At 44.4% G+C, this 72089-nt stretch overlaps 1 protein-coding gene and 1 pseudogene across 2 annotated transcripts; one reads left to right on the top strand and one right to left on the bottom strand.

Moving 5' to 3' along the window:
• Nucleotides 1–10594: 10594 nt before the first annotated feature.
• On the top strand, nt 10595–10721 carry LOC128332241 (uncharacterized; annotated as a pseudogene).
• A 19170-nt stretch (nt 10722–29891) lies between these two features.
• On the bottom strand, nt 29892–34110 carry LOC128328795 (uncharacterized). 2 transcript variants are annotated; one of them, XR_008309400.1, is made up of 2 exons: nt 33711–34110; nt 29892–31611 (listed from the first exon to the last, which is right to left on the bottom strand). XR_008309400.1 is itself a non-coding variant. In XM_053258872.1 (2 exons), the coding sequence occupies exons 1-2, from the start codon at nt 33102–33104 to the stop codon at nt 30618–30620; spliced, it is 1008 nt and encodes a 335-aa protein (XP_053114847.1). In that variant the 5' UTR covers nt 33105–34110; the 3' UTR covers nt 29892–30617. The 2 variants fall into 2 exon arrangements, 1 of the variants encoding a protein (XP_053114847.1); XM_053258872.1 differs by having other exon boundaries at nt 33091–34110.
• Nucleotides 34111–72089: the final 37979 nt, after the last annotated feature.

A 72089-nucleotide genomic window follows, 5' to 3' on the forward strand; every position in this document is an offset into this window, starting at 1 on the left:
CTATGTCTGGCCATTGAAAAATTGGATCCTACCCTGGCCCTGCCAGTACAAACTTGGAATCATGTTGGATCAGACCAAGACAAGATCCAGAAGCAGAGATTTTAATTTCCAAAAATCGTCCATTGCCTGTAATATTAGAGCCTTATCTCAAAGCATGCCAAAGTTGTTACCCACCCACAATGAATCACCAATATATGGGGATACCCCTCCTAAAAATATACTGAAGCAAAATTGGGAAAAACTCAGTCCATATCATTCTGCGACATCCTCATTACTAAAGAGTGAACTCAGGCTATCAACCTGTACCCCATGCAGTTGAGTGCCATAAAGGATAAGCACCATAATTGGCCGGAAACTGAGGTGGACCAAGGGCCTCACCAAGTCATGGGAATAAAACTAAAGGAAATGTGTCACTATCAACACTAACCCCCGAGTGCTAAGAGTGCCATCACATTGGAGAAATAAGTAAGAGATAGGACAGAATAATGGGACATCAAGTACCACCCATAGACTGGATAATTCAAATAACTAAATGTGCAAGTTAACTGTTGTAGACAGTCAGACACAACTTTAAACTTAATCCTGAGGATGCCAGGACTATACCTAATGGAAGAACTGCAGAACAGTGTATCCAATTCAGCAATGCTGTGAACCAGCAATGGGCAGCTTCAATTACCCACATATACTGGGTCAACTCACATTCAAATCTAAAAGAGAGGCCAAATACAGACCTAATAAATGACTGCACCAAAATGATTGTGTGGAACCAACTTGAAAATGGAGGGCAAAGATTTAAACCAACATGGTACCCAGGCCAAATATAAAATGTCAGATTTACAGGATCATTAAAGAACAGTGACCGTAGAGTGGTCCAATTTCAGTATCAAAGAACTCCTGTGTGGATGTGTCAGATACGCAAGGAATAAACTATTCAGATTAAACTGATTTAGTTACATGAACTGAAAGAAGGGAAGGGACAAAAGGGGTCATACTCCAAAAGCACAACACTTATTTATTTAAAACATAATGCAAGAGGCTCAATAAGAATGTGCTAAAAAGAAGAAAAGGTACATTCAAAATTAAGAAAATATAGGGGGGGGGGGACTTCCTCGATAATAGAAGTCCTGGCCAATAGAGAACAACAAACATATTAATAAAGAGTGGAAATTTTATCAGGGAAATGGTGGCCCCCTGTATAGTGAGGACAAGAAGGGATTGCTACAATGAGGTAACAAAGAAGTTCATACCTCTGACCCTACAGAAGGATATTGACCAAAAACCTCTCTGGCATCAAGAATCTTGGAATCCAATCAATCAATCATCTTTATTACAGTCAAAGACGAGCATAGGATATAGTTCAGATAGCATGAAACAAGAGATCAGTTACATTAAAATTATTATAAACCAGATTATCTTGAAGTAGGTACAACTAAATTGCTGCGAATTAAGAGACTATAAAATTATGATTAATGAAATACAACTCTAAAAATTGAGGAGTGACTAGTAAAATAAGATAAAACAAGAGTAAATTTATGATTAATAAGATGCAATCCTAGAAGTTGTGGGGAGATAAAGAAAGAGATAGAACAAGGATATGGATATAGGTACATCTATCTATAAAAGTAAAACATATACAGTATTTTATGGACTATAAGACGCACTTTTTTCCTCGAAAAATATCCACCAAAATTCAGGTGCGTCTTCTACTCGTAAGCCTGCCCAACAGGTTGGGGGGGGGGGCTATTCCCTGGCAAAGCCTGTATGGATGCTAAAGGAGGGGATTGGGGGCAACCCTCTATTAACCCCGTGCAGCCTGGGGACTGCTGCTCCAGCTCACCCTCCACCGCTTGGGCCGTGGACTCTTCCTCCTCCCCGATCATGCAAATTTTACATCACCACCAGCAACACCATTGTTATCAGCTCTCCCTCCTGTTTTACTTTCTGCAAGCATGTTCAGCTGCCTTTCTGCAAACATGTTCAGCTGAAGAAAGTGCAAAGAAGTAGGAAAGCCGAAGTGGTGGCTGCTCCCTCCTCAGGTATTGACACCGGGCAACGGTGAATACCCTCCTGTGGCTTGGTATTTCCAATTGTGTCAGATTTGCAGAGGGGGAGATGATGAATCTACGACTATCTGAGGCCCAGAAGCCCGGCATCTCGCTAGGATCTGCCTGGCGTCAAGTGTCTAGGATCCTATGTTTGATGGCCGTTTTTGCCTTGTCCCAGCCCATAGCAAGCAGGAAGGATGGGGAGAAGCCCAGATGTACCATTTTGTTATAGGCTGCCCATTTCCAAGAGGATTGAAAATTGTCCTGCAGAATTAGCAGGGCCAGGCCCTGTGGACAAAGGGCTAGTTTGGCCTCAACAAAAGGCCTCAACATTTATCATGCCAGTTTCCAACTGTAGAGTGGCATTGGAGACACAGCAAGGCACTTGCAAAGTCTCTTTCAGGAATTTAGATTGGACACATTCAAGTATAGCAAAATTGGATGGGGATCCTGGGTGGGCGCCATATAGTAATTGTGCCAGTGGCTTGGCTTCATATAGTTTGAGCGCTGCGGGTATGTAGTGGCCTCCTCTAGACTAGGGTTGTGCGTTTTGTATTTTTTCTGTTTCAATTTGTACCAAATCCGAATCAACCCCATTTTGTATTTTGTCTGAAATTAAGCCTTCCGAATCACACCAGTTTTGTTTTGTATCCGAATTGATCTGAATCTGAATTAATTTTGATTTAAAAATTGGTCACATGTCCAAAAGAGTGGGTGGGGGTTGTAGTGCCCAATGAGTGGAAGCTACCACAAAAATTTCAAAGGAATTGGGCAAACGGCTGATTTTTGGTGAATTTTTTAAGTTTGTGCATCTTTCAGGTTTTCCTCATAGGGTTTAATGGAGGTTTCAGGAAAAGTATAGCTTCATGTGGGGGTGGGCAGGAGTGGCCCATAGTGGAGTGTGGTTGGTGGTAGTACCCAGTTGGTGCAAGGAAGCTACCACAATTTTTTCAGAGGAATTTTGCAAAGGGCTGTTTTTTAAAGAATTAATGAAGTTGCGCATCTTTCAGATTTTCCTCATAGGGTATAATGGAGATTTCAGCAGTCCCGTAACTCCACTTGGGGGGCACTGGGGTGAACCAGAGCAAGTGGTGGTGTAGTGCACATACGGTGCCAACCACCCACATGGGTTGCTAACCCATGAAGGACAGGGTTTTGTTGTTCTGGAGATGTTCTGAGTGTAGATTCTCTGGTAGCATATGAGAGTGGATTCATGGTTTTTCATTAAAAATCTCATTTGCTATCAGAGAATCTAAACTCAATACCTCAGAAACAACAAAGCCCAGTACCCCAATGGGTTAGCAATCCAGGGGGGTTGTTGGCATCCTCTGTGCACTACACCACCATTTGCTCAACACCACACCAGTGCCCCCCAAGTGCAGTTATGGGGCTGCTGAAACCACCATTATTCCCTATGGGGGGAAAGCTTAAAGACACTCCCCCAAATCACAAAAAATCAGCCCTTTGCTATATTCCTTTGGAATCTGGGTTGTGGCAGGCACCCCTTTGGGCACTTCCACCCAACCTACTGTTCTTCCCCAGCAGACCCCTTTCTGCCCCAAATCTGCCCCAAAGACACTCCAACTTTCACAATTCCTAAGAAAGCAGCCAATTCCATGGGAGTCTGGGTTGTGGCAGGCACCCCTTGTGGCACTTCCATCCAACCCACTGTTCTGCCCAGCAGACCCCTTTCTGCCTCAATTCTGCCACGAAGAACATCACCAGACAGCACACACATCAATGACAACAACAGCAGAGCTTTGCGAAAGAGCCAGGTTTCTGAAGCAGGCATCATATGCGCAGCAGACTAGTAGCCAACAGTAGCATCGAGTGCGCCCTGCCCTCCCTTCCCCACCCAAGTATATGTCATCCACAGACAGGGACTGAGACTTCCAGAACATGTGATGCGGGTGAAGCAGGGAATGGCAAGGATACAAAACAACATACTCACACATAAACATGTTGAAAGAGTGAAGACTGATGAACAACGGCACTGAATTTTTTGGCGCCGTTATTTGGGCATTTTGCGGCAGTTCAGAGCCTGTTGAACCCCAGCGCAGCACCACCATCCATTTGTGGATTCAAGCAATATTTCAATAAAAACCTTGATGATGCAACAACTCACTATATGACCCAATCCTCATTATTGGGGACCGGGGAGACCTGTGTTCAAATCTCCATTAAGCCATGAAACTAGCTAAGTGACTCTGGGCCAGTCACTTCTCTCTCAGCCTAACCTTCTTCACAGGGTTGTTGTGAAAGAGAAACTCAGGTACGTAGTACACCGCTCTGGGCTCGTTGGAGGAAGAGCGGGATATAAATGTAACAAACAAACAAATAAATAAATAAAATATTACTGTCTGCTAGACATGGGTGGGTGAAAATTAGCATTTTATACCTGTGTTTGCATTGCTGCGTGTTCCTTGAGAGGGTTGGAGAGGGTTTAGGGCAGGCCTCCTCAACTTCAGCACCCCAGCTGTTTTTGGACTACAACTCTCATAATCCCCAAACACAGTGGCCAATAGCCAGAGATTATGGGAGTTGTAGGCCAACATCTGAAGGAGGGCCAAAGTTGAGCAGCCCTGGTGTTGGGTTTGTGCTGTGGCCTAATGCTATGTGCTGCTCTCAAATTCTGAGTGGCATCACCAATAGCATCAAGCTCATCAATGGCCACCGTTGGTGGTGGGGGCGGGTTGGGGTGGGTGGGCACATGTGCTTCTGTCTATGCTACCGCTTTAGTCAATCAAGTCACAGAGTCCTTTGGGGTAGGTTGGTGCATGTGTGTGTGTCTGTCTGTCTGTGCTGCCGCTTTAGTCAGTCATAGAGTGCTGCTTTCTATTTTGGAGAAATACAAAGAAAAGACTCATACAGCAGACATTTTATTTTATTTTATTTTATTTTATTTATTTACATTATATATCCCACTCTTCCTCCAAGGAGCCCAGAGATGTGTACTACATACTTAAGTTTCTCCTCACAACAACCCTGTGAAGTAGGTTAGGCTGAGAGAGAAGTGACTGGCCCAGAGTCACCCAGCAAGTCTCATGGCTGAATGGGGATTTGAACTCTGGTCTCCCCGGTCCTAGTACAGCACTCTAACCACTACATCACGGTGACAAAGCATTGCATTTACTATCGTCACATTATCAACATCAACATCACAATGTTCATTTTTTTAACATTTCACATTCGTAACCTTCATTCCAACATCAAGCCTTTTTTAAAAAAAGGCTGAACACACAGGAGAAGCAGCAGGCTGGTCAGCGAGGCTAAGGAAGGGTGTAAATCCTGAAGAATGGCAGCTCCCCCGGGAAAATGGAGTCAATGGTGGCGGATGGGGCAAAGGATGATGGAACAGGCAATGAATGGAGCTCTCTCTTCACCCACAGATACAGCAGTAAGGAGGAAATGGTGCCCTACACCAGCATATATATTCCTGGTTCAAACTCAGTTCTCTCTTTCTGGAAATGAGTAATAGAGCCATCAATTCAATAAAGGCAGCTGTGTCTAAACTCCAACTAGTTTCCTTTCCAATGCAAATCTGAAGTTTAAAAATCTGTCAATCGGGATGTCTTCCTGTATCATGTTACCTCTCAAACCCTCACCCTCCCCATATTCCACTTATATACTTCCCAGTGTGTTAATAGCAAGTGTATGCTTTTTGCTTTAACCAAGCATAATAGCTTGTGCCTCCTATATACCTTGAAAGAGGCTTGCAGGCGGTGTCCTTGCTGGCATTTTGTTTTCTTTTCTGCAAGGGCTTAAATATTTTTAATGCAAACAGGACAGGGCATGTGGAATCTTAATCATTACACACAAGATAATAAAGAGGGAGAAAAGCGGGTGGGGGGGGGAAGCTGTAAGAAATCTCTCCTCCAGGCACTCCCAGACAGAGTGGGAAGCTCCGGATATTGTTACTTAGAGTTGACAATGAATTGGCTGCTCTCAGCACACATTCTCAGCACACAATTGCATCACAATACAGCTCATTTCTCTTAACTAAATGTCTTCAGAAGCTGTGTCCCTTTTTGCATATCTTATCTTTTGCTATGCTAATCCTTCTGACAAACACTCAGTCAGTTGCTGCTGGAGTCTGTGTGGAGAGACAAAAAGGACAATTTGCAATGCAATGCTGATGGAGCGCTGAAGCGTTTTCCGACGTAAACAAAACTCGGATCAGAGAGGAGGTCATTTTGGTTTGTAAACGAACATTATCAGAGGTCTAATTCTGGTTTTGATTTGTAGATAAATCATCCAAAATTGCCATTTTCAGGCACAAATCAATTTGTGCCCGAATTGAAATGCACAAGCCTACTCTAGACCAAAGGAACCTCAAGATGGTAGTGGAGCTCCACTGTGCTGCTACGGCAATGTGATCACAATGGGCCCTTCTTGAGCCAGAGGCAAGGAGGACCACCTCCAGGTATGTAAAGCAAGTAACCTGCTCAATTCTGTATCCGTCCATATTCCAATGTCGGGTCTTAGGTCTTCTAGCGAAAGCCATGACCTTGGTTTTTTGGTAGTTTATTTCAAGTTCTTCACTCTTGCAGTGCTGTAACAATGTTGCCAGCGCCTTTCTGGGGCATACAGGGATCCTCGAAAGGATAGCAGCAGCATCTGCATAAAGTAGGATGGAGATGGTTCTTCCAGCCAACTTGGAGGGGTGAAAGTCAGGGTTGTTACAGCAGCTCAGTATGGCATTAATGTAAAAGTTGAATAGGAGAGGGGCCAGGACACATCCCTGTTTGACTCCTTCTTGGCTTTTACAGGGTTTGTAAGGTGTCCTTGGGGGTACAAAACCCTGAGTGTTGTGTCTGTGTGAAGGGCATGGATCAGATATAGCAGACGTCGATCGGTTAAGGTGGATTCAAGCTTTTTCCATAGCTTAACTCAGGGGAGAGAGTCAAATGCGGCTTTGAGGTCTAATAAAGGCAGGGTAGAGGGAGATAGATTTGTCAGAAGAGTACTTTTCAATGAGATGTTAGAGAACCAGGCACAGGTCAGTTGTAGATCTGCCTTCCCTAAAGCCCGCTTGTTCATCTGCCAGCATCTCTTCTTGCTCTAGCCAGTTCTTGAGTTTCCCATGTATGTGTCTGGCATATAGCTTGCTGAAGGTGTTGAGCAGGCTAAGGGGCCTATAACTGGCAGGGTAATCTCTTTGTCCCTTTTTGAATATGGGGATGATGATAATCAGCCCCCAGTTCCTGGGGAAGGTTAAGTCTGGCAGGCGTTTGTGCCACACCAAGCCCTGCAAAATTTGCTTTCCGATAATCTGAGGAGCAGGAAAGGGGTAGGAGCTCAGATCCTGGATGTGGGATGGGTAGCTGATGTCGAGTAAATAGGGTGTGGTTGTGAAGTTAGGGTGTTCATCAGCAAGCCCACTGGAGCGCTGCAGCTCATGCACAGTGGGCGGAGGGACCTCCGTTAACACCCTTTCAATCTTCCTGGTGGGGCTCTAGTGTGTCACTCTGGGAACCTGCTGAATCCTTCATCTGTCCAGTCTGCCTTCCTGAGGACTTAACAGGGGGCCATGTGAACTCTGTGTCAGTTTGTTTGCCTAGCATGCTCAACGTGCTGTCGGGCTTAGACTGAACACCACAATTCAAGGCTATGCTGAAGCAGCAAGCCTGCTGGATGGTGGGTGTTTCACTTGGATTGTGACCCTGGATGTGGCTGACTTCTATGTGTTCCAGGGGGCATTGCTGAGAGATGAGACAGAATGACAGGTCCCTCTGCATGGTCAGGCTGTCTGGGGCAATTAGTGCAATGAAATTGTCAAAGTGGGGGTAGCTGGCATAAGGCAGTCCTGGGCTGGGAGCCTGAGCCTGAAGCATGGGGAGAGGCTGGGGCAGTAGGTTTTCTTCTGGGGCAGCCTGCTTTTGATGTGTCTCATCCGAGTGTAGTGGAGTTAGCACATATGAGCCCTCTCTGGGGGTGGGAACGTTCACATCTAGGAGGGAGATGGGCTGACAGTGAGGGACCCATCCCCAGTGTGGGCTGTCATATGGGAGAAATAGAGGGACCAGAAGATGCAGTCTGTGCTTATGAGTTCTTTGAAATGTACTGGCAGATTTCTTTTGGGCTTTCTGGGTGTGTTTGAAGCCCCTTTCATCTCCATTTCACTCTCTGAGTCAGAGTGTGACTCAAGTCAGAAAGGGAGCCCTCTGTGCAAGTTAGAAGTTCAGTTAGAGACTTTGTGTTTTTTACCTCAGGCAGCTTAATTATTAATCCAGCAAGTTCCTGGTAAATTGCTTTTATCTTGGGACTTTTTATAGAAGGGTTAGCTTGAGGTGAGCTTAAATGGCTGGAAACTTTGTCCAGGGCAGGGGGTTTATTGCAGTTTCTCCTAGTGCTGACCCCCATGTCCATAAAACGCCGGGCAGCAAGACAATAAAAACTTAGGTGATCAGTCAGCCTTAAGAAGTGTGAGGGAACACCAGCTGATCTGAAAATCAGGAAAAGCCTTTTGTAACCAGATCAAGATGGGAGGAAATGAAAGTCTTTCAACTCTATGATGTCAGGTTGAAGCGTTAAAAGCTCCGATAACATAGTCAATATAGATTTCCTGTTTGCCCAGAGATGGGAGTCCATTCCAGGCAACTCGATGAGGACTTGGTGTGGTTGCAGGACTCTATAATGACTATGTCTAATGCCATAATCCGGTCAACATGGTGATTTTTAAGACCAAACCGGGGTCTGGGGTCTGGCTGGAGATTACAGTCTGTGTGCGGGCATTGCCCCTGTGTAAATTGTTCCAAGTCAAGCCTGAGTTTGTCTAATTTCGTAGAAATTTCATTCAATTTAGTCATTATCAAAATTAGTGTCTGTGCTGACAAGAGGCATGTGTCTCCTAGAAACTGCGTGAGAAGTTCCCAGGAGAGATGACTGTCAGACCTGGCAGATTTAGGGGCCCTTTTCTCCATTCCAGGGGTTGTTGCTGGTCATTTTGCCAGTTTGGGAGTATTTAGATTTATCTGTGGCTCCCCTGTGCAGTCCTTGTTGAGGTGGGGGGGGGGATCAGTGGACAGGACTATAAATCTTAGGGTCGTGCGTTCTTTTTTTTTCTGTTTTGTTTTTGGCCCAAATCCGAAACACCCCAATTTTGTTCTTTGTTCAAAATTGCAAAATCTGTATCCGAAATTTTTGGATTTAAAAAACGGCCTCGGGTGACTTCCGGCAATGGCATCTTGATGGGAGATTATCAGCAGCTGAGCTGCTGAAGCCTCCTTCGCCTATTTGGTCCATAATTCTTCAATTGATATGATCAAAGACCAGAGGTCATGTGGAGCTTGGCCTTATCCTTGTCCAGTAAGATTCCAGGTTTGATAATGCCTGGGAGATGCCTGGACTGCTCTGGAGGACGGATCTGTCCACTTCAAGCCCCAGACTGAGTAGGACATGGCAAAGTCATCTTGCTAACTTAAAGACTTCTCTATCTACTTCTTACTTTAAATCTCTGAGCCTATAAGATTCATTTTTTTCTTTCTTCTCTTCTTCTCAATTATTTTAGACCTTTTTTTTTACCTTTTCCTGTGTTTTTCTTTAAATTTAAAAGAATTCCATAGACTTTTTAGAAGGTTACTACTTAATGTTCCAGACTTAAGAGGAGAGAGTCAGACTGAAGAGACAAAGAATGTTATCATTCCTCTGTTTACAATTTTGGCTGGAATCGGGACTGAAGAAACCTGCAGCAAATTTTGGTTACTGCTGAAGGTGCCTCAGGTTTCAGTGGTTTACGTTGTAGGTTAACTGTTTTATTGGAGCAATCATAATTAGCACATAAGAAGACTTAACTACGGCAGCAGTGAAACCCTGATTAGAATGTCTACAAGATTTACGGTTTGCTTACGTCTTAATTGGATTTACAACATTTATCAGAGTGGGAGGATTTTTTCTTTTTTTCTCTCTTCTGGTTGCTGTAAGGAATAGACTGGATGGTGACTGATGGGCTCAGAAGAATTCTGAGTGTTTGCAAGATATCTGGGTGTTTATTTTTTATAAGTTAGTTATTTGAATGCTGTAAGCTGACTTATTTCTATTTGTCAGACTGGGAAGATTTTGTTGGAGGTGTTAAAATTGGATATTTCAGATCTCTAAGTAGTCGAGGGAAAGGATTGGATTAAAGTAACTTAAATTTTGTTTTTTGATTTACTCTGTTATTCCGCTATGAAAAATTTTCAGCTTCTTTATCTCGGAAGGATTTATAGTGAAGAGTCCAGATCTTCCTCTTCCCTTTCTCCCGCCCACCCCCCACCTGTCGTGGAAGAACATATTTTCTCACCAGATCTTGTTAGCATCTGTGGGTTTGGGAACTATTATCTACGGAGACACATCCCTTGTTCTGAATTGGAAGGCTCTTTAGCAAAATGTAGTGTTTTTCTCAGCGCAGGAATTTATTCTCCCATCAATCCCGTTATAGTTGTGTTTAGTCTTCTATTTTCACGATAGACGGAACTTGTTGCAAGATTTCTACAACACAAAGTCTACAACTTCTTACCCCATGAGGGGACAAGATTGTTATACATTTTCACTAAATTTACTACAATTGAGATATCTTACTTATCATATTTGAAATTAAAATTGAATCAATACAAAGAAGATATTAAGACATTGAGAAGCTCAGCATGGCCCTTATGTATGGATGGAATCTAAATGTTTGAAATGGTCCTCAGTTTGTGTCTTACTAGGTGCCTCAGTACCCAAATAACTGTAATTTTTATTTTAATAATATTGCCTTTTATTCTAAATAAATAGGTTTAAAAAAAATTAGACAATCGGAAAAATTATAAATCTCCTGTTTGAGCATATTCGAGTATTTTGAGAAAACTGGAGTTTGTATTAAATACACCTCTTCATAAGATATTAGGGACTTGGTTTATTCTGTTCCTGACAGAAAATCTCGGACATTAAGATTTATAATCTCATTGAACTTCGAACTTCTTCTAAAAGTATTATTTGTACTGGATTATGATCTTTAATTTCACAATTTGTAATTGGTTTGGCTTCTTTGGCAATTAATTCTAGGGAATTCTGTTAGGGCCTCCTCCAAGATTGGCCATTGGTTTCCCCTGTATACAGTTATGTTAAAATGCATGAAAGAGGGGATTTGAAGGAGAGGTCTTGCTTAGTTCCATAAAGATAGGTGTTTATTCCCTGTGATGATAATTACGAGGCTTGGAATAGGGAGATAGAATTGAGATGTCTTATTTAGTTATATTCTAAAGAAAAATGCTGGTTGTTGTTGTTGTTGTTGTTTGCCTGTTCTGAAGGATAGAAATAAATAAGCAATTATTTTATTATGATTAATACACTTTATATTAACCAGATTAGCCAGTTTTTAAATTCAAGGAGAACTTTCTAATGAAGGGATTTAATGCAGGAGAATATGGTTCTATACTAGAGGTTAGACCTTTTTACCAGTTTTCAAAGATTATTACTAGGGAAATTATTATTAATAATATTGAATATTATTAAAATAATATTCAAAACAACTAACATTATTTTAGTGTTATTGGCCTCTATTCTTAAATAATTTGATCCCGTTTTTCTCTCTCTCCTACTTATAGTCAAATTATTATTTCCCCCAAGACAAGATTATTATCTAGGTATTAGCTGACTGACAGGTCCGGTGGGAGTTGTTCAATTATTGTTTTCTCTTTTTCTTCTAATTTTCTTCTTCATATCAACTAGGTGTGTTAGAAAGTTATGGATGGGCAAGATTTAGTTTATTTTTGCATTTGTTCTGTATGTAAACAACTAGTGTAAACAAGTATGAAAGTACATAGCACATACATGGGTATGAACATGTGTTATATCATATTATGAAGCTATTCAGACGAGCAGAAAACAAGGTTACCTCCTGAAAGCAGATAGAACTCTGTTTTTACCTCATAGCAAACAGACGGGCACATGCTGCACACCCGGTAGGGAGTGTGAGTGACAGACAATTAACTTTTTAAGGTTCTCCAGCCGTTGCTAGCATTGTTGGTCCTCCAGCCCCGCCCATGGCAACGGCACTCCGTGAGTGGACAAGGCAAGCACGTGATCCAAGGAGACCAGAGGACTCCAAGCTGCAGTCCCGTTTTGCTGCTCCCTGATTGGTAGCCTCAGTTAACCCTTTCCTGGCAACTGCAGCACTGTCAAAGGCATTGAACACTATCCCCATGCCAAAAACACCCTGCTCACAAGAAGGCAGGAGAGAGAAGAGAGTTACTACAGCTGCCGCTGCCAGCAGAGGAAAAGCCAACATGAACACACACAAACCCCAACACACACCCCAGATCCAGGAAGGACACAGCAGATGCCCCCTGGAGCAGTTGCCAGATGCCGCTGAGAGCAATCGGCCCCCACAACTAGCCCAGGCACTAAGCTGGCAAGGGCAATGAGATGTGTCTCCTACCACCCCTGTCCAGTTGCCCCCCTGATCACAGTGGACGGGTAGACAAGCAGGCAATGGGGAATGTGCACCTGTCCTCCTTGCCACATGTGCCACCACCCCCTTCACTCTTGCTGTGGCAGCCCCCATTGCCCCATCCCACCGTACAACAGCATGGCTTGGGAAGGCAGAAGGACGAACCTGCCCCGCCCCCTCACCCTCCCTGCAGCCTCCGTGCCACCCCCCCATTCCACTGTATAGTGTGTGTAGACGGTAAGAACCTTGCCCCCCCCCCCCACTGCTGCTGTAACCAAGTGGTGACTCTGCCTCCTCATCAATCTGCCACTGCCACTCCCTGGCAGCCTCCCAAATAACAGGGAAATCAAACTGCAACCCATTTTGGTCCTCTGCGCGTGCACAGAGGCCACTCATGTTACCAGGTGAGTGGGTGTAGGAGCTTCTCTGACCGCCGCTGAGCCCCCTGTGGCCACCACAAGCCCCCCACCGCCACTGCCATTGCCACCATGAGGCCAAAACACTTTGCAAGTATCCCAGTCACCATGTGCGCACCGCCCGCCCCCCCGCTGGGGCAGTGGCAGGCAGACCAAGAGCGGCTGCTGGGCTGACCCTCCGCCTCCGTGACCCTTGTGTGGACAGTCTGTCAGTCCAGCGGTCACTCCTGTTCCACCACCCCACCCCACCACCACCACCACGGGAACCGGCTCCAGCCCCCCCCACACACACACGGTGGCTAGAATACTTGCAAAGATCAGCAGTTTGGCTCAGCGGCGGGTGGGTGATGCTGATGCTGAACATCCATCCACCCCCCATCCACTGGCCATATGCTACAGCCCCGCATGTTCGAGCAATAGCAATAGCACTTACATTTATATACCGCTCTATAGCCGGAGCTCTCTAAGCGGTTTACAATGATTTTAGCATATTGCCCCCAACATTCTGGGTACTCATTTTACCAACCTCGGAAGGATGGAAGGCTGAGTCAACCTTGAGCCCCTGGTCAGGATCGAACTTGTAACCTTCTGGTTACAGGGCGGCAGTTTTACCACTGCGCTACCAGGGGCTCTTTTGAGGGGCCATAGCATATGCTACACTCCCCGCATGGAGCGCATTTCAACATCCCTTTGCACAGTGCGAAGGGCTCCCTCTCACACAGCTGCGAGGTGTGAGGGCAGGAGCACGCCCAGGAAGGAGAGCCCCATCCTCTAGTGGGGTGCCGTAGAACGGCCCTGCTTAGCAGTGGCCAGTTCTGTTGCCGCCGCCATGGCCCAGCCTGGAAGCGAGTGCGACAGCAGGCCGAACCTCTGGGAGTCTCTGGAGGTGGGATGTGCGGCGGGCCTGTTGTGCTTTGAGAAGGGGCTCCCCTGCCTGCAGGTCGGCCAGCCATCCCACCCACTCCCTGCCTGTTGGAGACGTCGGACCCACCCAGAGCAGCTGCCGTCTGCTTGGGAAGGAGAAGAGCATTGGCAAGACTGCTGCTGCTCCCTACCCTGCCTTTCCCTGGATTCTGAGCGGGACAGGGACTTGATTCTTGGGCTGCTCCCTCAGCACCTCTGCTGAGCGCATCTCTAGCCCGATTCCCTTTGAACTGGCTCCCAGCAGCAGCAGCGACAGCAGCAACACTCCTTCCACCCACCACAGGCACCAGGAAGGGGAGAGCAGCAGCCCCATCACAAGGGTGCTGGAGATCTGAACATGGGTCTCCCCAGTCCTAGTCCAGCACTCTAACCACTACACCACGCTGCAGGCAAGGGCAGCTGCAGGCAAGGGCAGGGACACTCCTGCTCTTGTCCAGTGACTTGCAGGGGACAGGAAGGAGCACAAAAATCCCCATTCAGCCATGAAACTTGCTGGGTGACCCTGGGACAGTCACTTCACTCTCAGCCTGACCTGCTTCACAGGGTTGTTGTGAGGAAGAACTTGAGTATGTAGTACAGCGCTCTGGGCTCCTTGGAGGAAGAGTCGGATATTCTATATTATTAATTCTTCTAGACGGGCCATGCGCCCTGCGGGACAGCTGGAAAGCTGGAAAGCAGTTGGATCGGGGGCACTGTGAAACAGCAGGGAGCCTGGGGGCAGCTTCGGGAGCTGGCAGTTGGCTCTGAGGGCTGCAGGTGGCAGGGAGCTCAGAGGCTGTCAGGCGAGCAGGTGACAGTCCCTGGCAATGGCAGGGGGAAGCAAGGACTGCAAGACAGAGATAGAAAGATGGAGGACAGAGAGCATAAGCACGAGACTTGCGGGGGGGAGACTTGCAGGGGTGAGCGGGGGTGGCGAGAGTGAGCGAGAGCGTTGCGGGGGGTGGTGAGAGCGAGCAAGAGTGTTGTGGGGGTGCAATGCCACAGGCTCAGTGCAAGGCCACACAGATGCTCTGTGCAGGGTCAGCTAGTAAAATGTAAAATGAATGAATAGTATGACATGTGTCTGTGCAACTATTCCCCTTAGGGGATAGGGCTGCTATAGGAAGAAGGATTTGAGCTCCCTGCCTGGCATCTCCAGGTCTGGCTGAGTGGGAATCCTGCCTGAGAGCCTCGGGAAGCCCCTGCCAGTCTGTGTATAGACAGTACTAAGCTGGATGGACCAATGGTCTGACTCAGTGGAAGACAGCTTCCTATGTTCATATTTTCCCTTGGGCTCATTTGCAAGGTGCCTGTCACTTTAAGAAAGTTGGAGCAAGTGCTGCTGAGAGCTGTGGCTTGCCAGGCTTTTCCCAAACATTCTGCTTGCCTTGCAGGGCACTCTGGTATCCTGGCTCTATGGTATCCTGGTGAAGAGGGGGAAGGGAGCCTCAAGCAGCGTTGCCCAGTGTCCCATGGCTCCACACGAGCACTGGGAGGGGGTAGGCAACCTCCCCTGCTTGCCGAACCTGGTTTTAGAGGAGGGGCTGGGAACTGGGTGACCCTCTTTTGACAGAGCCCTGTTTGGGAGCATGCCAAGGTTACACGGTAGTGCTAACCCCGCCTTCGGACCTCAAGCCCTGTTTTTGCTGGTCATGAGAATAGCTGCTATTTGTTATTGGACAAGTTGGTGGCTCAAAGGTGTAACCTTTTCCTTACCTTTCTATATAATAAAAATCATTTTAAAAATGGCCCCGGGGCAAAACTAGTCATGGGGGTGGTAATGCCCAATGGGTGGAAGCTACCACCCACATTTCAGACAAATTCAGAGTTTTGGCAAAGGGCTGATTTTTTGAAGTTTAAGATTTTTCCCATAGGGAATAATGGAGGTTTCAGCAAAAGTATAGCTTCATGTTGGGGGGTGGGGTGGCCCAAGCAGAGTTGGGTGGGTGGTAGAACCCAGTGGGGGCAAGGAGGCTCCCAGAATTATTTCAAAGGAACTGGGCAGAGGGCTGATTTTTAAAGATTTAATGGAGTTTATACCTCTTTAAAGTTCTTTCCCATAGGGAATGATGGAGGTTTCAGCAGCCCCCTAACTGCACTTGGGGGGCATTGGGATGGCCCAAAGTGAGTGGTAGTGTGGAGCACAGAGGGTGCCAACCACCTCCATGGGTTGCTAACCCATGGGGTACTGGGTTCCGTTGTTTTCTGAGATGCTTCGAGTATAGATTCTCTGGTAGCAAATGAGAGTGGATTCATGGTTTGTCATTGAAAATCTCATATACTACCAGAGAATCTACACTCAGAAACAACAGAACCCAGCACCCCATGGGTTAGCAACCCATGGAGGTGGTTGACACCCTATGTGCACTACACCACCACTCGCTCCCATCCACCCCAGTGCCCCCCAGGTGGAGTTGCGGGTCTGCTTAAACCTCCATTATTCCCTATGGAGAAAAACCTTAAAGATGCATAAACTTCAAAAATTCCTAAGAAAGCAGCCCTTTGCCCTATTCCTTTGGAGTCTGGGTTGTGGCAGGCACCCCTTGGAGCACTGTCACCCAACCCACTGTTTTGCCCCTCAGGCCCCCATCTGCCCCAAAGACATGTAACTTCAGAAATTATTTAAAAACCAGCCCTTTCCCCAATTCCTTTGGAATCTGGGTGGCAGCAGGCACTCATTGGGGCACTACCACCTGATCCACTCTTCTGCCCCCAATGCCCCCTTTCTGCCCTGAATCCACCCCAAATAACATCAACATCACACATCAACAACAACAGAGCTTTGCAAGAACCAGGCAGACTTCCAAAGGTCATGCACATCCACATCCCCCCAGAAATGCAACTGATCTACACACAACCGTGTGAAACAACAACAACGAAATGCACACTGCCCCACTGGCCAGTGAGGGTAAATGCACACTGCCCCACTGGCCAATGGGGGCAAATTTTACCCTTAAATTTCCTTAAAAGGAATAAGGAGGCAATTGCCAGCAGATCAGCCCATGCTTTTGCTGGCCAATCTGCAGGATGGAAGGGCCGGAAATTCAAACAGATGTCAAAACTAAAAATGGAGACTGAAGGAGAAAGACTTTTTGTGATTGTGAAATAGAGTTCCGAAACAGCTGAAACAACAAAACATTTTGTATTCGAAACAGGAATGTTTTGTTTCAGCTACAAAATTTTCTGTTTTGAGCATTGGGTGTTTTGTTTTTGCTACAAAACAGCCGAAATGGTTTGTTTCAGGCAAAAAACATTTTGTATCCGAAACAAAACGCACATCCCTAATAAATCTGTCCTGTCCTTAATATGTGGGATGTTACTCACTGTTTACCTTTGCTTCATTGGTGAAAGGAAGAGATCGGGTTTAAGCTGTTTTTCCTCCCTTCTCCTCCTGGATTGAATGTGGGCACCATTTTCAGTCTCAGGGCTTTATTTATTGTCCTTGCTGCATTTTTTCACTTTTGGTGGCATGATGGGAGAGGTGATGGGGGAGAGGTGTCCTTGGAAGGAATGTGCCCTGTTGCTGACAGGAACCTCGTTAGAGAACTGCTAGCCAGACACCACCTTGGCTCCTTGCCCCATTCTCAGAATTAAGAGCTGGAGAACTGGCTAATTAAAAAATGAGAACAAATATTCAATAGTCAGAAATAAATTATGACAACTAACAATTCACCAATGGCCAGATATTTTCAATGATAACTCCCGGGAGCCTGGAATATCCTCTGAGTAAAACCAAGAGAAACACTCCAGCAGGGAGGACTGCAAAATTTTCCCCCCAAAATGCATCATAATATTTATTATCCTTCCCGTATGGGTGTGTGTGGTTCTTTTGTTTTATTTGTTTGTCTGCTCGTTCATGACTCCTTCAGTTGATTGAATCAAAACCCATTGTCTGTTAGGAACATAGGTGTCTGCCACACACTAAGCCAGATGACCGGACCATCCAGCCCAGCAACATCAACCAACTGCTTGTTTAACATTACCATTGCCTTCTTCTGTGCAGTATGAAAATATGCCTTTATGTTTGTCACTGAAGTGATTGTCCACCTCCAGCACCTTCCTATATTGCTGCTACCCAATACAGCTACTTGCTTGCGGGGATGACCTTCGCACTTTGGGTGAACTTACTGGGAGTATACCTCCCAGCATACTTCAAATATCCCTACCAGAAACACACACACCCCACCACGATGAGGCAGCATAGCAGGAATCTGTGGGGAGTGGGGAATTGACAGAACATGCAAACAAGATGTGGTGGTGGTGGTTGGAGACTGGAATGCCAAAGTTGCTTCCAACTTCCACATGGTAAGGAGGAAAACACATCAGACTGTGCAGCCTAGGAAACAGAAATGAAACAGGAAAATGATTTATTAGTTTCTGCCAAGCCAATGATCTCTTCATTGCTAAAACATTTTTCAAACAACCAAAGCGGCACCTATAAATATGGACACCACCAGATGGAGTACACAGAAATCAAATTGATTACATTATTGGTGCAAGGAGGTGGAAGAGCTCAGTAATAACAGCAGAGATGTGGCCGGGGCCAACTGTGGAACAGATCACGAACTGCTCATATGTAAGTTCCAAGTCAAGCTAAAGCAGAATAACAAAGCTATCCAGCTTCCATGATATGATCTTGAGAATGTACCCACCTTTTTCAAGGAGAACATCAGGAACTGCTTTGAAATTCTAAACCACATTAATAGGGAACCACAGGAACTGTGCAATGAAATCAAAGACGTTAAAGATGAATGTGAAGAGAGACTTCCAAAGACCAAAAAAACAGAAGAAAGCAAAATGGATGTCAGAACAGATGGTGGAAATTGCCAAGAAGAGGAGAGAGTCCAAAGTCAAAATAGATAAAAACATCACAAAGGAACATAATAGGGAATTCCAGAAAGCTTTTAGAAGAGACAAGGAGCAGTACTACAACGTTATCTGTGAAGAACTTGAAGATGGAAATAGACATGGAAAAACAAGGAAAGTTTTCCAAAAGATCTCTGAACTCAGAAGGAGGTTCAAACCTTGAATTGGTATGTAAAAGGATGCCAAAGGACAGATAGTTATTGATACAAAGAAGATCAGAGATGGAAGGAGTATACCGAACATCATTACAGCAGGAACATCAACATCCAAGATACTCTAGAAAATATTCCCTACTTGCAAGAATCTCTAGTACAGGAACATAAAGTTAGATCAGCACTCCAGTCATTACCAAGTCAGAACGCTAGAGAAATTGATGGAATAGCTACAGATAAATGGCAGGCAACAGAAGAAGAATCAGTCAAGGCTCTATGCCAACAAATTTGGAGAACAACACAGTGGACAATAGATTGGAAGAGATCAGTCTACATACCCATACCAAAGAAAGGAGACTTAACAGATCGTGTAAACCATTGCACAATATCCTTAATTTTGCATGCTAGCAAAATAATGCTCAGGATCATCCAACACATATTAGAGCCCTACGTGGAAAGGGAAATGCCAGATGCTCAAGAGCGTTTCAGAAAAGGCCAAGAAACAAGAGATATCATTGCTGATGCACGCTGGATAATTGAGAAATCCAAACAATACCCAAAAGAAGTTGATATATGCTTTATTGACTACAGAAATGCCTTCAATTGCATCAACCGCGTCAAGTTGTGGAATGTCTTTAGGCGAATGGGCATCCCAGAACATCTCATTGTTCTCATGAGAAACCTATACACAGGACAGGAAGCCACAGTCCAGACAGAATATGGTGAAACAGAGTGGTTCCATATCGGCAAAGGAGTAAGGCAAGGCTGTCTACTTTCTCCTTATTTATTCAACTTATGTGCTGAACATATACTGAGAGAAGCTGGATTGGGAGAAGATGAGCGTGGTTTTAAAGTTAGAGGAAGAAGCATCAACAACCTGCACTACGTTGATGACACCACTCTGATAACTGAGAATGCGGATGATCTGGCGCTCTAGAAATGAAAGTCAAGGAGCACAGTTACAGAATGGGACTGCGATTAAACGTAAAGACGACAATGGGTACAGCGACCAACCTCAGAATTGATAATGAAGACACTGAAGAGGTGGATAGCTTCTGCCTTTTTAGGATTGACCTTTTAGGATCTACCGTAAAGGATCCAGCAGTCAAGAAATACCCCGCAGACATAGGGTTGCAATGAAGGCCTTGGAAAGGATATTTAGATGCTGTGACATATCTAAACCTACAAAGATTAGAGTTGTTCAGACAATGTTTTACCCTGTGACACTCTATGGATAAGAAAGCTGGACTTTGAAACAACAAGATAGAAAAACTGTTGACGCTTTTGAACTTTGATGCTCGAGAAGAATTTTGAGGATACCATGGACAGCCAGGAAAACAAACAAATGGATCATAGTACAAATCAATCCAGAATTTCACTCAAGGCACAAATGACCAGACTCAATCATACTTTGGACACATTATGCGAAGACCCAGCTCCCTTGAGAAGTCCATAATGCTGGGAAAAGTTGAAGGGAAAAGAGGCAAACAGCAAGGTGGCAGCAAGGTGAATGGACTCAATTACAATAGCAATTAATGCACCACTGAGAGACTTTAAAGGCCAAGTTAAAGGCAGATAATCCCAGAGAGAATCTATCTATGTGGCTGCTAAGCATCGACATCATCCTGATGGCACTTAATCACTACTTGTTCTCCAGCTGCTTCAGGTCTGAGGGACACCATACAAAAACTCTCGCTCTGTAGAGCAACAGTATCCAAGTAACACCTCCTGAAATCTGCCCCAGAGGTATGAGCAGAACCACTGCAAAGCAGTGCCCCCAATCCCTGAAGATGATCCAGAAGGATACTTTGGCTGATGGTATCAAAAGTCACTGAGAGATCCCAAAAGACCAACTAAATCACACTCCTTTTGTCAATTCCCCTTTGGAGATCATCCATCAGGCCAACCAAAACAGTCTGCACCCCATAACCTGCCCGAAAAACAGTTTAAAATGGCTCTAGACAAGCTGTTCCATCCAAGACTACCTGTAGGAGAGACCATCACCCTCTCAATCACCTTGGCAACCATAGGAGATTGGAGGCAAGCCTATAATTACCCAACTGAAGGATCCACTGTAGGCTTCATTAAAAGAGGTCTAATAATTGGCTCCTTTAAACAAGGAGGCATCGTACCTTCTCTCAGAGAAGCAATTATGATCTCAACCAGGCCCTCTCCAACCATATCCCTGCTTGATAGGGAGAATTAACATAGAAGCCATGATCAACAAGGGTCAAGATAACAGGTGGTATGACACACAGTTCCAAGCAGCTTTTTCATGTCCTCAGGAGTCATGAACTGAAACTGAACCAAGAGGAGTTATGGATACGCCCACTAAAGACTGCACTAACAATGGAATCCGGGTCGGCTCCAGTACAAGAGATTTTGTCCACAAAAAACTCATTAAAAGCATAATAGAGGCTAACTGATGGTTCCAAAGGCAGAGCGGAAGTGGCCTGTATAAATTCCCTCCCGACCCTAGACAATTCCGCTGGACGCAAACCTGAAGATGCAATACACACAGCAAACAACTGCTTCTTTGCCACACATATTACCAGAGCATAGGTCTCCAATTGTGCTCTGTGTTGTAATCTGTCAGATTTGAGCCATGTCTTTCTCCATTTGCACTCTAATCACCTGAACTATCAGCTCCTGTAGTTCTTCCATATACCATGGAGATAATTTAGAGGCAGGTCAGAGAGGGCACTTGGGAGCAAACAAGTCTGTTACCCTAGTGAGCTCATTATTCCAATTTTCCATCAGGGTGTCAACAAGATCACCAGCAGATCCAACATCAAAGCTCTCCGAGGTTTCTTGGAATCCTATTGAATCCAATAGCCTCCTCAGGCAGACCATCCTAATAGGCCCTTCACCTGTGCAGAGGTGATTAGCGGCTGCAATTTGAACCTTCACCAGGTGGTGGGCCGTCCATGACAATGGGGAAATCATCAGTGTCCCCACGCATGGAACACCTCCCTGATCAGAGCAAAATATCAAATCAAGTGTGAGACCAGCAACATGTGGCGGCCCTGAGACCACTTGGAAAAGGCCCATAGTTATCATGGCCACTATGAACTCCCGAACTGCTCCTGACAGTTCAGTCCCAAAGTGAACATTCAAGTCATCGACCGCCATCAACCTGGGTGTCTCCAATGCCAACTCTGCAACCAAATCTGACAGCTCAGTTAGGGATTCTGATGGGCAGTGGGGTGACCAATACACCAACAAAAGTCCCAATCTATCCCTGGTCCCAAGACTCAAGCACAAACACTCTATATAGGCAGGTGCTCTGTGACAGGGATCCTGGTAAAGGACATACTTTTTTTATAAACTACAGCCCCTCTGCCACCTGACCCAAGTCCTCTCACCTGATCCACAACACAGTATCCTGTAAGGAGAAGCTGGGACCAGACTGGGCCACTATCCTCTCCCAACCAGATATCTGTAATGCACAGCAGATCACTGTAATTAGTGAATCCACTGTGGCTCTTGGTACACATAGGGATTCTGATGCACACACAGAGCTCTCCACAAATTATTTTTCCATTCACTTGAGGGGATAATACAATGCATACATCTCTTTTGCCTTCATGGAACTGTCCCTTCAAATGAGGTGACAATAAAAACAGCTAAGAGCTCTGGAATGGGAGATGTTCCTCAGTCCATTGGGATACTCTCCACACAAGCTCTATTGAAAATGAGTAGGAAAAGCACTACCTTGATGCCAGTTCTGTCTCCATATCTATTCCAAACTATTCCAGGGCTCATTCACCTGCCCATCCACAAATGTGATGCATGTCATCCACCTGTTCTTATGCTCTTCACCTAAAGGTTTCTGTGACTGAGATGGCACAATCACAATGTAAATTATGTGTGGCTGGTCCACATGACTAAGAACAAAGCTAACTTGCCACCATGCAGGATAACTCACCCAGCATGCTCTTGATTTTTGCTCATCTGCAAGGGGAAATCCTGGTTAAGTCTTATGAAAATGATCACGTGCTATGAGGGAGTCTCTGCTTAGAGGCAGGCTTTACTTAGCTAGCCCTGATCTGATCCTAGATCAAAAATCCTGGCTAGCTCATGTCAACCACTGCAGCACACAGTAGTTTCTGAGTGAGTTAACTGGCATTTCTGCTCTCAGACAAATGCAAATCCAAATGCAAATCCAAATGCACACCGAGTGAATTATCACTTTATAAATGGTGAGTAAGCCATTTGAACTGGCCCTTGATTGATTAATCATTTAGATTAAAACATTAATGCTTCAGTCCTGTTAACAATTCATCTTCAGAGCACTTCAGCACCCCAAACTCCAGCTACATCATACATCATAGAAGAAGCTTATCCTGAAAGAGATAACTTTCACTGTGTGAAACAGGATGGTGGACTAGATAGGCCTTGGGCCTGATCCAGCAGGGCTGTTCTTATGGCGTCATTTGCAATGTAACTTTGGGCATGCAATTTTCTATCTTCCCTGCCCACTTCATACAATCCTCCACAGAACTGGCAGACTGACTCAAGAACAAATGCTAAGTGTGCATTTGGAAAATCAGTTGCATGTATTGCTTTAGAAACCTGTTAGAGGATAATTACATTTCTTATTGAAATTTTATCTGATTTCATCATTAAGAAATAGATGAAACCAAACACAAGTCAGATTATTTTAGTACTACCTTTGACTAGGGATGTGCAAACAAGTTCCAATTCAAACTGGTTCGAATTCAAACCGAACCAGGCATTGGATTTGACCTACTGGTTTGAATTCAAACTGAACTGAGCCTGGTTCATTTTGAACTGGTTCTAGCCTCCAAAACTGGGTTGGGTGGTAGGCACCCATGGGTGGGGATATGCACAAAACTGGTTCGCCCAGTTTGGTTTGAATTCGAACCGGGTTCAAACCAGGAGGGGGTGGTTTGGTTTTGGGTTTGCTCAAAAAAACCCGGTTCGGTTGGAATTTGAACTTTTTTGACCCAGTTCAAACTGGTTCAAGCCTCAAAATGTAGGTTGGGTAGTAGGCACCCTTGAGTGCTAACTATCATCCAAACCCCAAATCAAGTGGACATTCCAATGAATTTTTATGAATTTTTTAGAGTATTTGTCAGTATTGTCCATAATTCCCTATGTGAAGTACTTAGGGGCAAAAAACTGGGATGGGTGGTGGACACCCAGGGATGCCCACCACTCACCAATTCCCAAGGCAATTAGGTGCTCCTAGTATTAATGGTGAATTAAAAAAAATATTCCCATTGGATATAATGTAGATTTGGGGCAGCCCCAAACCCCTCCTCTGGGGGTGGCAGGGCACCCCAAGGTGGGTCTGGGGTCATGGCAGGGATGGCCTCAATCCATCCCAGACACCCCCAAATTGATAGGGGTGTTTGCTCTTTATTTATAAATTTCTATATACTTTTAAATAATATCTCCATTGGAAATCATTGAATGTGGGTCACTGGGTGAAAGGTCATGGCCATCAAGCCCAATTGATGGGATTGATGGACACACACACACACCTCTTTATCTCAAGACAAGTACAAGCACAGTGGCACTGAATTACACAGACCCAATTCCCTCCCCTCCCCACCAAGAACCCATTTAAGAAAATCAATATCTTGACAACAATTCTTATGAATCATGTTTTTTCATCAATCAACAGTAAATGAAAATCAACATGAGAATTCATTCATCTTGTCAAAGTTGTCATCAACATTCAATGCAATTTAACTCAACATGATTTGTTTTTATATTTTACAAAATCAATATTTTTGTGATTCATAATTGTCAAATATAATCTTTTTGATATTTTCAGAAGGTTAATTTTTTCTTGATTATTTACATATTTACAATACGTTTAGGCCGCCACCGGTACCTAGGAGGCTAGTCTACTATTATTATGGGGCTGAGTTACTGTTTTTTGTGTGTGCCGTGCCCACGCCAGCACAAGTGGTCCAGTTGAACGTGGTCCTTGAGGGGATCATGTAGTCGAGAGCAAGGTACTGCAGAATCCAGCAGAAGTCAGAGTTCTCAACCACCTGAAAAGGTTGGTTGTTGGTGGAAATCATCTCCCCTATGTGGTGGGTGAGGTGACGATGGTCCACCTGACCAGCACGCTTGCTGTCCGACAACTATGTCCACCACTGGACTGGCAGTGTTGCCTGGTTTTTGGCTGGCACACCACCCTTGTCCGCACTAGTTGAAGGCACACGAGATGCACTAGCGCTGCCAGCGAGGCCAAGGAAAACTAGGTGATGACGCTCCATGTGCCACCACATGGGCGTCGTACTACCTAGGTGCTTCACATCCTTTTCTCAACTGACTTGTGACCTGCAGTGTACACAGCGGGCATGGGTTGGGGCATTTTCAGGCACCTCAAAATGCTGCCAGACACTGCTGCCCTTGGAGGCCTCTGATGCCATGGGTGCCCTCTTTGGCCTCTTGCTCCTGGGTGACTGCAGTCCTATCGGGGGGCAGCCGCCACTGCCTGCCCACTCCTGTCACCCACCCCCTCCCACCCTGCGTGGAGGAGGAAGGGCCTGGCTCCACTGGGAGAGGAGAGGCAGGCCTCTCCACTACCTCAGCAGACCCTTCCTCATTGGAGCCAGAGTGGAAGTACCCACCACTGGGCTCCAACATGACTGCCTGGGCTTCAAGAGAAGGCCCCCACTGAGTGGCAAAATAATAGGTGGAAGGGCCCCAAGAGGGAGGGAGAATCTGTCTGGGCCGCTGGCAGCCATCACATCCTCCATGCCCTCTGACTCTTCCCCCACACCACCAGCCTCCACTACCACTGCTGGTGCACCACCACCTGGTGACGAGGGACTCACCACAGCTCTAGTGCCTCGGCCTCAGCTGCATCCAGCACCAGCATCAGGCTGGGAGTAGTCCAGCCTGCACACAGACACCTCAGCTGGGGCAAAGAATTCCTGAATAGGGAGAACTGGGGCTTCAGGCTCCTCACATTCTCCTCCTCTCTGCCCCACAGCCACAGGCACAGCATGCCCCCAGCCTCTCGCACCTCTGCCTAGGCAAAGGAGTGGGGGGAGGGCCAAGGCCTGTAGGGCCCAGGCCAAATAATAAAGGAAGGAATGAGACAGAGAGAGAGAAAGACAAAGTGGGGGGGTGGGTCCAAAATGGAAAAAGGTTTGTAAATCAGAGGAGATGAAGACTCAGGACAGGGCAGGCATAGAGAGAAGGCAAGGAAGGGAAGTCTGAAGACAGGGACAAAAAAGCACAGTCTAAAGGACTCACACCAGTAGCTGAGTACACAGTCCAGAGATCCAACAATTGCAGCCAGAGAAAAGTTCCAGGCCAGAGCTGGGGTTTAAATAGGGTTGAAACTCCCTCCTTTGGGAGCGCCCACCTTTGTGCTCTCCCCACCCACCAGCCAACAGGGTGCCAGCTCTCAAACAGTGGCACATTCAACAGCCTACCAGAGCACAAGACTCATTCTGGCCAATCACAGAATCAAACCTCAGCCAATGCAAAGTCTGCAAATTGAGCAGAAGTCTCACAAAATGGAAGACAGAAAGGGAGCAAACAGAAGTCTCACAAAATGGAGGACAGACTCACAGCAGGCAATAACAGACCCTATACAATGCATTGGACATTCAAACCGGTTTGCATGCATTTGAACTGGTTCAATTCAAAATGGTTTGAATTCGGTTCAAACTTGGACCAGAAGGGCAAAACCAAAACCCTTTCTGGTCTGAGTTTGAACTTTTGAACAGAACCAGTTCTAACTCAAACTGGTTCAAACTCTAACTGGTCTGCACAGTGCACACCCCTACCCATGGGTGCTAACTACCACCAAAAACCCAAAGCTATCAAACACTCCTATGATTCTTAATGAATTTTTGAATTTTTTATTATTATTGCCCATTATTCCCTATGTGGTGTACCTAGGGGCAAAAAACTGGGGTGGGTGGTAGGCACCCAGGAGTGCTACCACCCACTGAACAGCAAAGCAATCAGAGACTCCTGTGATTATTTATGAATTTGTGATTTTTTTTCATTTTCTTATTCCTAGAATAATGGGGATTCCAGCAAATGTATCACTTCATGTTGTGGGGAAAGGGGTGGCCCAGAGCAGAGTCTGGTGAGTGGTAGTGCCTAATGGGGGCAAGGAAGCTACCAGAATTATTTTGAAGGAATTGGGCAAAGGGCTGATTGTTTTGTGATTTGTTGTAGCTTACGTGTCTTTAAGGTTATTCTCCATAGGGAATAATAGAGGTTTAAACAGCCCCATAAGTGCACTTGGGGGACACTGGGGTGGCCCAGAGTGAGTGGTGGTGTGGTGCACTGAAGATGCAGTTCCAACCACCCCCATGGGTTGCTAACCCATGGGGTACTGGATTTTGTTGTTTCTGAGGTGTTCTGAGTGTAGATTCTCTTGCAGCATATGAGATTTTCAATGACAAACCATTAATCCACTCTCATTTGCTACCAGATAATCTACACTCAGAACACCTCAGAAACAACAAAACCCAGTACCCCATGAGTTAGCAAACCATGGGGGTGGTTGGCACCCTTTGTGCACTACACCACCACTCTCTATGGGCCACTCCAGTGCCCCCCAAGTGCAGTTATGGAGCTGCTGAAACCTCCATTATTCTCTATGGAGAAAAACCTTAAAGATGCGTAAACTTCAGCAAATCACCAAAAATCAGCTCTTTGCCCAATTCCTTCAAAATATTTCTGGTAGCTTCCTTGCCCCCATTGGGTAATACCACCCACCACAATCTGCTCTGCTGCCACCCAATTCCCCTGGACGTGAAGTGATACATTTGCTGGAATCCCCATTATTCCCTGTGGGAGGAACTAAAAAACAAAAAAAACAAAAACCCAACACTTTAAAGATTCACAAATAATTGCAGGATTCTCCGATTGCTTTGCAGTTCAGTGGGTGGTAGGCACCTCTGGGTGCCTACCACCCACCCCATTTTTTTTGCCCCTAGGTACTCCACATAGGGAATAATGGGCAATAATAATAAGAACTTCAAGAATTCATTAAAAATTGTAAGAGTGTCTGATTGCTTTGGGGTTTGGGTGGTAATTGGCACCCATGGGTGCCTAACACCCAACCCAGTTTTGGAGGCTCAAACTAGTTTGAACCAGTTCAAAATGGTTCAAACCAGGTTTGAATTAAAACCAAACCAAAGGGGTTTTTGAGCAAAACCAAAACCAAACCTCCCCACCCTGGTTCAAACCTGGTTCACATTTGAATCAAACCAGGCAAGCTGGTTTTGTGCACATCCCTACCTTTGACCAGTCAGACAGGGCAGATTGTATATATGTTTCCTACATAGCACTTTACAAGGTCAGTGGATCAGTTCAATGTTGAAAATAATTTCCCTAGTGATGGATAAGTTTACAGTAGAAACAAAAAATTACTAACAATAGATAAATCCACATGTTGATATCTTAATTACTCTAGTATTTTTGAGAGGTTGCATTATACAGATGGAACATAATGATAATAAATGTGGATAACCCCTCTTCTTCCTGTAAATGTATTGTGTAACCCTTTCAAATTGTCACTCTTAAGTAAAAATACAGGGGAAATGCCTAAAGCATCAGAGATCTGTCATTAGCATGAGTCCATGAGACAATCTTTAAAAATAGTCATTTACTTATGTTAACTAACAGCTTGATCCTCATTTATCTTGATTGGTTCACATCCTAACATGGAAATATGTTTCTCCAGGTGCTTTCCCCGAGGAATAACCTCCAAGTTTGCTTTAATTTTTGTTTTAAGCTAAATTCAGTGATAACTCATTGTGAACCCTTCTGAGAAATATTGCTAGTCTTATAAAAACTCATTTAGCATTCTCAAATTCTTCAGATGTTTTACCTGAGGATAAACTTGCAAATTGCATTTCAAATTTTGCTTGAGGTAATATTTTGGTTGTATTCCTACTCTTAGTAAATGCTAGCACAGGACTTTACGATATGTATGTCCAGACCTCATCCATAAAATATGACCCATGCCACTTCTCTAGTGTCCACTATCCCAGCTGGGAGCTTTCCTACACTGAAAGAACTAAGCCTTTTTTGGATATCAGGTGGATGTAGAATCAATGTGTAAAATGGAGAGCGGGATGATGCCTTTTGACCCTGTTCCCTATCCTCTCTGCATTGATTAACCCTTCTGGACAGAACCAACAAACATTCAAACTGTATGCTTGCATTCGGGTACAGATTACACATATACAATTTACATGTGTTCAGCTGTGGGTGGGGATAGCATGATCCTACCCCTTGTTCCATGTGTTGATTCTACACACATTTGTTGATTGTAAATGGTTAATGAGGAAGGATGGGAAAATATTATTATTATTATTTTATTATTACATTTATATCCCTCTCTTCCTCCAAGGAGTCCAGAGCGGTGTACTACATACTTGAGTTTCTCTTTCACAACAACCCTGTGAAGTAGGTTATAGAGATGTGTGACTGGCCCAGAGTCACCCAGCTAGTTTCATGGCTGAATGGGGATTTGAACTCGGGTCTCCCCGGACCTAGTCCAGCATTCTAACCACTACACCACGCTGGCTTGGTTACTATTATCTTAGTAACCAAGGCAATTCATTTTTCCTCTTTCCAGCACTGAGACAAAAATATGTTCACACATGGCCAAGTACCCAGAACTAATCAGAATTGAAAATATAACTGAAGATTATAAATAAAATTATACCACTGATTCTACCATCTTGTGTTGCAGATATTCAGACCATTTCTGTTAAAAGAAAGTGGTTCAAGTATGAGAGATGTGCACAAAACCACCTGGCCTGGTTCGGTTCACATTTGAACCAAACTCGAACTGCACCAGTTTGGTTTTGGCCTCTTTAGGGGAAACCCCGCCCCCCATTTGATTCGGTGCAGAGGGGCTTGACAAACATTACAAAAAACAACAAAAAACCTCCTCCATACTCCAAGTTCTCCTACTCACTTAGTGATCCTGGTAACTTTGCAGGAGATGGTTGCATTTTAAGCTAGTGGATTTTGACTTTTTCACTTTTATAACAAGGGCCCTAGATATAAGAAGAATAATGTGCAACTAAGTGAGTAGGAGAACTTGGAGTCTAGAGGAGCTATGCCCTCTTTACAGCACATGAGGAAGACATTAAAGTCGAAGTGCATTTGACTTACTGGAGAAGACTTTAAGAAGACTTAATACTATTTGGCAACACAGCATTGAACTGACAAGTTTTTAAGAGGATTTTAGCTCATTTGTGAGCAGTTTTACTACATATACTTTGGGACACATTTATGGTATATGCATGAGGATGTTTAATACATTATTTTTTTACGTCAATTGTGTTTTAAGCTGTTCTATATAGAACTTTTATTTCCTATTAAAATGCCCATTCTTATCCATATTCATAGTTTTTAGAAAGATATTCCAGCTTAGTATTAAATTATTATTATTATTGTTTACACAGTCAGACAGGTGTTATTGACTGGTTTGTTTTATCCAGACATCGAGTCCTTCCCAAGGACCTGGGATGGCTGGATTTTATTATCAATGTTGTTGCTGTTATTATAGACATCGTCACAGCATATAGGCTGTTCCCAGTAAAGTTGCTTTTTGTAATTGGCTGATGGTGATTTCTGTGGCCCCTATGGTGTTGAGGTGCTCTTCAAGTTGTTTTGGAATTGCACCTAGGGCACCAATTACCACTGGGATTATTATGGTCTTTTTCTGCCACAGCCTTTCAATTTCAATTTGTAGATCTTTGTATTTTGTTATTTTTTCTATTTCTTTTTCTTCTATTCTGCTATCCCCTGGTATTGCTATGTTGATTATTTTAACTTGTTTTTCTTTCTTCTAGACTACAGTTATATCTGGTGTATTGTGTGGCAGATGTTTGTCTGTTTGTAGTCGGAAGTCCCATAATATTTTTGCGTTTTCATTTTCTTCAACTTTTTCAATTTTATGGTCCCACCAATTTTTGGCTACAGGTAGCTTGTATTTTTTGCAGATGTTCCAGTGTACCATCCCTGCTACCTTGTCATGCCTTTGTTTGTAGTCAGTCTGTGTGATCTTTTCACAACAGCTGATTAGGTAGTCCACTGTTTCATCTGCTTCTTGACAAAGGCGGCACTTGCTGTTTGTTGTGGATTTTTCGACTTTTGCTCTTATTGCATTTGTTCTTAGTGCCTGTTCTTGTGCAACCAGTATTAAACCCTCTGTTTCGTTCTTCAAGTTGCCATTCTTAAGCCATTGCCAGGTCTTAGTGATGTTTGATTTTCCACTTATATTGTACAAATATTGACCATGCAGTGGCTTCTTTTTCCATTTTTCTGCTCGGTTCTTGACTTGTTCTTTCTTGTAGGCATGCTTTGTTTCATTGGTGTTGAATAGTTTCTCATTATAGTCCATTTTAAGTGCATCTTCTTCACTGTCTTTGATATATTCTTCAAGGCCTCTTTTCTCCTCCTCTACTGTTTGATGGACTTGCAGCATTCCTCTTCCACCTGAGCTGCGAGGGAGGTATAGCCTATCTACATCACTGCGGGGGTGCAGAGCATGACTGATGGTCATTATTTTCCTGGTCTTCCGATCTAGCATCTCTAGCTCTGCCTGGGTCCAGTCTGTTATTCCTGCAGTGTATCTGATAACAGGTATAGCCCAGATGTTTATGGCTTGTATGGTGTTCCCACCATTGAGTTTGGACTTGAGGATTTTGCTAACTCTCCTGATGTATTCACTTCCAATTTTTCTTTTAACTTCAGTGTGTGCAATGTTATCAGCCTGGAGAATGCCCAAGTATTTGTAATGTTCTTTCTCTTCCAGGTTCTTGATCTTGCTTCCATTGGGCCTGGAAAAGATAGAACATTACTATTATGATGATTGATTGATTGATTGATTGATTGATTTGATTTGTATACCGCCCTTCCAAAATGGCTCATTAATCTTTTCCCTAACCTTGTGTTGTTCTGGTTTATGTTTTGGATCAGGAATATGCCCTATTTTGTGTTGGTGATTAAATTTTCAGAAGTATACAATGAGGTTTTTCCAAACACATAATCTTTAATCATAGTTTTAAAACATTGTATTAATCTTTGGTCCTATTGTGAGAGTACTTTAATTTTCCATATAGATCCTCTTGATTGTGTCTGGCATTGTTTTGGTTTAACCTTACACATATCCCATTGAGACAGCAACCATTCTGATCTGTTTTCTTCAGTACATTTCCCCCCTCTGATTATTTGCAGGGTTTTCTTGTTGCTGCTAATTTCTCTGTTTATTTATTAATAGAATTCACATGATTATAGATATTTGAAAACTCCTCTTTAGAATGTTCTATTTCCCTTGTGAATGCTTTTCATTTCCATTTCCCACTGTATTTTGTTTAAATAAACACATTGCTACACTGATTTTGAAATCAATGGGGAACTAAGTCACAAGAGGCTATGTTAATTGTTGTTCCAATTGTATTTATTTCTAGACAGACTGATGGATCTTCAGATATGAAGATCTGAACAACAGATATGAAACATATATTAATCAGGACTGCAAAATGATTTATTCAGCATTTCTATCAATAAACTTCACAACTGCCACTCCCAAACCATTATTCAACGTTATTTTCATGTAACATGAGAACCACATACTTCTTTCTAGTGCAAATTACTGTATACTACTATGGTTGTGCACAAACCAAGGTTAATGACTGGTTCAGTGCTGAACAGGTCCAGGTGACCAGTTCGGATGACTGGTTCATTTTAAAAAAGAGCAGAGCAGGTCCTTAAAGTTCTGCTCTCCACCAGCCTATGCAACTTCCTGTGGCAATGCTTAGCCCAATAATCCACATGTGTCACCAGCACCCATTATTCAAAGATATTTTCATGTATCATGAGTGCCACCTGCTTCTTTCTAGTGCAAGTTAGTATATACTAGTATACAGTAGCATAATACTACTACTGAAAAGGAATTCAGAGAATTCAGCATTACACTCATTTAGATAATTCATCACTGTAAATTGCATTCAACAGTATTGGAGATTTCTGGTGGGATTGTGCAAATACTTTCAATTTATTTTTCTGGATATTGGATATACAATTTCTCATTTACATTATTTTTCCAATTTCTCAATTGGCATTCTGCAACATTACTGGGCATCACGTGTGTAGTAAATTTGTTCCCAGTTAAGATGCACAACAGTGCTTCATTTCAGATGCTTGTAATTCAGAAGCACAATAGATTTAGCTGACTTGCACATTATTGCCCAACCACAAGACCAAAGCAGTTGCCAATCTGAATTACTGATGTGTGTGAAGAACTTGAAGATCCTCACCTCACTTTCCACATTTAAAGGAATTTTATTTTATTCTTTATTTTTAGTCTTTAATTTTATCACTTCCAACATGCATCAGCTGCTCCCAATTTCTTCCTCACTTTAATAGGTAGCTAAAGCTTTGAGCATGCTAGAACCAGGATTAAAACATACATAATTATGATGAATTAAAATAAGATGTTGCAATTACTTTTCATATTAAAAAGTTTTAATATGACTTTGTTGCATTGTAAGTGTTGCTTTACTAAGGTTGCTTTACTAAGGGAGTGGTAAAGAATAACTGAACTAGTTTCTCTCCAGACCCATAGCCAATTTCCCTGGTTCTTCCCTAGTAGAAGTCACACCTGCCAAGATATAAGAACATTGTCCCTTTAAGAGCTCCAGCCTCACTGCTGTTCCAAGCCAAGTCTGGATTTTGTTTATTGGAATAGAATCTCCAGCCCTTGACAGTTCCAGACACCTGTGGTTTCTTAGGCTGACAGGAGTTAAAACTCCCTATCAGGTCCACTTCCAGGCCTCTGCTCACTAAGCAGTTAACAGGCGTGGAGTCTTCCTGAAGGGCACACACACTCTGCTTCCAGGAGAAACCCAGAATGACTAGCTCTTTCTTCCTGCCCTACCTCTTTCAGCTTTGCCTTCTTGTCAGCTCTCTTCCAAAGACCACTTTCTCTACTGGAGTCCTCCACATGATCTTTCCCTAACACCTCTCTGTCCTTCATCCAGCTCTCCTATAGAAGGTTCAGGCCCTCTATCCAATCCCTAAGGAGATTGTGTCTCCACACATTCTGATTGGCTTCCTCAATACTGACCAATGACCTGAACATTGGCCAATTGGCCAGTCTTCATAAGGGGATTTCAACCAGCCAGCCACTCCCCGTTAAACTGGAACTCTGCAGCAAGGTCAAACCTCTCAGCTTTCCTTTGCCTTCTTAGCAACAAAAATGGCTGCCTAGCAACCATGTGTATCCACAGGACTTTTTCAGCAGGCAGGGGAAGGCTTCAATCCTATACCCAGTTTCCTGGAAGTAAGCCTGATTGAATTCAATGAGATTGACTCAATCTGAGTGAGGAATGCCTCCTCTATTAAGAAGCACAATTCTATACCACCTCTACTATTAAGAAGCACAATTCTATACTAATAAAATAGTTTGGATATATGTGTTCCTTCCTATGTAATCCAGTTCCTGCAAGTTTGTTAGAAAATGAAGTGGATGGCATCTTAATAGCACTACAATAGCACTGTTTTAAGTTCTCTCTCCCCACCAATTTCCACAAGATGCCTGCCCTCTCACCCCTCAGCCCTATACACCTACCCAAGAGAGAAGAATTATTTTCAGTTCCTAACAATATATATAGCGTCATAGAATTTCAAAGCATTTAAGCATATCATTGCAGAGAAATGGGGTTGAAGAGAAATGACAGGCGGGGAGGAGAGAAAATAAATAACTGGTGGAAGGGAGTGGATAGAGACAAGGGCAGCTGGGCTGCAGGAGCCAGCCTGTAGTGTTTGGGGTTTTTGTGGGGAAGGGGGAGAAGAGGAGAGCTTCACATCATGGCCAGGTGCTCCACCCAGCTCTGGCTCCTTCCCTCTCCAAGCAGGGACTCCCCATCCAGCCTTCTGAGGCAGGAGCCCGAGATGTGTGTCTATACACTACAAAAAGAAAAGACACCATTTTGATTTCAAATAGGACAGCAGAATGTCATATATAGAGTAACCCCAATTTTGTAGAATTTAAAGGCAACCAATCATTTCATAAGAACATCAGAACAGCCCTGCTGGATCAGGCCCCAAATGGCCCATCTTGTCCAGCATCGTGTTTCGCACAGTGGCCCACCAGATGTCGCTGGAAGCCACAGGCAGGAGCTGAGGGCATGCCCTCTCTCCTGCTGTTACTCCCCTGCAACTGGGACTCAGAGGCAAAGGAGTTTCATGGGCAAAGGAGTTTTAAAAATGAGTTTCTTGTGAACTGATTTGCAAAGCCTTGTTTTGAAGCAAGTGTACAAAAATAGACTTTTGGTGGGGGAGCCTGCTACAAGCACAGAGCAAAATAAAATAAAAATGTTTAAAAGGGGAAACATGTTGAGAGAGCCATTTTCTCATCTTTTGAGAGAGCCATTTTCTCATCTTTTGCTATTTAAGCCATTTTGAGAACTCTGTTGCTTAAAAAAGCTGCATATCAATATTTTTAATAAGGGTGGTGGTGGTGGGGAGAAAGAAACCCACACACAGAGACTAGATTAGAGATAGGGGCAGGAACAAAAACAACAGATCTATTATTATTATTATTATTATTATTATTATTATTATTATTATTATTATTATACTTGTTAGAGCATTGCACACACACACACACACACCCCACACACACCATTCTTTTCAAAGCTCTTAATACTTTTGCTTGACTAATTTCCTCACAATAAAGTATACTGTAGGGATGACGATTTTTCTTAAAAAGTTTGCACTCAAACACACATGGTTCCAGGGCGGGGGGGAGAGCCAACAGGGTAGCTTGACTAAGGAGAACAAATCACACAAAAAAAAATCAGCAAATGGTTGGGTGTTGTTTTTTACCAAATGTGTTGCTTGGTTTCCTTCTTGAACGAGACCAAGCAGCTTGGCAGGCTCTGTAATGCCATACAAATCCAAGCAGGGGGGAGGAGCACAAGGCAGACTCCAGAAGAACCAATCGGGCTGGGAGAAACGTTAACCCTTGCTTTACTCTCTGCTACTGCCGATCTCCGTGAGACTCTACATTCATTCAAAGGGAATGCAAATGCACTCTTGTACCCTCCCTGACAGAATGAAGAGCAGACCACAGCATTACCAACAGAGAGGGAAGGGAAGCCGCCCGATTGAAGCAGCAGCCTGTCTGCAGAGATTCCCTGCAGAGATAGGCAAGCGCCGGCGGGAGGGAGCTCAGGATGAGGGCGGAGGGCACAAATCCAGAGGCAGCAGGGCGCAGAGGCGAGGGGCGCACCGGGCATCCAGCAGACTGCCCGGCAGGCCAGTCCGAGCCTGATGGGGGGCAGTAGGCAAGGTAGTAAGAATGCCAGCCCTGCAGGATTGGTCTTGAATTTTCAGGAATCAGCATCAATATCTAGTGGCTATAGAAAGAAACCCTAGAGATGTGGCTTGATTATGTGGGAGAAATATGGTGGGGCAAAAATCTCCATAGCTTCACTGGGCCAGCGCTAGAGCATAGCAGGGTGGCCCTGAGGGAATTGAGTGGCCATTGGTCCAGAGGATCAGGGTTGGGGCAGCTGGAGGGTCAGAATGGTTAGGTCACTGCCATTTTGGTTACAAGTAGAACTGTGGGCACCACAACTTCAAGACTGCTTCTGCTCAGGCTCTTTTTTGCTCTTAGTAAAAAAGAAAATGCATTTTCTCCTTGAAAAATCACAACTTTGGGGAACTATTATGAAATATGCAGTGTTTGGGTCCTTGACATTTATTTATATATATATATATATATATATATATGAGAGAGAGAGAGAGGCACTTCTCAATTAGATATAACTTCTTCAACTTCTTCAGGGCAAAATATTTCACCAACACTTAAAACCCTATTGAATGCTGGGAAAGTTTAAACTTATCTATTTAAGCAATTTTTCCATGGATCTGCACCAAATGTGGAGGAGTGGTGTCTATTGTGACTTAGTTGATGTGTGCAAATGGCCAGGCAGATAGGGGAAGTTGTTTTTATTTTTTAAGCAATTGAATGTTCAAGGCTTATAATGGTGGAACGTTGAATCTACTCTTCATCTTAACTATACTGGTACTAGTAAACCAGTACAATAAGCATTCTGCGCATGAGTAAAGGAGGTACTCAGTAAATGAACTTTGGAGTGAAAATAGGAGTAAACGAAACCTGTTTCTCTATTTTTGTGAATTGCCCCACACCCAAGAAGACACGAGTGTTGGTGGAAATTATGGCCACAATTTTATTTACCTTATAAAACAGCAACTTTTAAAACACACAGGGATTGACTGCCCACCCCATACAGTGCGGTGTCTATAGGCATGCACCTCCAGGACATGCCTGGCCTATGGCGTAGGGTGACACACCTTGGCTCCAGGCAGCCCCCAAGCTCTAAAGCCGAGGCTGCCCTTCATAGCCGGCCTAAAGCCAGGCCCTGCCACAGCAGCACTCCCTGGTAGCCATCCAGCAATTCCAGGAAGCTTAGCCAGACAGAGTAGGTTGATCCAAGGCAAATCCCCCTGAGCCGTGCAGTCTCTCGAGAGTTTCCCTGTCCAACCTCTAGCCAAACGCTTACCTGAAGGTGTTCACCAGCCTCAGATGTTATTCCAACCGCACTGTACCTGCCACAAATGGAGGTTAGCCTAGCTTAACTCCCCGTTGCCCACCAGCTGCGCAGAGATGCAGCCAATCCCTGTTTGCAATCATTGAGAAACAAACCCATCCCCCTGGGTGAGAGGTGAACACCATCCCCTCTGAACAAATCAGACTCCAAAAAACCAATATCCGGGTGCGCTATATAACCACCCCCTATGGAACTAACAAAACGGGCCATTTGGGCATTAATCTTCCTACAAACCCTCTCAATTTTGTAGGGGTCATGAGCATCCCTCCATACTCTACACTATAGCATAGTAGACCACACAACACAGATCCCAGGAAACCTTTCCTGTACCTGTGTGATGTCCTCTTGAATATTAAGAATGATGGAAAGGCCTGGCTGTTTTGCTAAATCATTTTCTCCCATGTGGACCACCAGAATGTCGGGTGGGGGGTTAGTTGCCAAAAATTCCTGCAACAAGGGGAGAAACTGGGCGATGACCATACCCCGGTGACCGATCCAGGAGATCAATGCAAACTGCCCGAGTCCCAATTGCGTTCCTGGCTGTGCCCCACATGCAGTTCTGTGGGCCCAGAAAACAAGCGAGTGACCCAGGATGAGAACCCTTGCCCTCTCTGCACGACGCGCAGGGCCTGAAAGGAGAAAAAACAACCAGTGACTGCTGCCAAAGCCCTCAACACACGTATCTCTTATATGTGGAGGACTGCCAATGTCCAATATGCTGAATGGCCTCTCCAGGCAGACCCAGCCTGGAGGCCGCTGTGGCAGTGCCAATCCTGAAAGAGTGGAGGGACAAGTGCTCAGTAGGGACCCCTGCCACCACCAGGGCCCGGCGCACCACCACCCAGAACTGGTACTGGGAGAGAGGCCGTCCATCCCCATGAACGAACAGGCACCCATCAGCAGGCCCACGCAGTGCAGCGTAATTGCCCAGTGCCTGAACAGGGCACAGTATTTTAGCCCCTGCAGACCGCAATAACACCCTCTGCCCCATACCCCTCTGATCAGTCTTAGAAAAATGCAGCCGGAGCTGTACTGAGTCCTGGCACAGCATCATGTCCCCAAATTGCGTTACTCTAAGTGTGGTGCCCCCTTTTCCCCTGGGAAAAAGTTCACTGGCTCTAAAAGCCCCCCAAAACATGACCAACGTGGCCACATGGATCAGCTTGGCCTCGTCGAGGGACTGGCAAATATGTATCAAATGTTCCAAAGCACCCTGAACCGCTGCAGGTGTGATGGGCCTGCGGCTATCCACTGGCACAGGACAATCCCTAGCCCATCCTTCCAGCATCCTCCTGACCCTGAAATCCCCCGTAGTGTCGATAAAACCCTGAGCCTTGGCATGGAAGGCAATTGCAGCGAGATAACCCGCCAGGGCCCTGGGGGACAGTCTTTTACCTTTCAGGTGTACCAGGAACTTCATCAGTTGTTCAACGGGAGGGGGCCCCTTGAGGACCACTCCTACCTGGCGTCTAAAAGCCTGAAAGGCCCTGTACTGCCTATCATACGCAGATCGAGTGCTGGGGGCCAAAGAGACCCAAATGGCCCTCTGCGCCTCTAAGCGCCAAGGCTCCACAACCATGGGGGCATCCTGTCGGGAAGTGACTCTGCCTCTGGCACCAGCTGACGAAAGCGGTGCACCTGGAAATGAGATAGTGCATCCGCCAAGCTGTTCTGGACCCTGGGGACATAGTGCGCCTTAAACAGTATATTGTTGGTTAAGCATGCCAACACAAAAGCCCACACCAGAGCCATAACCCTAGGAGACCTGGAAGTTTGTGCATTAATGGCCTGTACTGTGGCCTGGTTATCACACCAGAAACACACAGTCTTGTTTTTGAATGCGTCAGCCCAAATGTGTATGGCCACGACTATTGGAAAGAATTCCAGGAAGGTCAGATCCCTGGTAATCCCCACCGACACCCAAGCAGCTGGCCATTGCTCAAAGCACCAGCGCCCCCTGAAGTAAATGCCAAAGCCTAACCCACCCACAGCATCCAACTGAACTTGCAGTTCCGCCTCCAGCAGGAGTGTGTCGCACCAGAAGGAAACCCCATTGTAAGAACCAATAAAGGTCAACCACCGTTCCATGTTGGCCCTCATGGGGGCCATAACCTTAATCTTGGGGGGGGGGGCCTGGACTCGAATGGTGGCATCGTAGAGCCATCTTTAAAAAGGCCGGCCCGGTGTGACTACCCTGCACGCGAAATTAAGATGGCCAATGAGTCGTTGTAGTTGTTTGAGTGTAACCTTGCATGCCCTATTACTAGCCTGCAATAAAACCCTCAGCACCTCAAGCTTAGCTTGTGGAAGTCGCGAGCAGCCCAAAAGGGTGTCCAGCTCGATGCCCAAAAAGATCAGAACAGTAGCAGGGCCCTCAGTCTTCTCGTGAGCCAATGGCACCCCCAACTCTCCACAGAGGGAGTGAAATGCAGCCAACAGGCTTCCACATTGATTGGTCTCCGCAGCTCCACAAAAAAGAAAATCATCAAGTTAATGAGCCATGGTAGCCAGCTCCGCCCTCCTTTGACGCGCCCACTCCAACATGGAGCTGAACACCTCAAAGGCTGCGCAGGAAACTGAACAGCCCATGGGGAGAGTCACAGCCTGGTCAAAAGAAGTGTACCTGACAGAGCAGAGATCCGGAGGGATCCCATCATTTACCGAGGAGCTGTGTGGGAAGGAAAGGTGGTGAATCAATCTATACTCACCCAGGTCCTTCTTGGGCACCACCCCCAATGGGGAGATGTGCAAGTCCAGCATGGGCACTGTCTCAAACGGGCCAAGAACATGCCCCAGCAAAGTTTCCTTCCTGATCTTTTTGAGGTCCACCGTCTCCATGCCCTGCACAGACTTCAGATTAGGGGCCAGGCAGTGTTCCCTCCTACCAACATAAGGGATGCGAAAACCAGAACAAAAACCCTCCCACAAATAGGTTGCTTGATCCTTGCAGGGGTACCCCTCAAGAATGTGGGCTAATACAGACAGCCTAACTGGGCTGGGGCCCTTTTCCAGGAGCCTCTCTTGAAAGCTTCCCTTGCGGCCCCTGCCGGGCTGGTCCTTGAAGCACCCCCGGGACCCCCGGGACCTCTGACAATGGATGCTGGTGTGTTTTGCCCCACAAAAACCACACTCATGGTGGAAACGGCAAGGTGACTGGCTGCATCTCCCTGAAGTGTTAAAAGCCCAGCATGGCAAGGTACCTTGAACACCCTGCACAGCCACAGGCCCAGGGGACTGCGCTGCGGGGGGTTTGGATATGATGTGGCCACTGTCGGACCGTTCCCTTTGTATGGGTCTTGAGGAGGTCATGATAAGGAGCCAAAGCTCCTGATGCTGTCTGTCCCCAGGGTATGGAGGAGTTCAAAGATGCCCTAAGCCAAAAGCAGCAATCGTAACGCAGCCCCCCCCAAATTCCCAACGCATTCCCCAAACGCATTCCCAAAAAAATCCATGTATCCCCTGTGTATGATATCCATATATTTCACTAGGGTGGGGCCCTTAGACATGTGAACCTGAAGTATCACACCAATATAAACTGTGTGCACTGACAACCAGTTGGTCCAGTTGTGCTCCACCAGTTTGTGTTTAGTTTTTTCCTCCTCCCTTTTTTGCTCTCCCTCTTTTATTACAGGTTCTGGTTGCCTGAACAATAACTCGAATATATCCACAAATTCGCCACGCCATATGCGCTCTTTAACAGCTAGCAATAAATGGTCGCCCAGTGGGAGAGAGGAGTCACGCGGTGGATAAGGGTTTTGTGGCATGGTCTGCGGTGATGTTGAATAAGCGCCCAGTGATTGGGGGCCGCTAGCAGTAGCTGAACCCCCCTGCCAGACCTGTGCACATTCCCCATATGGGGGAAGGTTGCCATATCTCCCCGGGTGCCAGCCATAGGGGTCATATGCTTGCACCATGAGGGGCAGCCCCCAAGGCCACGTGTATTGTGCAAACTCACCCGAACCTTGCCAATCAGTTGCACTCCCTTCCATCACAGGTGGGTCTGTAACCAGCGTAGGCCCAGTCTTCCCTGAATTCGGATCCAAAGCGGCGGGGTAGGTGCCAGTTCCTTAGCTTCCAGCCTGGCAGACAGAGATTCCATGGGCTTGGCCTTTTTGGCCCCCCTAGTGCCCCTCCCACCCATAGGAGGGACACCTGAAGGGCCCCCCTTATCCTTTTCTGGCACCCCACCTCATTTGCTCTTCTCACCTCCAAACGAGCAATAAGCGCCCTAATGGTGCCCATATCTGCATCATCCTCCGATGAAGAATCTGGTGTAGGCTGAGGCCTTGCTGGGGGCTGGATCCACTTTCCCCCCATTTTTGCCTTTGCCTTTTTGGGGGCCATGACCAGATCCAAACAAACCTCCCAATCAAGCACCCAGAAAAGACAACCCAGAAAGTACCGCCTACGAACACTCAGCTACTAAGGCCTGCCAAAAATGCCTTCCTGGTGCACAGCTGTGGAAGAGGGGGGAGGCGCCAACCACTGGGCTCCCCCATGAAAAGGAGGATGCAATTGTAACAGCCCCAGGACCTACAATGGGCCCAGGGTGCCCCTACCCCCAAGATCCAAAAAGGCACTTTTCAGTAACCCCAAGTGTGGGAGGGCCCCAAAACCAACCCCTACTGCCACCAAATGGAAAGCCTCACCAGAGCCCCTGAGCTGAGATGTAGGTAGTGGGAGGTAACTGTTCCAATTGCCCCCTGGCAGCCGCCACCGAAGGGTGGAACCCCCAAACCACCCCCAAGCCAAAACCGCCACTGCTGCCAAAACCGAGGGCCCTCAGGCCGAATCCAAACCATGGGTGTGTGTGCCGAGACCGCCCCCCTTGCTGTTGCCACCGCAAGGGTGGAAACCCAATCACCCTCGGCCCTGAGAAGGCCATGGACGCCGAACTAGCTGGCCCGGTCCCAAGAAGAGACCAGCTGACGCGTCCACCTCCGCTGCCTTCTCGAAACGAACTGACGGGCAAGGAGCTGAAGCGAGACGCGCAGCTGAAGCCCCACCCCCGCATGGGCCAGCCAATGGGGGCTCTCCTAGCCTCGTGCCCACTCCCCTGCCTCGTGCTTCTTGCGGAGGGGGGCAAACTTGCCACACCACTCAATTGAGCGGCGAGCAAAGGGATAATTCTGCTTTCCTAAACAGTAACATGTTTAGATCATGCAATTAGGGCTATGCATGTGCCCTATTATCAGGGCAATCATGATCCTGGACATTTTCACATCAGGCTAACGATGCAGAGGGTGGTCTCTGGATTGCATTGAGCTGTTAATCAGTTTCATCTTAATGTACTGGGGTGCAGGAGGGCTTACCTTTCTTGAAGTTCTGACTAGTGTGAAGTGACAACTGCAGGTCACAACTGCAGCATTTAAAAACACCAGCATTCCATTCCTGGTGCTGGCCTAAAATGTTGCATTATTTTCATGAAGCAGGAAAAGGACACAATGTCATGATGTTTTTTCATTTCCTGCTACATTTTAGGCCAGGCAAGAAAAGGGGGAGTTTTGAAACACTGTCACTGCAACTGCTTTTTATTTCAGATTAGCTGAATCTTCAAGAAAGATAAGCAGCCACACCCTCCAATCCTATTTGATACCATACCAGTATGATGTGCTTTGGTATCAAATAGATTAATGACAGAGGCATTTTTCACTGGAATTTTGTGGTGGATCAAGCCAATGAGATGAACAACTGCAATAGAGATGTGGATTTCAATTCATGGTCAAATCTATTTGATTTGGATTGATCAATTTACATGATTCAACCTCAAATTGAATCACCTTTGGTTTTTTAATTTGTCATGATTAACTTTATTTGAATTGTATCTAATGTGATTTATTAATTGCTGGTTAACTGCTGTTTTTTTAAATTTTTATTTGCAATATTCACATAATAACATAGAACGGTAACATTAAAAAATCATATTTTCATACAGTACATTTAAAAATCATATTTTCCAAAGATCACAAGAAAATCCAGAATCAAATCTAGTAGGGATGTGCACAAAACCAGTTCACCCGGTTCGGTTCGAATTTGAACCAGGTTCAAACCAGGAGGGGGTGGTTCGGTTTTGGTTTTGTTCAAACCACCCCCTGGTTCAGTTCGAATTCGAACCGAACTGTTTTGAACCGGTTCGAACCTCAAAAAGTAGGTAGGATGAAAGGTAAACTTGGGTGCCACCGACCACCAAAACCTCAAATCGATTGGACCTCCCTATGATTTTATACACATTTTTAAAATATTTTCAAGTTTTGCCCATAACTCCCTATGTGGAGCACTTAGGGGCAAAAAGCTGGGGTGGATGGTAGGCACGCATGGGTGTCCTCCACTCCAAACATCCCAAGGCAATTGGTTGCTCCTAGTATTATTGGTGAATTTTTGGGGGGGAAATCCCATTGGATATAATGGGGATTTGGGGCAGCCCCAAACCTGCCTCTGTGGGGTGGCATCACCCCCAAAGTGGGTCTGGGGCCATGGCAAAAATGGCCTCAGTCCCTCCCAAGCATCCCCGGATTCATAGGAGTGACGGGTTTTTTTATTAGGATTTTCTAAGGCATTAAATAATATCTAATTGGAAAGAATGGAATGTGTGTCAGTGGGCGAAAGGTAAGCCAGCAAGCTCTAAGAGAGATATTTTTATTTAATGCCTTAGAAAATCCTAATTTTTTAAAAAAAATCACTCCACAATTTCTTAGAGCTAAAACAAAAAATTTCAATTTTCCTCTGCCATAGCGATAATATTTTATCAGGGATTTCCACTGGGAGAGATTGGAACAAAAAATTAAATCTTGAAAGAGCCATCATTTTTACCACTGCAATCCAACCTAATATATTAATATGTGTCCCCCCCCCCATCAATATTTCATCTCTTTACTTAGTTTTCCCCCAAACTGGGATATAATTAAATTATTATTAAATAATTTATTGAAATGTTTAGTAACATTAATACCTAGGTATCAAAAAGAGTGATAAGCCACCGGTATTTCCAAAATATTAGATACCTCTTTCTGAACTATAGGGGGAGTATGAAAAAACATCAATTGAGATTTTTGAAAATTAACTGTTAATCCTGACACTTTCACAAAACCTTGTAACTCCTCTTTTTTTTACATTTTATTTTAAAGAACAAACATTACAGTCCAAGACACTCCCAAAAATGAAACACATTCATATAAAGTTTTAAAAGAAAAAGAGTGAAGAAGAAAGAAAGAAAAAATAAGAAAAGAAAAGGAAAAGAAAAAACCCCAACAAACAATGCATATGTATGTGATCACCTTCTAAAGCACATACAACTCATTAAATTTTGACCATATAGCTTGAAACTCTTCTTCTTTGCCTAAACGGCAGGGAAAAACCAACTCAAATGCAGATAATGAACACATTTCAGTAGTCCAAAACTGAAGTTCTGGAGTAAATCTGCTTTTCCAATGTTGAATTATAATCTTTTTGGCCACTCCCCAAGCACAAAGAATCCATAGTTGTTGATAAAGTGTTAAGTTCCATATCCTGGGCATATATCCCAGGAGAATATAGCTATCTTTAAAACACAATGATAATTGCAGTGTCTTATTTATAATTTTATGGACTTCATCCCAAAAAGATGCTATAATTGGGCACGACCAAACCATATGTGACAATGTCCCCTCATAAATATTACATCTCCAGCAAACTGCGTTCTGAACTCAGCCCTTTCTGAACATCCTCTGGGGAGTCCAGTAGGAGCGAAACAAAAGTTTTTGCTGAACAAGTCTCAATTTAAGATCTATATATGTTCGTTTCATTATCCTTAATGCTATTAACCTACCGTAATGGTATATTCAAGATCCTGATTCCATAATACATGAATATAATCAATATCAACTAACTCCTCTTTAATATATTTAGCTGAACACCCAGAGTTTGCAAGAATTAGGATCATATTGTCCACGAACAAACTTAATAAATAATTCTTAGCCCCTATTTTTATCCCACAAATTTGATTATTACTCAATGCAATAGCCAATGCCTCCATAGCTAAATTAAACAACAAAGGAGATAAAGGACAGCCCTGTTTAGTATATCTAGAAATCAAAATCAGTTCTGAATCATAGTTGTTGATCCATATCTGAGCTTTTGTTAGACTATAAATCTGATCAATCATATTAAGAAACCCAGGACCGAATTTAAATTTCTGTAGTACTTGTTTTAAAAAGGATGCCTCCAAACAATCGAAAGCTTTAAATATATCTAATGAACATATTGTTAGTGAAAGTGTATTAATTTTACAAAAATATATAATGTCTAACAGTTTCCTGATAGAATTGGATATATTCCTTCTTGGAATAAAGCCGGACTGGTCTAAATGGATTATTTTGTTTATTATTTACTTGAGATGCTTTGCCAATAATTTAGTATAAAGTTTATAGTCCACATTAAGTAATGAAATGGATCTGTACAAAGTTACCTCTTGCATATCTTTACCAGCCTTGGGGGTCATGGTTATTTTAGATTCATTCCAAGTTCCTGGAAGAGAGCTGCCCTGATGTAACTCATTGCACATCACTACAAATTCAGGAATAAGAATTTCTTTAAACTCTTGATAAAACTCCCGATAGGCCATCCAGGCCTGGGGCTTTTTCATTCCTGATACTTTTGTAGATATCTATTATTTCTGATTCTGAAAAAGGCGAATCCAAGTACTGAACATCTAGTGAAGAAACTTCTGGAAAATCCAATCTACTTACTTATTTCATCTAATGTCGGATTAGCCGATGAATCTAATTGTTTAAAAAAAGAAGTAAATTCTTTACTAGTGTCCTTAGTATTGGTAACGATCTTACCTTTATTATCTTTTATTGCACTAACAAATTTTTTTCCTTAGCTTTCTTTAATTTAAATGCCAATAATCTTGAATTTTTATTATCAAATTCATAATATCTTTGCTTAACATACAGTAATTGAGCAGAAATTTTTCCTGTCTCTATAACTTCAAGCTCTTTCCTTTTCTTTTCCAATTGCTTATAAATATTTATGGATCCCATTGTATTGTATATTGACAGCTAATTTTTTATCTCAAAATGTAAGGTATTTGTTTTTCCCCCAATGTTCCCTTTTTAATCCTTTTCATCTGAGATATACATTCTCCCCTTATTAATTTTCATAGCATCCCATCTTATAGTTAATGGCGTTTGCTCTGTATCATTTTCACAGAAAAAAATGCTTTAATGTTTGAGCTAATTGTTGTTTTGCTTTTGAGTTATTAAATAATATAGGATTTAGCCACCAAAAATAAGTAAATGGAACATTGTCCTCCAATTTATATGAAAAAATCACCAGGGCATGATCTGATATAAGTATAGGCGAAATTTCTCCTCACTGAAATTCATTTAGAAAAGTTTTAGAAGCCCATATATAATCTAACCTGGAATGAGATAAGTGTCTACCTGGAAAAAAGGTAAATCCTCTAACTGATGGGTTCATAACTCCCCATGTATCTACTAACCCATTCGATTGCATTAATTTCTGGAGATTCTTATAAAGTGAAGATTGTTTTTTAAAAGTCTTTTTAATTCCCCCAGTTAGCACCATTGTATCAACATTTAAATCTCCTCCTAAAATTATATTTTCCCCACCAAATTTACTTAATTGTTTAATAGTCTTCTGTATAAATCCAATCTGGCCCTGGTTAGGGGCATATATAGAGATGATGATGATGATGATGATGATGATGATGATGATGATGATGATAGTGATGATAATATAATTCTATTGTCTAGTTCCGCCTTAATAATTATAAACCTCCCATCACTATCCTTCTGAATCTTTTAAACCTTAAATTGTAGGCTAGCTTTAAATAAAATAGCCACCCCTCTTGACTTGCTTGTCCCTGACTCAAAAAATTGCTGACCAAAATACCTATCTTTAATTATATCTGTCTTATAGGTTTCTTGTAACATAACCAAAGATGGACTGAAGGTTTTTATATATTTACTAATCTTAGCTCTCTTAATAGGATCACCGAACCCCCTAACATTCAATGAAACTACAATACATTGATTACCCATTTCCAATCTCTAAGGTCTACTGATAAATTAAACACAACTTCCAAAAGCAACAGTTTAACCGAACAGCCTATTGAATCTTGAATTACTTTTGTGCTTGATTTTGGCGGGGGGGAAACTTAAGTTCTACAGTTCTTTCACCAATTTTGTATCTCCTCCCTCTGTTGCCCCCCCAACCCCTTTCCATCTTCCTTCCCTCCCTCCCCTCCCCAACTTGCTTGGACCATAGCGAAATATCGCAGAGGGTCCTTAACAGAAGAAAATCCTCTTCCAGGTCCAAGGGGGGGCAGCATACCAAACCAAAGCTTCTCTCCCTCCAGAGCCCAGTGCATTCATACAATATTCTACATCATTTAGCCAAACTCTATTCATTTCCCAAATAATTCTTTTTTCACTAATACCACTATTTTTATTATAACGTACATTGCAAAAACCTTTACTTTAAATACTACAGAGAACCAAAGAGAAGAAGAAAAGAAAAGAAAAAGGGAAAGAGTCACTTGTCATATCTTGTAACAACTATCTTGTCTCTTTCCAACTTCCATGGCCGTCTTCTTAATTGCCTCCAGGTGTGCTTCCAAATTCAGCCAAGACCTTCTTCATATGACTCAGCGTTGAAACAATCTCTTTCCTTTGTGGCTTAAAGACAATTAACTTAAAAGGAAACCCCCACTTATAACTAATTCCTTTTTAACTAACTGTTCCGTGAGTGGTTTAACGTCTCTCCTCTTCAGAAGTGTAGCCATGCTAATGTCTTGAAACATTTTAACTGTGCTTCCATCCCAATTAATTTCTTCCACCTCACGCCCTTTTCTCATAATCCTGTCTTATATGCCAGCATTTACAAATCTCACAGTAATGTCTCTTGGTTGCTGCAACAGCCTGGGAGAGAACACTTGATGAGCTCGTTCAATATCTTTGTCCACAATCTTTAAGTTTGGCAAGAGAAGATTAAATTTAGCAATGAGATAGCCAATTAAGTCAGTTTCCCCCAAACTTTCATTCATCCCTTTTATCCATATATTATTCATCTTATTCTGGTCCTGGGCATCAGACAAATCTGGCTTAATTTCAGCAATATCTTTAACTTTACTTATATCAGTTGCATTTTGCATAGCCATATCATAAGCCTTGCTAACAGTATGAGCAATGCCTGAAATTTGTTGAGCTAGTTCCTTAAGTTGATTGTTAATTTGTTCAGACATATCTGCCAAGTCCTTCCTTATCATTGCAACAGGTTTGTCCCATTCAGTTTTCAATTCCTGTTTAAGCTGTTTTATCAAATCTTCAATTAAATCAGCCTCTGTACTTCTTCCGCTTCCTCCATATTTTCCTCCTCATTACTGGACTGAGGCATCACTCCAGCTGTCTTTGTTTCATCCAAATAATTCCTGTTCCTTTTCACTGTGGACCTTTTCTGAACATTCTAGTAAAATAAATTCGTAGCTTCATCAGTTTTGGGCTCCATAGGAAAGCATTGGTGACTGAGCCTTCAGCCTTTCATTCAGAAGAACACACTGTGCTATGGCCACCTTAATTAACTAGGTCAGTAGGTGAAAGGTCTATCTCTGCTTTCCTATGGAGCCCAAAATTAATTCTTTAAAAATTCATAAATAAATAACAACAATTCCTATGAACTTGGGGGTGCCCCAGCACCCCCCAACAGGGGTGGTGGAGATGCCTCAAACCCCCATTATTCCATATGGGAGGAATAAAAAAATGAAAAATATTTCAAACATTCAACAATAATCAGAGAAGTGTTTGATTACCCTGGGGTTTGGTGGGTGGTAGGCACCCCTGGGTGCCTACCACCCACCCCACATTTGTGCCCTTAGCATGCCACGCACACAGTGACACAACTAAGAAGCCAGCCAACTGGCAACCAAAAAACAACCACAGAAAGAACTGCAAAGCCAAGGGGACTAAAACAAACAACAAAACAACAGCCACAAACCGAGACCTAACTAGATGGCGCAAGGCAGTAAAACCAACCCAGAACTCAAACTGCAAAGAATTTAGGGGCAAGGCAAAAACAACACACCAACACACTGCTGCTGAAGGAGAACTTAAAGTAACACACACCTGGTTCTGCTGCTCTTCTCTTTGTGTGTGCAATGCATGCCTTTTGCCTGTGGGGAAAGAAACACCTCAGACTGTGTCTGGTCCACCACATCTTTGCTCTAGGCCACACAGGGCCCCTGGCACGTGTGGTGGCACCAGGGCAGCAGTGTTCATGTGTGTTTGGTGTGTGCATGTGTGTGCTGATAGCTAGAAAAGGAGAAAGAGAGGGGCAGGGGGCTCAGAACAAATTAAAGGGAGAGGAAGGGCCAGCTCAGAGTGGGTTGGAGGCCACGCATGAACTACGTGCTTTGGCGGGAGACCACTTTCTCATCATAGTGCCAGACCAGTGCATGCGTGTCTGGTGTGTGTGTGCATGCATGCCAGCAGAACCAAAAGAGAGGTGAGCGGGGGGGGGGGCCTCAGAAAAAATGAAAGGGTTAGGAAAGTCCGGCTCAGAGGCAGGTCAGTGGAGGCCACACACAATGTGATGTGGCGGGAGACCACATACTCATCATGGCCGATGCATGGTATGTGTGTCTGGTGTGTGTGTGTGTGTGTGTGTGCGTGTGCATGTGCATGTCAGAAGAACCAAAGAGAGGGAAGAGAGGGGAAGGGGCAGTATGCTATATAAATATGTTAAATAAACAAACAAATAAATATATACAGAACTGTGCAGTCCATCTCTGGGTCTTCCTCCACAGGCTCCTCCAAGTACTGAGCAATGCATTGGTTTACGGTGGACCTGGTAGGCTGAGCCTCCTGCAAATCAGGCAAGGTGCACACCCGCTTAAACCACTGGGCTGATTTAGCAGGAGGAAGTGCCTGCTGCATTGGCGCTGCTGCCTGGGACACTGCACCGCTGGACTGGGAAGAAGAAAGGGAAGGGGTAGCTGATGCTGGGCTGCCAACACTGCTGCTGCTGCTGGGTGCAGGTCGCTTAAGGGGAGGCACACCTGCACCACCCTCCTGGTCACTCCTGCAGGTCCTAGTGACCTCCTCCTCCCTAACTCTCTGGACCAGGAGGTCTCTCCACCTGGGCAAGTCATTGGCATGCACAACATTGCCCTTCATGGTTAGGTCACAGAGACAAGCAAGGACATACTCCTCCCTGTCACCCAACACACCAACCAGCCGGTTTGCCACCCCAGTCTTCAGCCTTCCAGCCAGTAGTGGTGTGCACGGACCATAGAAAAGGCCTCCGGACAGGTCCGGAATTCCGGCGGTCCGGCAGGATGGGGGAGTGTGTCTTTAAGGGGGGGCGGTAGTACTTACCCCCACACACACTGCCGCTCTTCCCTCTCCAGCCCTGGAGTTGGCAAAAACGTTCCTCCCTGCCACCCCTGCTCCCGTCGTCTCTGTAAGGGTTAAACTAGAAAGAGCTGGTGGTGCGTGCGCTCATCTCCACTGCTGGTGCACACGCCACATGATGTCATGTGGCACGCACGCGCCAGCGGAGGAGATGAGCACCCGTGCCATGAAGGGCGCATGCGCGCCGCCAGCTCTTTCTAGTTTAACCCTTACAGAGACAACAATGGGGGCAGGGGTGGCAGGGAGGAACTCTGCTGCCCCAAGAATGTTTTTGCCAACTCCAGCACCGGAGGGGGAAGAGTGGTGTGGGTGAGTAAGTACTACCACCCCCCCTTAAAGACACACTCCCCCCCAGTGCCAGACCACACTTCTGTGGTTCCGTGCACATCCCTACCAGCCAGAGCACGCCCCTCTGGCATGGTCAGCGAAGTCTGGAGTTCACCCATCAGCTTCTCTAGGCTGAGAGCTGTGGGCAGGGCCTGGCTCAGAGAAGTGGTGTTGGCCCACAAGCTCTTCATGGCAAACAGGAAGGGCTCGTGCTGACACAATCTCGGACATGAGCTTCCACTCGGCATTAGAGAGGTCAAACACACCCAAGGACCCGTTCCTCACCAGGTCACCAAGGGCTCTCTCCTTCTCCAGCAGGCACTGAAACAGGAGGAAGGTGGAGTCTCTACATCCATTGGGATGAGATAGTGTGGAAGCCATGTGTGAAATAGCTTCCACACTGCTTCTCGCAAAGCAGGTGCCTGGACTTCTCGCTGCAGTGGAAATGGGCCACCATCTTGCGAGACTTCTCAACAAGCGTGGAAATGGCTGAAATAGCACTAGGGAGGCGGCTGCCCTGTTCCCTGGACACCTTCAGCTCCCTAAGGCCGAGGACATCCCTGACAGCCAGGTGGAGCGTGTGCGCCATACACTGTAAGTTGACACACTCTTATCACTGTCTTGATGGCAGTGGTCACGTTGGAGACATTGTCCATAACAATGAAGCCCCAGGAGAGGTGTGGACACCCACCAATCCACTCCTCTATCTGGCAGCTGAGTACGGCCGCCACCTCCTCCTTGGTTTGCATGACATCGATGGTCTCCATGTGCAAGATGGCCCACCTGTGCCACAATGCAGTGTGAGAAGTGCTGGAGCCAGAGGCAGCACCCAAGGTCCCCACTCTCTCTGGACCCCACCAGTGGGCAGTGAGGGCCAGGAAAGCAGTGTGCATTCCACTGACACTGGTCTAGACTAGAGGTCAGTCGTGAAATGCACACTGGTGCCAGCAGCATGCCTGACACAAGATCCCTGCACCTTTGGTACAAAGAGGGGACCACATTCCAGCTGAACGTGGTCCATGAGGGGATCGTGAATTTGGGTGCAACGTACTGGAGAATCTGGTGGAAGCTGGAGTTCTTGACCATCTGGAAAGGTTGGTCATTGGTGGCCATCATCTCCCCTATAAGGTGGGTGAGGTGATGAAGGTCCACTTGACCAGTCCGCTTTGTGCCCGACTGCTGTGCCCACCGCTTGACTGGCAGTGTGCCCTGCTTCATGGAAGCTGGCGCACCGCCCTTGTCAGCACTAGTTACAGACACACAAGGCACACTAGTGCCTTGTGGCATCACCTGGGTGATGCCACCGCATGTACCATCACATGGGCGTCATCCCCAGGTGCTTGGGATCCTTGCCCCGACTGACTTGTGCCCTGCAGTGGACACAGGGAGTAGTGGTCGGGGCATCTTGCTGGACCTCAAATTGCCACCAGACATCGCTGCTCTGTGTGGCCTCTGGCTCCCTGGGTGCCATCTTAGGCCTTTTGTGTGACCACGGTCCTACGGGGGGGGGCACTGCTTCTCTCCCGATGCTGTCACCCACCCGCCTTCTGCCCTCCCTGGAAGAAGGGCCCGGCTTCACTGGCAGAGGAGGCACAGGCCTCTCCATTACCTCAGCCACATCAGACCCTTCCTTCTCACTGCAAGACTGGGAGGAACCAGCACTGGACTCCATCATGACCAAGACGACTTCGGAGGGGGGGTGCCCACAGAGTGGAAAAAGAAGCGGTGGAGAGTCCACAAGAGGGAGGGAAAATCTGGCTGCACTGCCAGCCGTCACATCCTCCCTGCTCTCTGCCTCCTCCACCCCTGCCACAGAAGGAGCTGTGACAGGGGGAAAACCCACACCACCAGACTCCAGCACCACTGGTGGTGCACCACCTGACGATGAACCCACCACAGGTTCAGGGACTGGTTCGGTGCCGGCAGGTGCAGGATGCTCTGCGTAGTTGAGCCTCTGCGCAAATTCCTCACTTGGGGCAAAGAATTAACTGATGGGGAGGACTGGGGTCCCACTGCCAGTCTTATGGTGTCTTCTCTGCCCCACCCCCCCACCCCCAGCCTGGCTCTGGCTTCTCTCACCTCTGCCTGCAAACTTTCTGTGAGCCCTACTCGCAACACGGTGCTCAGACATTTCTCAAAAGTGTAAAAAAAAAGATGGGAGATTTAGAGAAAGGCCAAAAAAGGGGCAATGGTCTTTTTTTAGGGGGGAAGCCAATTGGGGGAGGGAAACTTTTTTGGGGGAAGCCAGTTGAGGGGAGGGAAAACCTTGGGGGGGGGGAAGCCAATTTGGGGGGAAGGAAACCTTTTGGGGGAAAATCTGAAAGTGTGGCGGCAGGAACCTAAAAAATAAGAAGAACCTGATGGGGCAGGAACCTCTTTTTAAAACCAGACAGAGTTGGGGGGAAACTTGGGGGGAATGGGGGGCAACCTTTTAAAAAGAAAATGTGCCAGCCTTTAAAAAAAAATAGGGAGAACCTACAGCAAAACTTTTAGAAATTTTTTAAATTTCTAAATTTCTAAATTTTTTCAAAATTTTTAAATTTTGAACCCTATTTAACTAAAAACCCCTTTAACACAAAAACCTTCCCACCCACTCCACCCACAACAATGCAATAAATAATGAAATGATTATAGTTATAGTTTATAACCAACAATAACCTAAATGAAGGGAGAGAAGGAACCTGTAAAAAAGAAAAGAAAGAAACAACCTGCAAAAAAAGAGAGACCATAACCTGCAAGAAAACACACAAAATATCCCTCCCCACACACAAATGCAAAATAAGCAGGCCCTGTTTAAAACCCTCTAGCTGGGAAAAGGGACAACAAAAAGTCAGAGCAACTCACCCCTCTTCTTCCAGTATCTTCTGCCCCACACACTGGTCAAAGGAAGCAAGGACCAAAAAAAGACCAGTAGCAGCAGAGGCTGACATACAGCCAGGGTGGCACAGGTGGGCACAGCTGTGGGCAAGAGGGAGGACAGAATGAGATGCTTTCCAGAGACTCACCCACCCAAACAAACAATGTAAAAGAACTTGGAAAATAAATTAAAAGGCTGGCTGATGTAAGGCTGTATGGGAATGGGGCGGGAAGGAAAAGGGGTGCTGGTGGCAGGCAGCCTCAAAAACAGAGGAGGGTGCAGGGATGAATATAAGCATAGGAGAAAAAACAAAACACACACACACTGGGAGGTTTAAAGTTTAAAGCAGGGATTCTCAAACTTGGGTCCTCAGGTGTTATTGGACTTCAACTCCCATAATCCCCAGCCTCAGTGGCCTTTGGTTGGGGATTATGGGAGTTGAAGTCCAATAACACCTGAGGACCCAAATCTGAGAATCACTGGTTTAAAGGGACAGAGAGAGAGAAAGGGATGGGAATAAAGAGAGAGAGCAAGGGAGGGATGCATTGCAATGCAGGTGTGCAATGGGGGAGAGGGATGGGCCAGGCCCCAGGTAGGCCCTAGCCAAAGAAACTTAGGAGGGAGGACTGGTCTGAGATACAAGGGTAAAATAAAGTTTAAACACAGAAAGTTAAGAATCTAAGCAAAAAGAACAGAAGGGAGGGAAGGAGGGAGGGAGGGAGAGAGTGTGTGCAATGCAGATGTGGGAGGGGGACGGGCCAGGCCCCAGGTAGACCATGTCATGGCCAAACAAACTTGGGGTGCAAGGGAGAAATAAACACAAAAACACTAAAAATCTAAGCCAGAAGAACAGAAGGAGGGAGAGGGAGAGGGAGAGGGAGATGCACAGCAATGTAGGTGGGGGGGAGGTTGGGATGGGCCAGGCCCGAAGTAGGCCCTGGCCAAAGGATTGAGAGATGAAGGGAGAGGGAGAGGCGGAGGGAGAGAGAGAGAGAGAAAGAGAGAGAGAGCAGAGGAAAAACACAGACTGGGGAAAGGTTTAAAAAGGAGAGGACAGCAGGCAGAGAGAGAAGGCAAGGGAACACAGAGATTTGGATCAAAAAGCACAGCTCTGCAAGGCAGCAGACTCACCAGCAGCTAGAGCAGCACAGGCCAGCCAAAGCCAAGCAGCAACAGCAAACCAGAGAATTTTCCAGGCCAGAGGCTTGCCTTTAAATATGATTTGAAACTCCCTCCTTTGGGAGCCCCCACCTTTGCACTCCTCCCTGGCCAATATGGTGCCAGCTTTCAAACACTGGCACAGTGCACAACCTACCACAGGGCCAGACTCATCTGACCAATCACAGCATCCATAACTCGGTCAATGAAAACAAGCAAAACAAGACACACAAAATGGAGGGAAAAACACTGACAGACCTAAAATGGAGCCTAATGGCTTCGAACCAGTTCAAACACATTCAAACAAGTTTGAGCCGAACCTGGGCTCGATCGGTTCAAACTTGGACTGGTATTGCAAAACCAATGCCTGGTTTGGTGCGAGTTCAAACTGTCAAACTGAACCGGTTCAAACTCGAACCGGTTCAAACTGAGACCAGTTTGCACCTCCCTACTGCCATGCTGGTTGGGGGATATTTAGCACCCAATGTTCCCTAACCCACAACCCCACTTTGGCGCCCCCTGGATCTTTAGAAGTGGGCCAAGTTGATTTGAATAAAAATCAAATCTAACCTAAATCAAATCTGATCAGATTCGAGTTTGCAGATGTGAGTTTGAATTGAGTCTGGCTGATTGGATTCAACCTCAAACCGAATTGCAAAAATCAATTTGTGCACATATCTAATTATGAGCAACTCTGGCCTTGGTTCTTTTTCATCTTTTAATAAAGTTGTAGCATATTTTAATGAAAATTACTAGTGTATGTTTCTTTCTTTTCCTGATTTTAAAAAATATAGTTGTTTACAGAGGACATAGCTTCTGAGCACAGAGTACATTTCTCCCTTTTAAGCCATAGGCTTTGGCTTAATAGTTAATGGCTAACATAAGGAAAATAAGAATAAAGTAGCACTATTAAACTTAAAAGAAAAAGTGAGGTATTATCCAACTTGTCGTTTTAATTTCATTAAGATTCCTTTAAGTAATCTTCCGCATCATGTCAACCACTATCTTTTTCTTGCTGCATTCTGTACTCAGTAAAAGAAGAGGGGTTATTGGCATTATTTTCTTAAATATACTAACAGAAGCTATGCCCTGTGGATAATGTCAAATTCTGTGATAACAGACAGTGCACTGAGTGGGGTGAGGGCAGTGGTTGTGGATTTGCATTAGAGCATTTTTACATCCCCCCCCCACCCATTTTAAGATTTAAAAAAAGAACTTTCCATTATCTTCCTCCCAAAGTCATTTTTCAGGGATTGTTTAACTATTTCCTCTTTATTTTAATGCAAGTCCCACAGAGTTTAATAGACCTTACTATCATCTAAGTGTACATAAAGAACTGAATCTATTACCACCCACTGCCTAGGGATGAGCAGACTAGTCTGGAGGTGCTGTGCTTCGGGGGTTCAGTCCGGAGGTTTGGGGGTTTGGGATTGAACCGAACCTCCCCCCCCCGGTTCCATCCAGTCCGTAACCAAACCCCCAGACAAGTCCACGAATTATTGTTTTTTTAAAAAAATAAGCCCCTTTGGGGGGGCTTGCTGTAGGCAGCAGGGGGGTCAGTGAGGGTTCCCCCTCACCCCGCTGGCCTCTTAAATCACCACCGTGAGCCTAGAAGAAGCTGCTTTCTGGCCCGTTCGGGCCTCTGTAATTGCGAGCGGCAGCCATTTTGGCCTCCACCACTCATGCATAAATGGCCTCTGCGGGGCCTGGCATGGCCATTTTCTTCAAAAAACAATTATTTGGGGGGGAATGGCTACTGCGCGTGCACAAATGACCTCTGTGAGGCCCCGCACAGAGACCCAAACAGGCCAGAAAGCAGCCTTTTCCAGGCCCGCAGTGGTGATTTAAGAGGCCAGCGATGGGAGGTGGAACCCTTGTGGACCCCCCCCCACATACGCTGCCTACAGGAAGCCCCCCCCGAAGGGGCTCGAGGTATTTAAAGTTAATTTTAAAAAAAAATAGTCATGAAAAAAACCCCAGACCGGACGGGGGGGTCAATGGGGGCCGGACCGAACTGGTCAGCTCAGGTTCGAGTCCAGTCCAGACTCGAACCGAACTGGGCCAGCGGGTTCCACGTACACCTTTAGTGCCAACAAACTACTATTCTGGTGTAGACACAGAAGCTTGATTTCTTCAGTATGGTCGAGTGACACTTGCATATTCACAGGCACTTTGGCTCTGATGTAGAACCTCCATGTTCAAGAGTGGTCTACACCAGAAAAGTCATTTGGAGGGAATTTCCACTGCATGGGAATGATTTTTTTCTCACCCATATTTTTAAAAGAATGTTTTCATTATTACACACAACCCCATTATTGAGGGATTGTTTAACTGTTCCTTTAATATTTGGAAGCAGGTCCCAATGTGTTTAATGGAATTAACTCCCTTGTAGGTTTGCATGTAGAACTACGGATTCAGTTATCAAAATGCTTCTGGGAAAAGTATGTGTACTCCAGCCCAGCATCCTATTTTTCAAAATGGTTAGCCAAATGCTTCCAGAAAGCCCCAAAGAACTGCAGTAAGAAAATCCCAGAAACCATTCCCAGTTTGGCTCTCATTTAGAATAAGATCATGTTCAAGAGCATTCTAAACCAGAATAATGATTTCTTCATGCTGGGTAGGAATGGTTTTTAGTGTTTACTTGCTGCACTTCTTTTGAATTTTTTTATCATGGGGGTCCCTTCATCCCAGTCTTATACATGTTTACTTAGAAGTAAGCCACAGAGAAATATGTGGGGTTTTCCCCCTCAGTAAGTTCTTCTATGATTTCCTGAGGGGCTGAGAGGAAGTGGGGGAGGGGGAGAGCCCACAATCTTGCCTAGGATCTCCTAGTCCAGATTCCTATGTCTGTTTGCTCAGAAGTGAGATCCAATGAAATCAATGGGCTTTCTAGTAATTTATTCCCAACTATGCTTCCCCTCTTTAATGGGGGTGAGAGAAGGGGGTAGAGAGAGAAAACAAAAGTCCATGAAAAGAAAGGGAGGGGAAGGGATGGTTGTATAACTATACAAGTGCCAGAGTGCTCATGATTGATTAATTAAGTGCTGTCAAGTCGGTGTCAACTCTTAGCAACCACATAGATCAGCGGTGTAACTGGGGGAAGGCAGCCAGGGCACCTGCCCTAGGCACCACTGAGGGGGGACACCCTGCCAGTGCCTGCCACCCCCACACCATTGCCCACCTGCCCAGCCCCAAGGCCCCTCAGCCGCTTGCCCTGTTTGCCTTTTCTCCTGCTTGCTTTGCCCTCTGGCCTACAATTGGAGCAGCCTGCAAACTGCGACATAGCTCCTTCTCTCCCCGCCTCCCAGCTGATCAGCGGGTGGGCGGGGCTTCCAGAGAGGCCTCCATGCAGGTCTCTCTGAAGCCTGAACTTGAGTGATGGCTGCTCTTACCCATCGCAGTTCTCTCTGCCAGCACAGACCAGCCTTTGCCTGCTTAATGGAAGTATTATGTGAATTCCTTTTTGTGGTTACCCCCCCCCCCAGATATAGAGATCTGCTTGCTATAGGGATTTAATTGGGGTGGGGGAGAATGAGAAGACTGAATATTTAACTTGAAACAGATTGGAAAATTTGATGCTTTTTTTAACTGTCTAAAAAGCCCTATACGTGGCTTGTTTCATGACAGAAAATTACAAAAACTTCTGGAACAAACAATATTCATTCATTCATTCATTCATTTATAAATACACTCGTGTTCAAGTTGTTTTGCAACCCAGAAGGTCTGAGTGAGAACTGTGAAGTATGTGTTGTGCTTTTTAGTTTTATTTCTTTAGAAAAGCATTGTATGTCCAAGCTGGTTGGACATGTCCAAAACCCTCACTCGCACTATTTACACTGTATGTCATCAGTCAGTATGATTCTGTAATGATATGAAATGTTAAGGAGGCCCTGCACATGCTGATTTCCCCCCAGCCCCACACCCCACTAGGGATGACCTTGCTTCTGAGCACTTTCAGAGAGTGTTTTTTAATCTCAGTACAGTGAGAGACCACAACCAGCCCTACTTCCACATTGGGGAGCAGGGAGAATTACTTTTAGGACAGACTAGGGCGTAACTTCAGGAGTTCCTTGAGCCCCAGCATGTCTCTTCTATCTTAAAATTTTACCAAGAAGAGGCAGATTCCTCATTCTCTCCCCCCACCTCTTTTTCTCCTGAGGAATGGTGTTAATTCTTGCTCTTTTCTCTATTTCTTCCCACCCATTTTCCTTGCTGCAGTGGGACTTAGTGGTCTCCTATAGAGAGCAAAATATGCTGGGAGCACAAATTAGTGGGGTTTGGTTTACATCCCTGAGCATGTGCAATCCTATATGCACTTACTAGGGGCAGTTGAATGCAATGGAGTTTACTTTTAAGTAGACATGCTTTTCTTGCCAGTAAGTCTTTTAGGTTTCAATGAAATGTACTTCTAACTAAATGTGGTTAGATTTGCTGCCTGACGCTGCAATGCTCCAAACGCTTACCTGGGAGTTTTACACACAGCAGGCTTTACTGCAAGTTTACTGGGAGGCTTTACTGCAAAATTGAAGTTGTCCCAAAGAACAAACACATAACAGTGGATTTTTTTTTGATTTTTTTTTGCTCTGGATATAAATTAGGCTACACTCTAACAAGCAGTGAAAAACCTGAATTGCACGTGAACTGCTCCCCAATTACTCGCAGGGACTTCAGGGTTAATCTGGCCAACATATGAATGCAGCTCCTCCATTCCAGAGGAGATGTGTGTTAAAGGGCTTTAAAAGCTTCATGTGAAAAACCTCCTGGAATCAAACTTTACTGAATTTGTTCAGAATTCTGAGAAAACATACATAGGCTCACACTGCATGGTTGAAAGTCTCCTTTGCTAATCTGCAGCGAGGGGGCCATTTTAATAATTAGCGTTGCTACACTGTGTTCTAGGCATTAAAAGTAGCACAAATATATAGTACTCAATGTATATCACTATATACTGTGAAGTGTGCATGTGTGTATTCAGTGAAATGTATTTCCAGGCAGCATACCTATTTTGAAATATCAGACTTAAATCCTTGGGGGCCTGGGGTGTGTGGAGGCCCTGGACTTTGAGGGGCTGGGGGGCCATTTTAAAATCTCATCTTGGCCCATTCCAACCTTGCTATGCCCCTGGCGGTCACTACACATGGGTTTCTGCACAACAACTGCACAGAAGAAACTTCCATGTAGAAAATGTGTCTCTTGTAAATTGACCCTGATTTTTCCATCCATGACTAGAATATCTGAGAGTTAGAGTCAATAATAAAAGAACAGCACACTGCTTGTGACAGGAAGGGGCAAATTACAATGATTTCTTAGTCTGGCAGGGGCTGGTTTTGGCTATCAAGGGACCACACTGGGCAAGAAACCACAAACAATAACAGAAAATCCCTTGTGCCAGACAAAAAAGGGGTATGTCTGGAACTACTTACTAAATCTATGAATCTGTAGGGTACAGAATAGTACACATATAACCCAATATAGGGAAATTGGTTACCCCTAAATTACCATGCACCGATTAGTATGAACAAGAATATTTACTATATGAACCAAAATCAAATAGGAAATAGTTCTAACTCTATAAAGGATAATAATAAATTATATATACATTCCAAATGAAAATCCTAATAATAACCAATAAAAAATAAAACAATGAATGAGTGAATAAATGAATGAACAATACCCATATATATACAGGTTCTGGCCCTGGCAGAACTTGGCTGTCTGCTCCTGTTGCAAATGCCTCTGTCTAGTGTGGCAAACTAAAGTATCCTCCTACCTCCTGGTGCCAAAGTAAGAACTAGTGTGGTGAATGCACATATACCCCATCATGAGCCAACAGTCATCACAAGACAAAGGCTGGCAGGAATCATTCACTGGTGTATAGACTCCCCGCCCCCACCACTGCCACCTTCTTCTTCCCCTATTTTGCTAGTGGCTATTTGGGCAGGTGATCCTCTAGGACAAAGTCAAGTTTTTTTTTAAAGCATGAGATGAGACAGAAAATGACACTTGGAATCCTCACATATCCCCTGGCTGTTGTTCTAAGTCTTTAACAGAGATGGCTCATGTTTTCAGGTTTTGATCAACAACCATGTCTAGATGGTACAGTGTTCTGGTCTAGATGATACTGTGTTCCTTTTAACAGTGATTTTCAGATATTGTTGACTACAAGTCCCATCATCCCTGTTTAGACAGGTGTGCAATTTCAGTGCTTGCCCTAGGCACTATTTTCCCTAGATATGCCCCTGACATAGAGAGATTCTCTCCAGGATGATCTGTCTTCAACTTGGCCTTTAAGGTCTCTCAGTGGTGCATTCATTGCTGTCGTAATCAAGTCCATCCCCCTTGCTGCTGGTTGTCTTCTCCTATTTCTTTCAACTTTTCTCAGCATTATGAACTTCTCAAGGGAGCTGGGTTTTCACATAATGTGTCCAAAGTATGATAGTTTGAGGCGGGTCATTTGTGCCTTGAGTGAAAATTCTGGATAGATTTGTTAATTTTCCTGGCTGTCCATGGTTTGCTAAACATGATTTGTTCATTTTCAAATCAAATGAACACAATTTGTTCATTTTCCTGGCTGTCCATGTTATCCTAAAAAGTCTCCTCCAGCACCAAAGTTCAAAGGTGTCACTATCTTTTCTATCTTGCTTCTTCAAAGTCCAGCTTTTGCATCCATAGAGTGTCATGGGAAAAACCATTGTCCAAACAATTCTAATCTTTGTAGGTCACGTCACGGCATCTAAATATCCTTTCCAAGGCCCTCATTGCAACCCTACCAAGAGCAAGTCTAAGGCCTATTTCTTGACTGCTGGATCCTTTACGGTCGATCCTGAAAGGCAGAAGCTATCCACCATTTCAATGTCTTCATTGTCAATTATGAGGCTGGTTGCTGTACCATTAGGCTGGTTGCTGTATCATTAGTTTAGTCTTCTTGACATTTAGTCGTAGTCCCATTTTTTCACTGTGCTCCTTGACTTTCATTACAAGAGCTTGCAGATCATCCACATCCTCAGCTATCAGAGTGGTGTCATCAGCGTAGCGCAGGTTATTGAAGTTTCTTCCTCCAACTTTAAAACCACGCTCTTCTTCCATAGCGTCTCTCAGTATATGTTCAGCACATAAGTTGAATAAATAAGGAGAAAGTAGACAGCCTTGTCTTACTCCTTTGCCAATCTGGAACCAGTCTGTTTCATCATGTTCTGTCTGGCTGTCTGGACTGTGGTTTGCTGTCATGTGTATAGGTTTCTCATGAGAACAATGAGAAGTTCTGGGATTCCCATTTTCCTAAGGATATTCCACAACTTGACATGGTCTATGCAATCAAAGGCATGTAGCAATAGCAATAGCACTTACATTTATATACCGCTCTATAGCCAGAGCTCTCTAAGCGGTTTACAATGATTTTAGCATATTGCCCCCAACATTCTGGGTACTCATTTTACCGACCTCGGAAGGATGGAAGGCTGAGTCAACCTTGAGCCCCTGGTCAGGATTGAACTTGTAACCTTCTGGTTACAGGGCGGCAATTTTACCACTGCGCCACCAGGGGCTCTTTTTTTGGATATTCTTTGGAACTATCCAGCATGCATCAGCAATAATGTCTATTGATCCTCAGCCTCTACTGAAACCAGCTTGAACATCCAGCATTTCCCTTTCCACGTTGGGCTCTAATCTGCATTGGATGATCCTGAGCATTATTGTGTTAGCATGCAAAATTAAAAGATATTGTGCGATGGTTTGTGCAATCTGTTAAGTCTCCTTTCTTTGGTATGGGTATGTAGACTGATCTCTTCCATTCTGTTGGACACTGTGTCCTTCTACAGATTTACTGGCATAGTTTTGTTAGAGGCTTGACTGATTCTTCTTCTGTTGCCTGACATCTTTCTGTAGCTATTCCATCAATTCCTGTAGCCTTCCAACTTCTTAATGACCGAAGTGCTGACCTGACTTCATTTTCCAGTACTAGATGTTCTTGCAAGTAGGGAATATTTTATAGAGGATCTTGGATGTTGATGTTCCTGCTCAACAGGTTTTCAGTATATTCCTGCAATCTCTATTTGATCTTCTCTGAATCAGTTACTATCTGTCCTTTGGCATCCCTTTACATGCCAATTTGAGGTTGGAACCACCTTCTGAGTTCAGATCTTTTGGAAAACTTGCCTTGTTTTTCTAGGTCTATTTCCATCCCCAAGGTCTTTATAGATAATAATAATAATAATAATAATAATAATAATAATAATAATAATAATAATTCGATTTCTATACCGCCCTTCCAAAAATGGCTCAGGGCGGTTTACAAAGAGAAATAACAAATAAGATGGCTCCCTGTCCCCAAAGGGCTCACATTCTAAAAAGAAACATAAGACACACACCAGCAACAGTCACTGGAAGTACTGTGCTGGGGGTGGATAGGGCCTATATGTCATGTCATTGTAATGTCATTGTAATATGTCATTGTAATACTCCTGTCATTGTAATACTCCTGATGTCATTGTAATACTCCTTGTCTTTTCTAACAGCTTTCTGAAATTTCCTATTACATTCCTTCCTATATCTTCCTTGACTTTGGCTTCTCTCCTCTTCTTGGCAATTTCCACCATCTGTTCTGACATCCATTTTGCTTTCTTCTTCTATTTGGTCTTTGGCAGTCTCTTTTCACATTCATCCTTAACGTTTTTGATTGCATTCCAGAGTTCCTCTGGTTCCCTATCAATAAGGTTCAGAACTTCAAAGTGGTTCCTGATGTTTTCCTTGAAAAAGGTGGGTACATTCTCAAGATCATATCATGGAAACTGGATTGCTTTGTTTTTCTGCTTTAGCTTGACTTGGAACTTGCATATGAGCAGTTCGTGATTTGTTCCACAACCGGACCCCAGCCACGTTTTTGCTGTCATGACTGACCTCTTCCACCTCTTTGCACCATTAATGTAATCAATTTGATTTCTGTGTATTCCATCTGGTGATTTCCATGTGTATAGATGCTGCTTTGGTTGTTTGATTAATGTGTTAGCAATAAAGAGATCATTGGCTTAGCAAAAACTAAGAAGTCGTTCCCTGGCTTCATTTCTGTTTCCTAGGCTGTACAGTCTGACTGTGTTTTCCTCCTTACCATTTCCAACTTTGGCATTTCAGTTTCCGATCACCAGCAGCACATCTTGCTTGCATATTCTGTCAATTTCAGACTGAACTTGAGCATAAAACTCATCAATTTCCTCTTCTTCTGCATCATGACTTGAAAAACTGTCATGTTAAAGGGTTGTCCATGAAATCTAATTGATATTAGTTGGTCACTGACTGCATTGTACCCAAGTATTGTCATTGTTACATCCTTCCTGACTATGAAAACAACACCATTCCTTCATTGTTTTTCATGCCCTGAGTAGTAAATGGTATGATTTTCTGACTGAAAGTGTTCAATTCCAGTCCATTTTAATTCACTGATGCCCAAGATGTCCATCTGTAGTCAATTCATTTCATCTTTCACTGTGTTGAGCTTACCCATATTCATGCTTCTTACGTTCCATGTTCCCATTGTAATTCTGTCTTTGCAGCTTCAGATTTGCTTTTCTTGCATGGCAACATCAGCCACTAGATGTCTAAAAGGCTTTAATCTAACCACATCATAAATACCATCGGTACTCCACAGCTCTTCCTCAGGTCCTCCACAGCTCTTCCTCAGTAGCATGTTGAGTACCATCCAACCTGAGGGGCCAATCATCCGGCACTATGACAATCATTCTATCTTGTCTAGCCATGTGATTTTCTTGGTGAAATACAGGAGTGGTTCACCACTGCATTCTCCCATGCAGTATGAAATTATTCTTTTCATTGTCACTGAAGTGATCATCCACCTCCAGCACCTTCTTATATCACTGCTGCCCAATTTAGGTGCCTTCTTGCTTTAGCTGGGCAGCTGGGATGACCTTCACACTTTGGGTGACCCTACTGAGAGTATACCTCCTGGCGTACTTCACTCATCACTCCCAGGAACACCACCACACACACCCCCGCATGATGAGGCAGCATAGCAGGACTTGGGGGGTTAGTGTTCATAGACTGTCCTTATCAGACACCTATGTTCCGAACCACACGGTCACTCCCTCAAAATTGCCAGGACATGCCCCTCCCAACCTTGGCTTCAGAATACTTAGTGGAGAGATTCAGTTACTCTTAGCTAATGTTCAGTAATTTTCCATGTTATTATGGGCATTTTGAACAATAATTACCCTAGAATCACTAGATTGATATGTTTCAAGCCAGCAAAAGGCACCAGTCCAGTACTGACCTGAATTTTAATGCTAAAAAAACCACACAAGACCATTAAAAAATTTAAAATATACATGATCTATCATGAAAAAGGCCACGAACACTTTGACCCCTCTTTTTAGGAATTAAAAAATTCTGTATTTCAGCTATTTTGCAATGAATATGCACCAAATCTGGAGGTTTTGTGTCTCTTGGTATCTAGTTGCTGTCTATAGAATTTCATGGGAATTGAATGGATTTTTTTTATATTATAAAGAATAGAATGTTCAGGATTTATAATGGCAGAATGTTGAAACAACTCATCTCAACTATACTGGCATTACTGTGCCAGTGTAATTAAAATTAGCTTATTCCACGCAGAACATCTGTGTGCTAGGGCTTTATTGCTCTCCTTGCCCTCCGCCCCTGCTTTAATGCTCAGTGTCAGCCACCCACTCTCACCCACCCCTCCCCTTCACTCACTCACCCACTCACTCAGCCACCCCTCCTCTTCACTCACCCACTCATGCACTCTCAGCCACCCCACTCACAGCCTCCCCTCCCCTTCACTCACTCACTTCTAGCCATCCCACTTGCAGCCACCCCTCCCCTTCACTCACTCACTCAACAACACCCTCCCTTTCACTCACCCACTCAATCACTCTCAGCCACCTCCTCCCCTTCGCTCACTCACTCCCTCAGCTCACCCAACCACCACTTACTCCCTCAGCTCCAACCACCAGCCTCTGATGCCCTGCCAAGTCTCCTTGTGAGGAGGACGGCCAAGCCAGGGCTTCCCATCCAGATGGCTCTCCCACCCCGGCTCAGCCATCCTCCTCACAAGGAGACTTGGTGGGGTGATGGAGGCTGGTGGTTGGAGCCAACCTAGGCCACCACCACTGTCATGATGCCACTGCTCAATGTCTCTGCTTCTTTCTTCAGCCCTCCCTCCTCCACCCTCCTGCTCCTCCTTGGCAGCAGCTGCCCCTCCATCTGCTACTCTACCCACTTCCATGCCTCCACCCCACACCTCTTACAATTCCAAATAGCCAAGGAAAATAGGGCAACTGACCCATCTCAAACATGTAGACAGTCAAAAGTTTGAATACATCACATTATTTAAAGGGAAACCACATCATGCTTTCTAGGTATCTTCAGCACACAGAGTATCGCCAGAATTCTCACAAGATGTGCCCCGTACTGAGAGATGTGCCACTTTGTCCTTAGGCTTATATAGGTAGATAGATACTGCCTGTTCAGGACACTTATCCACAACTGTGAACATGCAGTTTTTGCACTCAGTTTGAAAATCACAGATATTTGTGTTATCCTTAAATGAAAAGGTACAGGTATGCCAAGAAAGCTACAATTTATTTTGCATGTATATTTTCTTTTAACTGTTCTAGTTAAATACAATTAATGAGTTATACAATTAATGAGCAAAAGGAGGAATCAAGTCCCCTGCACTCTGGAATTGTTGAATCAGGAAGCAAGTGCTGGCCCTACATGATCTATGCTGTGACCACACTTAGAGAAATTGTTTGGTATTTTTTAAACATAATTTATATGCTGGTAATATTGATTGAAGATACTTCTTGTGGGTGTTTTTGTTTGTTTGTTGGTGATCCCTGCCTTCTTGTGCACATAAGAGTTCTCAGAGCCTGCTTATTCAAGAGTTTGCTGTTTATTTTCTAGAAAAGAAGGAGTTTTGAAAATTACTGGTACAGCATTTCAAAGACAAGCCAACACCAACACTTTCTTTTGTAGCTTACTAATTCGTTTTTCTTTCCACACTAGAGACATCATTTAAGTTAAAAGGGTTCTCCATTGATTTTTCTGGTTCAACTTACTTTTAAAACAAACTGTCAGTCTCTGGAATGGCTACCTGATTTTCAGCACACTCTTGTGGACTAAGCAAAACAGTAAACAAGACAAATGCTTGAAACTTGTTGGTTTCAAAATCTTCTTAAAGTTTCATGTCAGACACAGTAAAATGTGGGCAATAAGTACGGACTTCCAACATAATGTTGCAATATATCCCTGGTGTGCATGTTGTGAGTCTGCACCCATGCGTGGTGAAAGTTTTAGGCACCTTTCCCCTCAGAAGCAGAAAGGATTATGACCATCTTGAGGGAGTATTCTTCAAGCTGAGAAATTTCCCGCTTCCCTCCCCCACCCAGACCCTCCTTCCCTTTCCTTGCCACTGAGGTCCATTAGGTCCACTCACCTGGCTGGCTGTTAAGTGCCCTCTGAGTCTGCAAACATTCCATTTCAGTTAATTAAACTGGGACAGTTTGGAGGTGTTTTGTCACCCTGAGAGTTTTATTTTTTTTAAAAAACTGGCATATCTGGAGGTTACCCCAAGTCTGCGTTTCCACCCATAGGTGTCCAAGGTATGCATCCATAAAGATAACAACATTTCTTTTGGAAATAGATAATAAAATAGTAACCAAATCATGAAACTCATATAACATGTTCATCATCTGATGACTGAAGAATCCAGTCGTAACCTGCGAATGGATCTGGCTTTTAGGCCAGTCATTTAAAGGTTAAACCTCAAACTAATTGCAATAAAAATGAACTTTGGTTGTTTGTACTCAGCAAAGTTATCCCAAAACCATAAGCAAAGTCCACCAAAATCTGAGTGGGGCATTTTGCAGGGGAATGCTTTTTTGAGCCACCATTGCTAGTTTTATTCAAAGTGACATGAACTTAGAAAAATGCACATGTCCTATGTTAGTCCACTTCACTTAAAACTTACTCTAGGAACATGCAGAAGTGTTCTCCAATACACACACACACACACACACACACATTGTGCATAGCATTTTTATTAGAAGGCACATTGAGTCTTTTATAGCCAGGCATCAACTTTAGAGCATTTCTGGTGAAAAGTTGATAAACACAAACCCACCCACCCCAACACCCTAATTTAAATGTTCTAGTCAAAGGTCTGCCCCTGGTGCTAGTAGAGGGCCCCCTTCCAGTTGTTGAACCTGTCTTGGAAGCTAAACAGTCAACTCACAAGAGATTTCCTCTAGCAATACCGATTCTTGGCAGTACAGGACCAGAACAAGCATCTTTGCAGGCACTCCATCCTCCCCATTTTGATTTGGGCCTTAAAGACCAAGGAAAAGTGTGGATACATGAAGGGCACGTTGGAAGCAAGCACAGTTTGTGAAATTTGTAGCACAACATAATTACTGATTAATTAATCTTATGCATCTGTTAAGTCATCAGCCTTAGAATGACTTTGAGGAGCTTGAGCCAGATTAAGATAGCCTTTAATTCTGGTCTTAAATCGGAAGGTGGTTGTTGTTGTTTTACTACTGAATAAAGTAATATTCAAGGTTCTGTTTATAGGGTACTCCTAAAAGGCACACAAAATTTTCTGAAATTATTATTATTATTATTATTATTATTATTGATTCAATTCAATTTTTCAAGTGTGAAATGCTTCACACTTGTAAAAGTATTAAAGCCACAATCCTCTGCATGCTTATTTGGGAATATGTCCCATTTCATTAAGTGAGATTTAGTTCTTATTAAATATGCATAGGGTTACACTTCAAGATTGTTTGAGGAGGATTACAGGCCATGTCCTATCTTAATTACATTATCATACAGAGTTTTGTTGTATATCAAAGAGCATGCAGAAATATGAATTGTTATTAGTTTAATGTTAAAGATGCTGATTAGAGCAAGAGGTAAATAAAAGGGTGAAATAAAAGGCTAACAAAGTATAAAGTGATCTGCCATACCACTGACAACTTACAGAATTTCTAGATCTGCCTATGCCTTGGAATGTAAAAGATTTAACACAACTGTATGACAGTTGTATAAATGGGCACTCAAAGCTTCTTTTGTGTCAGCAGCAGCTGCCTAACAGTATGGCAATTACCATTTTTACTCCAGAGTCATACTTACTGCTAATAAGTGGAGAGTAATGGAAATATCCCTATAGAAATGGGAAGAATAATGGAAATACCTTTTTTAAATGGGGGAGGACAATAATAGACAATCAGCATAAAAATGGGAGAGAATCAACAGGCTCTCACAAAGGGAGACTCATGAAGTCTAATGAAATCCTTTGTTTATTGCTAAAAAGCTAGGATTTGGGATTGAAAGGGGGGGGGGGCAACATATTTGTACACTTCTGAAAATTAGCCAGATTTCTAATTCTTCTTCAACAAACTTTTGGCCTAGTACATTTTAAAAGCTCTTAACAGAATGCACAGCCTCTGAACTACACAGTGTATTTCTCTCCTTTAAACCACAAATTCTCACTTACTACCACTTTTCCTGCTGTAGTGTGTATGATGTAAGAAGGGAGTGGGTTCAGCATTACTTTTAGTCTACTTTCCAGTAGGCTTATAAGATCACCCAGCTTTCTGTGTGTGTGTCCATGTGTCCCCCGTCCATCAACTTCGCATTGCCTGAACCAATATGAACCAAATTGGGTACAGTTGTAGGGACACAAAGGGACACCTCAGTGGCATAGTTTTTGATGATGTCATCCACCCCGATCCAATATGGTGGATGCGTAAACATTTGAGGTGCAAGTGGGCTAACTTGTGAACCACTTAACCAGTTTGAACCAAATTTGCTACAGCTGTAGGGACACATAGGGACACCCAAATGGTGTGGTGTGCGATGATGTCATCTGCTCCAGTTCAAGTTGGTGGCTGCATGAACATCTGAGGCACAAGCAGGCAAATTTGTGGACTGTAATTTAAAGCAAATTAGGTACAGTTGCAGTGAGTGACACATAGGGACACCTCAACGGTGTAGTTTGTGATGATGTAATCCACCCTGATCCAAGATGGTGGATGTGTAAACTTTTGAGGTGCAATTGGGCTAACTTGTGAACTGTTTAACCAATTTGAACCAAATTTGCTACAGCTGTAGGGACACATAGAGACACCTCAATGGTGTAGTTTGTGATGATGTCACCCACCCCAGTCCAAGATGGTGGATGCATCAACATTTGAAGCCCAAGAGTTCTAACTTGTGGGCCTCGATTTGAACCAAATTTAGTCTAGTTGTGGAGACAGTGAAAGGAAAGTAGGCTGATTAGTTCTTCCTAGAACAACTTGTTTCAAAATATAATCATATTGTAGATCCTATCCCCTGTGGGAAGCTGTCAGAATTATATGAACACAGTGTGTCCTGGGCTAGGTGGTGGTGGTGATTCCCTCTGATAAACAGGGATCGTTGCATTACCTCTCATCCCATTTTTGTAAAGGGTCTTACCGTTATTATTAAGAATATAATCCATTTTACTATTAAGAATATAATTTCCATTATTTACCTTCCTCATTTTTAAAAAATAACTTTTCATTTCCCTAGACCCCATTATGAAAAGGAATTTTTCCTTCACCCCATATTTTTAAATAAGAATGTTTCTATTATCCAGCTGTACTTTTAAAAAAGAGAGAGAGAGTTCCATGATCCCTCCTTTTTTTTTTACAGTGATTCTTCCATTACCCCTCCCTGTTTTTTTTAAAAAATCAAAGCATTCTCCCATTTTTATATTGATCATTCCCCACCCCACCCCGCCGTGAGCCAGCTGCCCTTATTAACAGAAAAGCTTACTCTGGGGTAAATATGTTAAGGTCTATACTGTTATGCAACAGATGCAAAATCAAAAAGTCTCAACAAGCCAGAGATCTGTACTCTCAATGAGGGTTAAGTTACACACACAAGTTTAACAACAACAACAACAAACTTTATTTGTTAGCTGCCTCATAACAAATTGTTGTCTAGGCAGCTTGCAACACATAATAAGGTTACCTTACCATGTGGGTTTAGTTGATTCATACAGATAATGAGGCCATAGCTCAGTAACAGAGCATCTGCTTTGCATGCAGAAGGCCCCAGCTTAGGGCTCTGGCAAGAGTACACCTCTCTCTCAGGCAATCACGTGAAAATATTCCCTGAAAAAGACATCATTGAAACACATTGGAATAAATATGTTTTCATCTGCTGCTCTTGTATTGTTGTTGGGAAAGACTCCTGCCTGAAACCTTAGAGAAGCTATTACCAGTCAGTGAAGAGAACACTGAAGTTCTCCTCACTGATCGCCGAGGTTAACTGCAGGGAATGAGGGTTTACCTTACCTTCCTCGCAGATGATCCGAGCTGATTCCCTGAGCAGATGGATCCACGGTGCAGACGAGTGGCCTCTCTCCTGCAGTCTCACCCAGCAGCTTGGTTTGGTTTAAGTGCTGCCATGCGGTGCCCCGCCCCCTGGAGCCCCAGTAATGCACTGTGCAAGTGTGTGGTGTATTCCCAGGGTACCCCTCCCTGCCAACCCAAGTGTGTCTTCCATGGCTGCAAGCAGCTTCATAAAAATGGGGTTAGCAGAGTGTGTGCTGCTAACCTCGGTGGGGTAGGATATTTAATCAGGTTTGTTGCCAGGAGCAATGCGGTTCCAGTTGCAGCACATAACCAGCTGAAACCAGGCTGGGCTCCCTTAGCCCAATTTTGGCTGATCGTGAGAATTGCCTCACTGAGTTAAATGGAACAGTGGTCTGACTAGTCAGGCATTTGACATGTGCTATGATGTGCACCCTCAGCTGATAGGGACTTCAAAGGCTAATCTATATATATATAATTCTCTAAGGCGTACCTGTGACTAATCCTGGGGGGGGGGGCAGCTCTTGTGAGAGTTAGCAAGCAGAAGCA

The sequence above is a fragment of the Hemicordylus capensis genome, chromosome 6 (assembly GCF_027244095.1).
Source record: "Hemicordylus capensis ecotype Gifberg chromosome 6, rHemCap1.1.pri, whole genome shotgun sequence".
Taxonomy (NCBI): domain Eukaryota; kingdom Metazoa; phylum Chordata; class Lepidosauria; order Squamata; family Cordylidae; genus Hemicordylus; species Hemicordylus capensis.